This window comes from Sorghum bicolor, chromosome 2 (genome assembly GCF_000003195.3).
Source record: "Sorghum bicolor cultivar BTx623 chromosome 2, Sorghum_bicolor_NCBIv3, whole genome shotgun sequence".
Classification (NCBI taxonomy): domain Eukaryota; kingdom Viridiplantae; phylum Streptophyta; class Magnoliopsida; order Poales; family Poaceae; genus Sorghum; species Sorghum bicolor.
This window is the reverse complement of record NC_012871.2, coordinates 56,427,490-56,499,229: the sequence shown is the minus strand read 5'-3', so window position 1 is coordinate 56,499,229 and position 71,740 is coordinate 56,427,490. Positions and strand designations below refer to the sequence as shown.

Genomic DNA, 71,740 nt, shown 5'->3' with positions numbered 1-71,740 from the left:
CGAAACGTAGGTTCTGTTTTTAAATATTTTATTTCATTTTTGATCTGTTGGTGTACTGTTCTAATTAAAGGATTGTTTGCTTCGTGTATGTCTGTCTCCGATTGTTGTGTGTTGATGATCGATGATCGAGTCTAGTCGGTGAGCTTTACTTCGGTAATCAAGATCAGAGCCTTGGAAGCAAGTAAGATCAGCAGGACCAGCAGGAGCAATTGGATCAATGCAAGTATAGCATTTGGGTTTTAATTCTATGACCATGATCTTGTGACTAGATCGATATAAAGCAATAAATGATAATAATGACTTTTTAGCAACTTGAGGATTTATTCGTAAGTGATAACCGGGATGAAAGTGCAACCATGAGGGCTATAATGGCTCTGGCTTTAGTCAAGTATGAGTAATTTTTCTAGCTTGTTAGAGGTTACCCGTGTGGCGCAAATGGGGGATAGCAGACCGTGGATTCCCTGCGAGTGGTAGAATCACACGGACTGACTAACGAAACCAAGCGGCCCTAACTTGTTAGACGAACCTTTGAAATACTTCATAGTGATCCCTGCCGACCTACCTTGGTAGTGGGTTACGAGGCTGATCACCTCAGGCGAAAGGGTAAATCATGACTCATGGGTAAAGATGTACAACCTCTGCAGAGTGTTAAAAACTGGTATACTAGCCGTGCTCACGGTCACGAGCGGCCTTGGGAACTCTTACATTAAGGGTGATGAATCTTGTGTTAAGAAACTCATTGATTATTGTTTAATGCTCTATATTATTTATGTCACATTGATCATGAGATTGTGGGATCTATACAATCTAGTTGTTATACTTGCGGAGTTCGTCATGGACTCACTCTTGCTATCTCCCCCACACCTCAGGAGAAGTTTTAGGCTTGTGATCAACGAGTCAGTTGGATCCTGTAGAGTGAGGTTAACACCCGAAGTTTGGAGTTCTCTTCCGTGTTTGCTGCCCAAGGTTGTTTCTAATTTATTATCTACGCTATATAACTTATGCGTTGTCCTTTGATATTACCCCTTATTTGTAGCTATATGTGAGGCTTGTCTTCTAAAACTCACATATGGTGCATATCTGATTTTGTTCTTAAAATCGGGTGTTACAAAGTGGTATCAAAGCAATGCTGACTGTAGGACGCAAGCCTAGTTAGAACCGGACGTTTTAGGATGCTTCTATCTCTGCTTACTTCTTGCTTTCACCTTAACCTTGATAATTGCTAAAAATTATGCTTACCTCTACCCTATTCTATTATAAAATTTTGTCTCTATTCTAAGTCCATCCACCTTGTCTATTTAGATGGTTCATAACAAGGAGACCTTTGGCATGAATGAACAAAAGGACTCAGAAATGCCACTCGTAAAAGCATTCGACAAAGAGAAGCTTCTAGCCATGCGAAAGCAAGTAGTGGAAGGAATGACTCAGATTGGGAACTCTCAACAGTGCATCTCAGGACCAGTGAAGAGACAAGTAGCAGAAGCTTGGAAAAATATAAGAACCCATGGAGGTGCTGGTAGTAATACATCAGGATATCATGATCAATGCCATTGTTGTAGGCATTATGGTCTTCCTTGTCGTCGGAATAGGTCATTTAAAAAGGAAGCTAAGGTAAAACCAAATTGTGGGACTAATGAGGATAAGAAGAGGAAGGCAAAATCACTAGATCCAGCATTGGGAAGTGAACAACATTCAAATCCTATGTTGTCACATTTAGCTTTGAACTCTGGCCATGAAAATCCAAACCTTGGAGATGAAGAAACTTCTCAAGCTAACCCCACTGCTCATGAGGTATGCATAGATGGATGGACCATCACTTATAAAGAGTATCAACCTCGAAGGATCAACCAAGTTAGGAAGAAAGCTAGCCAACCAGAGACAAACCTTCAGAGTCAGCAAACTGATAACACACCGAGCAACACCTCAGTGGAAAATCATATCACGAAGGATCCAGCTAAGAAAAAGTGTTATCACTGCCGACAGGAAGGACACTATGTAAAGTCTTGTCCACAGAAGAACCAACAGTAGTATCATGAAAGAAGCCACACTGAGTTTAAGATATAGGAGTTTGTGCCCTTGTGTAATAAAAACAGTAGCAGCGAAAGTCAAGTTTGTGTGCCTTGTGAAACTTTACTGCTTGGTTGAATTGTCTTTATGTTTATGTTTGCTTTGGATCTTTGTAATGAGTGTAAAGATCTTGTGAGTTTCTTCACAATTTCATTTAGTTTATATGTCTAAGGCATAAGGATTAATGACATAAATAGTTGGGTTTTGGTTTTTCTCTTGTTACCTTATCGTGCCTTTCTAGAGTATCTCATCTTTATCGGCTTATGTCTCTGATCTTGGATGAATAAAAATCATGATAAAATTCTGGATGAGAGTGGACTTCAAGATCTTTCTCTGACCGCAAGAATCACCCCCATAGCTATTATGGTTTGGAAGTTACAAAAAATCACAAGACGATACAGATGTGCTGTCAAGAACCTGGACCAGTTTTGGTTGCCTACTGTTTTGGACAAACATAACTATAGAATTTGGAAAAGTGTTCTACAGAAAGGATGTAGAAAATTTTCTAATCTTTCTAACGGTATAAGCTATGGCCCTATTGGGTTAACAGAACAAGAGTTATGTCTATTTTACTGCACTAGTAATTTTCATATCGCGAGGAAAATCAGGATATTTGTTTCTTCCTTGCACATAAGTTCCTTGGGATGTCAAAAGGTCTCAGTGCAAAATAACTTGTCAAGAAAAAGTGCAAGCTACCTTCCTTGTGCCTCCTAGTTGACGTTTCTTAAGGGGGGGTAGAACCTTGATATCATGGGTTGATGCATTTTCAACTTATCTTGAAGTGAGAGTTGTCTCGTGAGATATTCTATGAATATGATCATCTCTCCTTCTCGTGTCATTGACGTTGGTCACTTGATGACAGGGAGTGTAGTATCCCATGGAACAGGAGTCCTATATGATGCCTCTTACTGATACGTGGGAAGAGAATGATGATCCTGCCTTTGAAGAATGTTATGAGTATGATGAAACTGAGTGCTATCAAAATAATAATACTCAAGAGCAAGTTGGAAGTGAATCAAATCAGAATTCACAACGGCGAAAGAGAAAAAGGAAAAGCCGTAAGAAGCCTACTCGTGGATGTAGGGTGCAACGAGACTATATCAATGGAAGACTGAGCAACGTGGATAGGCATAACATTCTTGGAGCTACCAAAGTGGTGGGTGGATATATTCAAGTGGACTCAGTGTTAGTTTTTGCTCTGTTTGACCCGAGTGCTTCGCATTCTTTCATTTCCACCGACCTCGTAAAGACAATCGAGAGGGTGAAGTGCCCAACGAGGAAGCCTTTGTTAGTTCAAACCCCAGTGGGAGAAATACAAACAAATCAGGTGTGTTCAAATATCAATCTCGTCATAAACAAGGAAAACTTCACTGCAAACCTCATTGTGCTAGAGTCACTTGGTATTCCCTTGGTCCTTGGTAATGGATGGTTGTGTGCACACAAAGGAGTGATCCATGGTACCCAGTACAAAATGCTCTTAACAGCACCGTCAGGAAAAAGAATTGAGTATCACGGTGGTCCACTCCTACCTGATGAAGCAAATGCATATTAAGTTTCTATGTCTCTTGGAGTTGTAAGCTAAGAGGATTAGTAGTCAAGAAGGACTTCGGTCAACTATGAATAATAGTCATTCAATGGAAATGTTGTTCACGAGATGTGACCTTGAGGTATAAGTGTTTACATTTGGTATGCAAGTTGTGAAGTTGAAAGGATTATCAAGATATTTTCCTATTTCTCTCAAAGGATCTGAGCCTCTTTCGAATCTCGAGGACGAGATTCATTTTTAAGGGGGGTAGAATTGTAACACCCTAAAAATTCCTTTCTTTAAAATAGTTGAAATTCAATTTATTGAGTCAATTTTGTGAGCATCAAAATATAGGAATAATAATATTTTTTGGAAATTAAAATTTAATATAAGTTTAGAGAACTTTTTGATGCATTCATGCTGCAACACTTATTTTTGTTATGTGTGAATTTCTTCAAAATAAAATTTTGTTCAAAATTCAAATTGAAAATGCTTTTGAAAATGAGTTGAAAAATAAAAAGAAAATCCTTCTTTTCCCCCCCCCCTCCTCTCTCACTTTTGGCCTGCTCGGCCCAATCCCCCCTTCTCACTTTGGGCCTGGCCCAACCGGCCACCCCACCTCCCTCTCTCTCTCTCTCTCGCCGACAAGTGGGGCCCACTGGTCAGCATCATCTCCTCCAACCGCCCCCTCCCTCCCCCTCTCTCTCTCGGTTCCGAAACCGCCAGCTCCCGCTCCCACGATCTCCCCCTCTCCCCCGCGCCTCGGCTCCAGGTGGAGAGCCCCCGCGCGCCCGAGCCGCCTCCCCTCCCCCATTTCTTTTTGCCTTGCCTCTGCTCCACTCGAATCAGCGCTGAAAACCGTCGCAAAAGCGCCGCCGGCGACCTCCTCGCGAAATCCGTCGAATCGAGCCACCTCCGCCTCCAATCTTCGCGCTGGTGAGGTCCATTCCTTCCCCGCATTCTTCTCGACCAAGTCCCGTGCAGTTTGGTGCCTTCTCGCGCCCTTGCTGCGAGCTCCGAGGTCTCCGGCAAGGTGCCGCCGCGGTCCGCTCAGCGCGAGCCCTTCCCCGGCCGCGAGTTAGCCCGGGGCGAGTTCGCCGCGACCTTCTCTCTCTCCCGGTGCGTTTGGATCGTGAAACCGAGCTCCGTAGCGCGGTAGTGGGCCACTCCGGCGAGCTCGGGCCGGCGGCAATGGCTGCGCCGCCGCCTCCCTCCTCCCCTCCGGCGACTGGCGCCCCACCTCTTACCTGGATGGATTATCAGCCGTCGGATCGTGGATCAACGATCCAAATTAGAAGATACCCCTTCGCAGGGAGTTTTGCTAAAGAGTCCCTAGGTTTTCTTGAAAACAACCCGCAGTCCAAAGCGTGTTTACAGAATACGTTTTCTGTTTTCGAAAACGTAAAGCATCTCTGTTGGTTCCAAAATACGTTTTCATAAAATTACAGTTTTGCCACTAAGTTTGTTTAGCTCATAAAATATTCATTTTAACTCCGATTTGATCTGTTCAAATTGCGTTAGATTCGTAATTAAATTCTCTACATGTTAGTACCACTGTTTCTGTAGTTTGCAACTTTTTAATTTCAGGGTTAGGTTTAATTAATTAAATGGCTATAGGAAATCGCCGTAAATCCGTAATTTGGTCGTTTTAGCTCCGATTTTCGTGATCTTCGTATCTATGGGATCGTAGCGAAACGTAGGTTCTGTTTTTAAATATTTTATTTCATTTTTGATCTGTTGGTGTACTGTTCTAATTAAAGGATTGTTTGCTTCGTGTATGTCTGTCTCCGATTGTTGTGTGTTGATGATCGATGATCGAGTCTAGTCGGTGAGCTTTACTTCGGTAATCAAGATCAGAGCCTTGGAAGCAAGTAAGATCAGCAGGACCAGCAGGAGCAATTGGATCAATGCAAGTATAGCATTTGGGTTTTAATTCTATGACCATGATCTTGTGACTAGATCGATATAAAGCAACAAATGATAATAATGACTTTTTAGCAACTTGAGGATTTATTCGTAAGTGATAACCGGGATGAAAGTGCAACCATGAGGGCTATAATGGCTCTGGCTTTAGTCAAGTATGAGTAATTTTTCTAGCTTGTTAGAGGTTACCCGTGTGGCGCAAATGGGGGATAGCAGACCGTGGATTCCCTGCGAGTGGTAGAATCACACGGACTGACTAACGAAACCAAGCGGCCCTAACTTGTTAGACGAACCTTTGAAATACTTCATAGTGATCCCTGCCGATCTACCTTGGTAGTGGGTTACGAGGCTGATCACCTCAGGCGAAAGGGTAAATCATGACTCATGGGTAAAGATGTACAACCTCTGCAGAGTGTTAAAAACTGGTATACTAGCCGTGCTCACGGTCACGAGCGGCCTTGGGAACTCTTACATTAAGGGTGATGAATCTTGTGTTAAGAAACTCATTGATTATTGTTTAATGCTCTATATTATTTATGTCACATTGATCATGAGATTGTGGGATCTATACAATCTAGTTGTTATACTTGCGGAGTTCGTCATGGACTCACTCTTGCTATCTCCCCCACACCTCAGGAGAAGTTTTAGGCTTGTGATCAACCAGTCAGTTGGATCCTGTAGAGTGAGGTTAACACCCGAAGTTTGGAGTTCTCTTCCGTGTTTGCTGCCCAAGGTTGTTTCTAATTTATTATCTACGCTATATAACTTATGCGTTGTCCTTTGATATTACCCCTTATTTGTAGCTATATGTGAGGCTTGTCTTCTAAAACTCACATATGGTGCATATCTGATTTTGTTCTTAAAATCGGGTGTTACAAAGTGGTATCAAAGCAATGCTGACTGTAGGACGCAAGCCTAGTTAGAACCGGACGTTTTAGGATGCTTCTATCTCTGCTTACTTCTTGCTTTCACCTTAACCTTGATAATTGCTAAAAATTATGCTTACCTCTACCCTATTCTATTATAAAATTTTGTCTCTATTCTAAGTCCATCCACCTTGTCTATTTAGATGGTTCATAACAAGGAGACCTTTGGCATGAATGAACAAAAGGACTCAGAAATGCCACTCGTAAAAGCATTCGACAAAGAGAAGCTTCTAGCCATGCGAAAGCAAGTAGTGGAAGGAATGACTCAGATTGGGAACTCTCAACAGTGCATCTCAGGACCAGTGAAGAGACAAGTAGCAGAAGCTTGGAAAAATATAAGAACCCATGGAGGTGCTGGTAGTAATACATCAGGATATCATGATCAATGCCATTGTTGTAGGCATTATGGTCTTCCTTGTCGTCGGAATAGGTCATTTAAAAAGGAAGCTAAGGTAAAACCAAATTGTGGGACTAATGAGGATAAGAAGAGGAAGGCAAAATCACTAGATCCAGCATTGGGAAGTGAACAACATTCAAATCCTATGTTGTCACATTTAGCTTTGAACTCTGGCCATGAAAATCCAAACCTTGGAGATGAAGAAACTTCTCAAGCTAACCCCACTGCTCATGAGGTATGCATAGATGGATGGACCATCACTTATAAAGAGTATCAACCTCGAAGGATCAACCAAGTTAGGAAGAAAGCTAGCCAACCAGAGACAAACCTTCAGAGTCAGCAAACTGATAACACACCGAGCAACACCTCAGTGGAAAATCATATCACGAAGGATCCAGCTAAGAAAAAGTGTTATCACTGCCGACAGGAAGGACACTATGTAAAGTCTTGTCCACAGAAGAACCAACAGTAGTATCATGAAAGAAGCCACACTGAGTTTAAGATATAGGAGTTTGTGCCCTTGTGTAATAAAAACAGTAGCAGCGAAAGTCAAGTTTGTGTGCCTTGTGAAACTTTACTGCTTGGTTGAATTGTCTTTATGTTTATGTTTGCTTTGGATCTTTGTAATGAGTGTAAAGATCTTGTGAGTTTCTTCACAATTTCATTTAGTTTATATGTCTAAGGCATAAGGATTAATGACATAAATAGTTGGGTTTTGGTTTTTCTCTTGTTACCTTATCGTGCCTTTCTAGAGTATCTCATCTTTATCGGCTTATGTCTCTGATCTTGGATGAATAAAAATCATGATAAAATTCTGGATGAGAGTGGACTTCAAGATCTTTCTCTGACCGCAAGAATCACCCCCATAGCTATTATGGTTTGGAAGTTACAAAAAATCACAAGACGATACAGATGTGCTGTCAAGAACCTGGACCAGTTTTGGTTGTCTACTGTTTTGGACAAACATAACTATAGAATTTGGAAAAGTGTTCTACAGAAAGGATGTAGAAAATTTTCTAATCTTTCTAACGGTATAAGCTATGGCCCTATTGGGTTAACAGAACAAGAGTTATGTCTATTTTACTGTACTAGTAATTTTCATATCGCGAGGAAAATCAGGATATTTGTTTCTTCCTTGCACATAAGTTCCTTGGGATGTCAAAAGGTCTCAGTGCAAAATAACTTGTCAAGAAAAAGTGCAAGCTACCTTCCTTGTGCCTCCTAGTTGACGTTTCTTAAGGGGGGTAGAACCTTGATATCATGGGTTGATGCATTTTCAACTTATCTTGAAGTGAGAGTTGTCTCGTGAGATATTCTATGAATATGATCATCTCTCCTTCTCGTGTCATTGACGTTGGTCACTTGATGACAGGGAGTGTAGTATCCCATGGAACAAGAGTCCTATATGATGCCTCTTACTGATACGTGGGAAGAGAATGATGATCCTGCCTTTGAAGAATGTTATGAGTATGATGAAACTGAGTGCTATCAAAATAATAATACTCAAGAGCAAGTTGGAAGTGAATCAAATCAGAATTCACAACGGCGAAAGAGAAAAAGGAAAAGCCGTAAGAAGCCTACTCGTGGATGTAGGGTGCAACGAGACTATATCAATGGAAGACTGAGCAACGTGGATAGGCATAACATTCTTGGAGCTACCAAAGTGGTGGGTGGATATATCCAAGGTTGTTTCTAATTTATTATCTACGCTATATAACTTATGCGTTGTCCTTTGATATTACCCCTTATTTGTAGCTATATGTGAGGCTTGTCTTCTAAAACTCACATATGGTGCATATCTGATTTTGTTCTTAAAATCGGGTGTTACAAAGACAGTCCAACTGGCTAGCGCGGTGCAATAAGTGTCCTGAGGTCTTGGGTTCAACCCCCGGTGGGCACAATTTTTTCGATGTAACACCCGGCCCAGGGCTTAATAGGATTAATAAGAGACTCATACCAACAAGTTGCAACTTCTTTTTCGGAAGCCCATCTCCAAAGAACTCTAAAGTTAAGCGTGCTTGGCCTGGAGCAATTTAGGGATGGGTGACCGACCGGGAAGTACTTCCCGGGTGCGCATGAGTGAGGACAAAGTGTGCAGAAAAGACTAGTGTTGGTTTATGGGGGCTGACTATAGCCTAGAAAAGCTACCAGATGTAAGCGGGCCCGGCTTCTTGGAGGCGGGACGTTACAGAATGGTAACAGAGCCGACTCTCGCGGTTTCACGGGCGCGTGTGTCGCAGTTGCGCAGGCATGGTGCGCATGGCTGGTGTGGACCTAGAGTGGTCACACAGCATGGCACATGCGCTGGCACTGGATGCACGGACGTGGCCAAGAGGGGACGTTCCTGGCTTGGGGTTGATCGACGAGGACGTCGATCTCTTAAGGGGGTGAGGATGTAACACCCGGCCCAGGGCTTAATAGGATTAATAAGAGACTCATACCAACAAGTTGCAACTTGTTTTTCGGAAGCCCATCTCCAAAGAACTCTAAAGTTAAGCGTGCTTGGCCTGGAGCAATTTAGGGATGGGTGACCGACCGGGAAATACTTCCCGGGTGCACATGAGTGAGGACAAAGTGTGCAGAAAAGACTAGTGTTGGTTTGTGGGGGCTGACTATAGCCTAGAAAAGCTACCAGATGTAAGCGGGCCCGGCCTCGTGGAGGCGGGACGTTACAGAAGGGTAGAGAGAGGATGGGTTCCTCTCTCCCTCCCGCCGAGCTTGCGAGGCGGGATTCGGCGCTTTTCGAGAAAATGAAGTGCATTTTTTCTATTGCGTCGGTGGGAAAATTAAAGAAGTCGCGGGAGTGTTTCTCACTGAGGAACACTCACCGGACGCTAGCTCAGAGGCACCGGATGCTGTGTGTGAGCGTCCGGTGTGCAGGCTGCCTGGCTCAGCTAGGGTTGGGCACCGGACGCCAGGCACCGGACGCAAGCTGAAGCGTCTGGTGGTCTGAGTCCGGTGTCCGGACGTTTTGCAAACCTCTCTGGGTGTGAGTCCGGTGAGCACCGGACGCTCAGGGTGTGTCCGGTGGCTTGCGTCCGGTGACCCTACGAGTTTGCGGAGCTCTCTACGCATGAGTCCGGTGTGCACCGGACTAACTCGCTCAGCGTCCGATGCACTGCAGGTGACCATTAGACTCTGACACGAGCGTTTCAAAAGGTGACACATGGCTAACGTTGGAGCACCGGACGCTGGTGTTGAGCGTCCGGTGCCCCTTTAAGAGCGTCCGGTGACCCCGTGTTTTGCCAGTGAAAGAGCCAACGACTTTATTTGTTTGAGGGGCTATAAAAACGTGTTTGGCCGGCTTGGGGCTTACTCTCTTGGCATTCTAACATACTTGACTTCCTTGTGAGCCTAAGCAAACACCTCCCACTCATCTCCTTCATAGATTAAACATCTTTGTGAGATTGGGAGTGATTCCAAGTGCATTTGCTTGAGTGATTGCATCTAGTGGCACTTGGGGATCGATTTGGCTGCGGTTTTCTTGTTACTCTTGGTGGTTGCCGCCACCTAGACGGCTTGGAGCAGCGGAGGAGCATTGGCACGAGTTGGTGATTGTTCGTGGCCATCTCCCAGTGATTATGAGAGGTTTGTGCCTACCTTGGCGGAGAGCCAAAGGCAACATTAGTGGATTGCTCGTGTCATTGAGCTACCTCACTTGTGGGTTGGTTCTTGTGGTGTCCTAGTGAGGACGAGGTTCGTGCTACACCTCTTAGCCACCGAACCACCAAGTGTTGGTCGACACAACGGGGACGTAGCGTGCCGGCAAGCACGTGAACCTCGAGAGAAAATCGTGTGTCTTCATTGCGATTATGCTTTGGATTTCTCCCAGTGATTGGACTTCATATTATTCATTGGTTCATCTCCTCTACGTGGTGGTATAAAGTTCAAACTATCTCTCTTACTTTCTTGCAAACCAGAGTAGCTTACATACTTGTATAGAAACTTTAGGTAGCTCTCTAGTGTAAGTAGAGACATAGCTCTTGTGTGCCTAGTAATCATATCAACTAGAATTGTTAGATAGGTGGCTTGCAAACACCCCTTTAGAGCTAGAGCAAAAAGCTTCGCTTTGTTATTTACTAACCTCTTGCTCTAGTGATTTTGTAGAATTTTTAAATAGGCTATTCACCCCCTCTAGCCATATTAGGACCTTTCAGCTGTGAGCTGATATTGGTGGATGTAACCATTCTTTTTTTGCTGCCTTGGATTTGTGACTTGGCAGCATGGCCATCAACAATGGCCATGTCCTTGAATTCTTGTATCAAATCTGAAAACAAAAAAACAGCAAACAAAGGACACATTAAATATTTTTTTCATTGTTGAAAAAAGTAAACAAATGTTACAATAAATACTCACGTTCTTGTAGTGTGGTTAATTCTTCTGTATTCTCTACAACATTGATGGGAGTTGCTCTTCTAAGCCAATCTTGAGTGCAAACAAGGGCTTCAACCATAAATGGAGTGAGTGAACTCCTAAAATCATCTAGAATACGCCCACCTATGCTAAAGGCAGATTCACTAGCAACAATGGATATTGGAATGGCGAGCACATTACGGGCCAGTGTAGACAATATGGGAAATCTAGAGGACTGTCCCTTCCACCAAGCAAGAATATCAAACTTTTTGCAACATTTCTTCACACTCCTCAGCCAAATACTTGTCCAGTTTAGTCCTACTCATGCTGCCCCTGCTGCTAGTGCCTGCTCCATTGTTCAGCCTCATCTTCTTTGTCAGCTTGGTTTTCAACTTTCTAGCACTCTCTCCATCTAGCTTAGATGCGGGCGATTCACTTGGTTGGAGGTTTAGGTCACTTGAAGAAGCATTATTATTCCTATATTCTTCAAAGAGGTCATGCAAGCATTTGGTGATAGCAGCCCAAACTTTTTGTCCAACCCATCACCATACATCTCTTCGATTACCATTTCTGTATATTGTGAAAGCTTATATCTAGGATCAAGTACAACAGCAACAAAAATCAGCAAGTTGATATTTTCCTTCTCCTTCTCCTTTCCCTTTCCCTTTCCCTTTCCCTTTCCCTTTCCCTTCTCATTTTCCATTTCTAAATTTTCATGCCACTGCCCCCAATACTTGTCATACTTGTCTCTCATTCTCTGCCCCATTTCTTGCTGGATACAATCAGAACTATTCATCCATTCGGTCACCAATTCATTGACCTCTCCAATCTCATGAAAGTAAGTGTGAGCAGTCACACTTAACGACGCTGAAACACGTGTTGTTACATCAGCAAAATGCCCAAGAAATTCAGCTAGTTTTTTTGCATTATCCCAATCATGCTCATCAGGAACTCCAGGACCGGGAACACCTGGCTTAGTCTCACTAAGCAACTCAATTGTATAGTATGGATCTTCCTCTGGGTACCTTGCAAACACCCTTTCATATGTGCAAGCAACTTTAAGCATCTCATATGTCGAGTTCCACCTCGTGCACACATCAAGGCACAAGAATGCCTTGCTGTCCACTTTCTCCCATCGAGCAATCTTTTTAAATTTTGCCAATCTTGATGTACCATTCTTAACAAATCTAACTGCAGCCCGTGCACGCTTGATAGATTGGTCTACTTCTTTCATACCATCTTGGACAATCAAATTAAGTATATGTGCAGCACATCTCATGTGAAGGTACTTACCCCCTGCTATGCTAGTTTTCACACTATTCATTTGCCTTCTCAAATAACTAACACCACTATCATTTGCACTAGCGTTGTCTACTGTTACTGTCATTACTTTGTCCAAACCCCATTCAAGCAAGACTTTATGCAAGTGTTTTCCAATATCATCCCCTTTTTTGCCTGTTACCTTGAAAAAACTAATTATCTTTTTATGCAAACGCCAATCTTTGTCAATAAAGTGGGCTGTCACAGTCATGTAATTATCTTGCTGTTGTGATGTCCAACCATCAGTTGTGAGGCAAACTCTATTGCAATTTTCGTGCAAAAAAAATTTCAGTTTTGCTTTCTGCTCAAAGTACAATTGCACAGCGTCCCTAGTGCATGTCCTTCTAGATGGAATAGTGAATCTAGGGCAAGCAAGAGACATGAACTTTCTAAAACCAGCCTTTTCACCATATGCAAATGGCTCCTCATCTTCTATAATCATTTCAGCATAAGTAGACCTAAGCAATTCAGGATCAAACTTCCAAGTACCTACTTGTGTGCCTAGAGTTACCGACAAAACACCTTGTTTCCCATCATCAACTCTATGAGGATTACTCTTGCAAGTGTTAAAATGCTTACGCATACCAGATGTACCATTTAAGAGTGGATGTGCTGCGATTTCTAGATTGCAATAGTTGTATTTTCCCTTTACCAACTGACCTTCGTCGAAGATTTTGGTGAAGTGATCCCACATTTCAGATCTAGATGTCATCTGTTTTCTCTTCTTCCCCTCCTCCGCTTCTACATCAATGACCTCTTTCTCCTTCTCAGCATCACAACCATCCTTCAAATTCCCGTCAGCATCACCATGGGTCTCTATCCAAGCACTGATGTCTTGTTGTACCTCATTCTCCTCAGTCATCTAAAAAAATACAGTCAACTTATTAGCTATAGCTACAAAACCCCAGTTCCCCACATCTAAAATCCATACAAATCAAGCACAACTAAAATACAGCTAGATCTTTAGCACTTACTTTGCAGGATGCAATCGATGTAGCCGTTGTAGAAGATCCTTGGCTGCTGTGTGCTGGATGTCGTGCGTGGCTCAAGGTGGCGCGACCGCGCGGCGACCCAGGGGGCAGGGGCCGTCGGGCCGAGGTGGTGGGCGGCGGCCGGCAGCTGGACTGCTGGACCCTGGAGCAGTGGTGTCTGGTGGGCGGCGGCCGACGGCTGGACTGCTGGAGCCTGGAGCGGTGGTGACTGGTGTTGACATTCATTAAGTGCAATAAGAATAAGAAAAATTCCGCAAGCGCACAGAACATCATCGTAACATTTTACCGAGAGTATTCCAGGTATCGTTATTTATATTTTACCACTGGAAAGCTAAGGTCAAAGAATCTGATAACTTACTATCATGCATCTACTAATTTAATAAACTAACTAGACTAAAGTAGGGGTAAATAATATATGATAGGTAATAATATAAAGGTGAGAATTCTATGATAAATGCGTAGATAGCCATAGCGGGAGGACAACGGGAGAGACCTAGGTTCCTGTATACTTCTCTATTACTTCAGTTCTATGATAACAAAGAATGAATAGATGTAGCAATCACATATTAGCACTTTGGGACATCAGAACACCAACCACAGAAAGAGATGAGAAGGGGGCTGGGAAGCTCTGACTACGGTCCTACAAACACCAATCCGAACGAGGTGGAATACGTCGACCGTTAGGGCTGTCACTACCCTAGGGCTACCACAACAATCCGCAGGACTGGGTGCAACCTCAGGTAACCTCTAGTATAGACACCACGTCTACACTAACGATTACTACTCTAATTACCATGAATAACTAGAGCACTCGATGCGAACGGAGATCCTATGCCAAAATATAACAACTACACTACTCGATAATAATAAAGGCATAAAAGTAAATAGAGAAGATAATTATATTAAAGCATAAGTCTTACAATAAATATAAAGACATACCAAAACTCTGAAGATTTCTCCAGAACCGGAGCGCAACTCCGCTCTCCCTAACTCCCGACTAGAACTAATATACTACATTGGAATGTCTAGCCGTTATCCTTCGAGGGCACCTCTCAACTCTATAATGATGTGTTCTCCTCCAGGGGCCGGGGGCCTTGCTTATATAGTCCTCCTCCTTTGTGCGTTTTTGGTTCAGCAGGCGATGTGGTACTAAACTTTCCATCATATCTCATTAAAATGCACATAGGCCTTAATGGACCAAAATCTGATTTGGGCCCAATTAATCCCGCAGCTCTTTTATGTGGAGTCCTTCTTTTTTTAATATCTCTTGATTCCGAACTCCAAATATAGCAAATAATATATGCATTTCGATCAGCTCGACGAGATCTTTGTAATGGTGTACTCCATTCTGTGATTGGTGCTTGTACCAGGGCGGGCGCCCTGGTCCCAGGCCTGTCTCGGCTCCGCTTCGGTCGAGTTGCTTCTGGAGTCTTCCTGATTATGGAAAATTACCGCACACATTAATTCTCTATGTAAACCCGACGTGTGGGTCTTTCCTCAGAAATAGACAAACACCAAAACTCGTGGAAATCTGTCAGATAAAATCCTAAGTCTAGGTGTCGGTTGCATTTGGATACTTTTTCATGATTAGTTGACGGTTAAATGTGAGCATTAAGAACCGTCAACAACCGGTGAGTGCTGGGCTGGTGCAGTGGTGCGGTCTGCGATGAGCGCCTGAGCAGTGGTGGAGTGGTGGGCGGCGGCGGCTGGTGGCCTGGGCGCCTGGTCGCCTGCTGGAGATTGGAGTCGTGGTCTCGTGGAGATTGGGAGTAGGAGCCAGCCAGCCAGCCAGGTAACTAATTGATTAGGGTTTTAGGTTTTTGGGTTGGGCTACTTTTTATTTGGGCTGTTAAAGTGTCATGGGCTGAAATTTCGGTTCCCTCGGTTAACCGAGCCCAGGAACCGAATTGACCTGCTAAATTCGGTTTCTCAGAACCAGAAATCGATTTTTTCGATTTCGGTTACGGTTATTTCGGTTCGTTTTTCAGTTTTCTATGCCCAGGGTGACTACGACCTGCCCCGCTGCCATCACCGCCAGAACGACCCTGCCCCATCAACCCAGGTGCCGAGGTCTCTAACGTCGCTTCTTCGCACCACCGGTGAGAAGCGCCCAACAGGTATGTCCTTCATTAGATCCACGCTTGCAGTTGTGTGTGCTCTTGGCCTACTAACTTTGATCCCTTTCAAAGTCACTAGAATCTAGGTTCGCTGTTGTATACTACTATGATTCGGTTTGTACTTTTGAGTGCCAAATGACATGTACATATGCTATCTACTGTACTAATCCTGAATACATTTTGGAAAAGTAGTAGACGTAAGAACACACACAACTGCAAGTATTCGTTGGGCCATTTACCGGCAATGAGCACCCAACATGTATGTCCATCGCTTCTCTTCCCTTTATATGCTACGTTAAATCTAGCACCCGAACATGGCTTATTAAGCTATTTGCCTATTTGTATTCGGATTTGATCTAACTACAAGTGTGTGTATTATGCTTGCTAACTTCGATTGTCTGTTACTGTTGCTGGCCCCAGGTTAGATTGAAATGGTCATGGTGAAATATGGGCATTGGCCTCATAGATTTGGATCGATCGGCTGCTTGGATGGGGCTACATGCTGGACTGAAAGGATTCACTTTGTGTTGCTGCGATCTACAATGCCTCATGGATCAGGACTGAATTCGATGGGGTTTGGTAGCTGGTCTTTGAATCAAATCATAGTGCCGAAATTCTTGTGCCACCAGGAGTAGTCTTAGGCTCTTAGCCCAGCCCATGGACTTGTATGTAGCTTTCGATGGGAGTTTCTTCTGGTCTAGCTCATGTGTTGAATCTGCTGTTGTAGTGTTCTGATAGGATTGATTCTCTAGCATGTTTTTGGAACTGAAATGTGTCAGTCGATGACATGTGTCCAGTGAATTAAATTGGTCACCATATATGTGGATCATCTATGGTCAGTTTTAGTTTCAGTACACTGGATGCATAAACTTTTTTCCCCTGTTCTATTAGGTCCATTTCAGTAAGTGGCTGAGCACCATTGCTTCCTGAAGATGTCAATACCCAGGAGCTTCTGTGGAAGGGCATTGATTATCTAAAAAATAGAATCCAAAGGGTATTGTATTCTTGTGATGATCACAAGAATAGGAAGAGGTAGAGTTTTAGATAATCAATGCCCTTCCATTGATTATTAGGACATTTTTTGTTCTCGTTGCAACGTATAGAAATGTCTATATAATAGAGTTGGTGAGCCTGTGACACCGAGCTCTCTGTAAAAAATATTAATTTCAGGAATTTTACTTTTTGAATTAAATGTTACTTTAGTATTAGTATTTAATTTTACAGTATTGTTACCTTTTCATGTGTTTCGTGTGGTTTTAGTATAAATGTTTAGTTCTTCCGTAGCAACGCACGGGCACGCTACCTAGTCCTTCAAAATTCTAAAAGTTTATAAGATTTTCCATCACATCGAATCTTGCGACACATGCGTGGAACATTAAATATAGATAAAAAATAACTATTTGCACAGTTTGTCTATAAATCGCAAGACGAATCTTTTGAACCTAGCTAGTTAGTCCATAATTGAATACTGTTTGCCAAATACAAATGAAGGTGCTATAGTATCAAAATCTAAAAAGATTTTAAATCAAAACACATACGTAAGTACAGGACATTTGTTTCCCTGCCAATATATATCTCTCCAACAAACATATTTAATGATGGGCAAAAGAGTCTTGTTGCCTTACCTGAGAAGCAAGGATATAAATATCTAAATTCTTGTAGATATATTTTCAACCGTTTGCAACAAACGTATATCGCTCGATGATCACGATCTTTGCCGGTGGTATATGCAATTCCCTTCCAGGCCGCACCGGCTGCTCCACGGGCCCTGTCATACCTTAATCCATCGACGCAATTGTGTAACACAAAAATGTGCATGCTCAGGGAAAATTCTGAAAAGTTAATTGGCAGCAGACAAATATATGCTAAAATTTCATCGTACACTACTACAACACCATTGTACTAGAGCGGGCTCAGCAGAGGCCTCTCAGCTAAATGCTATAGCCCACGATTTAAAGCACTGAATTTTGTTAATAAGTAGAACATATAGAAATATTATATATTTCTTCTCCAAAATAGACATTTCACTACAATGGTAATATAGACATTTCACTACAAATGGTAATATAGACATTTCACTACAAATGGTAATATAGACATTTCACTACAAATGCTATAGCCCACCATGTTTTGTAAATCACGTTGCGACGATCAGTTTATTGTTCATGTTTGATTTTGGGATGTTTATACTGGCTAGATTTCCATTAGTTCTAGGATCTAACTAGAGATGAAGTATTTTAACATATTAGTAATATTTGAACCTTATATGCATCAATTTGCTAAGTTGTTGTACTTAAATTGAGCGGCTTACACGTTGTTCAACCAATTTGCACCCACCTATCAAGTCGTTGTTGTATGGTGGATGCAATTTACCAATTCAATTCTGGCAAGAAAAAAATTATGATCTAATTAGATAAAAGTGAAGACGGTATAGGTAGAAGCAAATCAAACCTCCGTAGATGGCAACTCATTGGATGTAATCGGATTAGATGATGCTAAGGAACAAATTCCGGCAATACTAGCTCCGTTGTGAACTAAGAGAAAAAAGTACTCAAGATATACTATGTGAAAAAAGCTTATTACAGACGTGTGTTCAGGTATTTCACAGACGCTCCAAGGCGCGTCTGCAATACTACGTCTGTAATAAGGATTTATTACAGACGTGCACGTAAGCGTCTGTAATAGTAAATTGTTAGAGACACGCTATACTGACAAGAGTTTGTGGTAAAATAACGCTCGTCTGTACAAAAATATTAATTACTGACGCGTGTTAATATCCGGTTTAGGAGGTTATTTGACCGGTTTTGAAAGTTCAGGGATAGAATATCCGGTTTTATACTTTGGGGGATGAAGTATTCCACCTTAGATAGTTTGGGAGATTATGTAGACCTTTTCCTTTATATAACTAGAGACTAAAAGAAGGTTTTGGGACTGTTCCTATTATGATACAAAATGTCTAGTATAAAAGAATATCAACTGGACACTAGGCCCAACTCAAACAGGCCCAATTCGGCTAGAGGCCCAGCTCCAAAACAATACTACAGACACCTCTTTAAACGCACGTCTGAGAAAAGAATATTGCAGACGTGTACACCAAACAAACGTCTGTAATTTTCGCCTGTGCAATGCGCGTCTCTGTTCCAGATAATCAGAGACGGGTGTTTATTGAGACGCTTATTACAGACGCTTGTGATTCAACAGACGTCTGTGTTAGTACTTATTACAGACGCATGTTTAACAGTTCTTATACATGACATGCGGATTTAAGCTGTTTTCACATAGTAGTGAATAATTTTTTAGACTTCAAGTACTTTGAATCATCGAATGTACCACAATAATCAAGTGGTGCCATTAAAGGCCGACAAACATTGGCCACAAAGAACAAAATTATTTGACCAACATTTTGAGACAATATCCAGTGAAAAACACAAAAATGGGCAGACAATAAATATATGCATGGGACAATGAGGACTAATAATTCATTTTAAACTTCTCTAGGTTCATTACTACTAGATGATGACATCAAGTATGTACCATAAACTTGCAGTGGCCAAACAACACAACAAGAACATGACCAGCATCGGTTCAGTGACCAAATCCAATTGAGGTCAACCAATTTTGAACAAGTCTAGATGCTTATGTGACAAGTCTGACACCATTGTACGAGTTGATTGCCATGCAACTACGATATTCTTTTTATTCTATGCACAAATTGTGAGTCAGTTTGAGACAACTAAAAGGATAATTCACTATATAAGTTGTCTATTAAACGGTGGCGTCAGCTCCTAGCAGATGGCTAGAAAAAAACGAAGCTAAGAATTCATAAGGGCACTCCCACAGTACTGTATGAAACTATTAGTTTCTATAGCATGGGATATCGTACTAAGAAACCATCCTTTCTAGTGCAAGATTTTCTACAGTACACGACATAAGTAGTGATATAAACCCTATTTGCTCTTCCAATGAGCTACGAATAATTTCTTGTCCATTGATAACCGTGAAGACTTTAGTTTCTTAGTTAGACATGGTTTTTTAGATTTTCCTCTCTCTCTCTCTCTATTAAATCACTTGCCACGTCAGCAAATTGTCTACGTGGTAGTGTAATTCATATATAGAAACTACTATAGTTTCTGTATTGTGAGTGCCCTAATAGAAAGATCATCTCGAATTTAAATATGTAAAAGAGAATTTATCACCAGCACAGTTCACCAAGATAAGACTGAAGGCTACTTGGTTTGGTAGCCTTAGCTAAAATTGCACAGCCTTGAGACAGTAATAGACAAAAAAAATGAAGAGACAAAATTATGACAATAGCTCTAAGTATGCCTTATAGTTCATGCAATAGTAGATAGAATAAATGCGCATAAAGAGAAGAAAATTTAATTGTAATCAAATAAATAAAGGAAACTATCTGTAATATTCAAATAAAAAATTTAAATACTACAACAAGCAAATTAGCTAGTTATCTATTTTATTTCACTACGCCATATCTCCACATCATTGTTGGCATAAAAAATTTTATCACTACCAGTTTTAAACTGACACTGTAGTGGTAGGGTATTGACATCAGTGACGATTCCTATGAACCGACACTAATGTTGAATCGACACTGATGTGGTTCTCAGAAAATAATCGCAAAAAGTACAACAAAAAATAGGAAAAATATTTATTACCCAAAGAAGATCCACTCATGCTTCACGTCTGCAGCCCCAAACCACTCCACCTTTAACCTATTTGCGTCCAAATGAGATTTTCGTCCTAGCCATTTTAAGTTCATCTGATTTTAAAATGAGTATTTAGAACTCTAAACAAATTCAAATAAAAAAATTATCAACTACAAAGTTTTATAAATTTTGAAGATCTACAAGTTTTACTTTGATAGTTTCTCCATCCGATTTAATTTACAAAATTGAAATTTCAAATTTGATAAATTCAAACGTAGTTTTTCATGAACAAGTGCTTTTAAATGAAAAACTTGTTAACTACAAAGTTTCATAACTTTTTAAGATCTACATCTCTTTTTGTTTGTCCACTTGGGGTCATTTTAAAAAAAATCAAATTTCAAAATGTTTGAAATTCAAATATAGTTTTCTTTGACAAGATTATTTTATATCAAAAAAGTTGTCAACTACAAAGTTTCATAAAATTCCAAGATCTACAGCTTTTATTTTAGCAGTTTCTCCATCCGAGGTCATTTCAAAATTTAAATTTCAAATTTTAAATTTTTAAGAATTAAAACTTAGTTGTCCAAGACAAGATGATTCCAAATAAAAAAGTTATCAATTATAAAGTTGTATAACTTCTCAAGGTCTATAACTGTTATTTTAATTATTTATTCATCGACATTTTTCACAAATGTTACACATCCCTTTCATAGTTTATGAAACTATAAGAGAGAGATGTAAATTTTATGAACAATGTTGCCACCACTTTATCGGATAAAAAAATGACCAAACTAAAAATTATAGATCTTGATAAGTTCTACAGCTTCTAAGTTCATGACTTTTTTAAATGTAAGAAATGACCAAAATAATGTTTGAAGTTGTCATTTTTTTTGAAATTCAAAATTTAAATAGATAAAACACAGTCACATGAAAAGATAAATAAAATAATAACTGTAAAAACACAATAAATTGCTAGAGCATGATTTTAGAAATTTTAGGAAAAAATCATCAAATTTTAAGTTAGTATGAGGGAGAAGACTACTTACATGTTTTAGCAAGAGATTGAAATAAGAGTTCTTCAACAATTTTAAAGTTTAATTTCAAACAATATTTTAAAGTAGTATGATTTCAAATGAAGATGTCAGCTACAGATTTGTATAACTTGTTGACGTCTACAATTTTAATTTTAGGCATTTATCCATTCGAGGACATTTGAAAATTTTAAATTTCAAATTTTAGATATCAAAATTAATTTTTGTTAGATAAATGATTACAAATAAAAATATTTGGACATCCAAATGATCTCAAATTAAATAACATTTAAACTACAAAGTTGTAGATCTCATCGAGTACTATAATTTTAATATAAAGTTTATCTTCATCAGATATCATATGAGAAACTTATGAAATTTTCTTTCAGCATCACCGTCGGTTCAAGCCATGAACTGAGAGTGATAGTATTGTTGTCGGTTCTTGACTAAAACCGGTAGTTATCACTGCTAGTTCTTAGTTAAAACCGATAGTGATGTGAACCAACCGTAATGACCCGAATATCACTAATGGTAGGACCTATCACTGCTAGTTTAAGTCAAAAACCGATGTGATGTGCTGTGATGGACTATCACTATCGTTTTTTTAAAATCTGGCAGTGATGAAGTCGATAGTGAACACCAAATCTATAGTAGTGTTTGTGAGGGCCAACTTGCTAGTTATTGGAATAATAACATAAACATACTGCTCTAGTAGTCAATTTGGTTAAACAAAAATCTTATGCAGTACTCTATTTTATTGAATGAACTCATAATACTTGTTTCCTCAAACATGGTTCATGAACCTTACATCAAAGATTGATCCACTAAGAGCGACGAAAATCCATGATAAAACCTAACTGAACTATTGGGGTACTGATCCGCAAAAATAACTAACATACTCTCTAAAGGAAACTGAGAATCTAATGGACATTGCTTAAACTAATTATTATTGAATATAAAATCAAGAAATTAAAACTGTGTATGCATGGTCATGGATGAATTAATGTATCTCTCATGCATGCATTAGAAAGAGGAGAAGCCTAACTCCAGGTGGCATGGGGCCCCTGCCGTCGCCTGCTGCTCGTCCATGTGCTCATCTACGTCGTCGTGCTCGACCAGGACCTTGGGCGTCACCAGCTTCTTCTTTCCTGGATGCAGCAGATCGCCGGCAGCCGCACGGCCATGGTGTTGTATTGTCGCCGGCAGTATCTGTGGCTTCTTCTCGTTGAACGCGTCCACGAACGGCAACGCCTGTATCTGGATCTGGCAGTGCTGCCCCAGCTGCTCGCCCAGGGCCACGGCCCGTGATCCAGCCTTGGCGACACTGCCGCCGACGACGTCGGCTAAGCCGCCGTACTGCTGCATTCCCCCATCGTCGCTCGTCGCCTCATCGCCGGCGGTGCCATTGTTGTAGCAGAAGTAATCGTAGAGCTGCTGCTGGTGCGACGATGGATCATCACCTGCAGGGATGGATGGCTGCTGACCGCGACCGGCGGTGTAGATCATCGCGTCCACAGCTACCTTGTGGTCCTGCTGGCCTGCAGCCACCAGTCCCACTCCCACCACAGGGGAAGAAGCGTCAGCGTGAGGTAGGATCATCGCCGCCGCCGGGCCGGAGAGAACGCCGGCGGCCGCCTGCTGGTGCTGGCGACAGATGGCGATCTGCTGCCTAACAAACTGGAGCTCCACGTCAGCGTCGCGGATCTGTCGCTGCAGTTGATTTATGATGCCGACGCAGCCGCCGACGGGGTCGGCGGCGCGAGCGTCGGACTGGTAGATGATGGTGCGCATGGCCTCGGGCCCGTACTTAGGTCCGACCCGTTTCAGCGTCTTGAGCATGTTGCTGACGCCGAAGAGGCGCTGGGCGCGGAGGAAGCGGATCTGCTGGTCGCCGGGGAAGTAGGGGGCGAGCGGGCAGTCCTGCTTGCACTTGCGCCGCTGGTACTTGCACGGCGCGCATGCCTCGCCGATTTTCGACTGATGCGTGCCCCTGCTGCCACCGCCGCCGCCGGTGGGAGTGGCGGGGCGCGGGGCGCGGGAGGAGTGGTGGGAGGAGGACGCGGAGCCGGGAGAGGCGGCCGACCCGTCGTTGGTGCCGGCGGTGGCACTAGTAGTGTCGACGTGGAGGTGGAGGTGGAGGCGCGGTGGCGGCGGCTGTGGCTGTGGCTTGGAGGAGGAGGCGGTGGACATGCTGGTACGCGTGCGCGCGGCCGGCGAGGTCGGGGTCGCGACCCTCGGTGTCGGCGTCGGCGGCGTCGTAGGGATAGGACATAGGAGAGGAGGAGAGGAGAGGGCGGCGGAGCTCTTTCCTGCGCCTCTCGTCTTCGCCGCAAGAATAGTGGGCTGTGGCTATTAAAAGAAATTAGCTCGCCCTCGCCCTCGCCCTCGCCGGTGCCGAACGAACAACCTCCCTGCACGCGGCTGGGATGCATGCGTGCATGCGCGCTCATTCGAACTCCATCGCTCGAACAATCTCGATCCAACAAGTAGCTGCATGCGCATGCGCTAGAGAAGATAGAGTTGAATTAATGATCAAGATCAGTGAGCGCCCCTTGATGTTCGATCGATCATGATCGACGTACGGGATAATAGGGTGACAAGGAACGGTCTAGCTTGGATGAGTTTGAAGGCCGAGTTAACCGGCCGTCGTGCTCGATGTGCATGCATCAATCGGATTCAGATTCAGTTTTAGCTAACTGCATGCACCGCAATGACAGCCGAATAGTACCGGAGGAGAAATGCAAGTTCGATTTCTTTTGAAATATAATGGTGTACGTTGGTTGGGTTTGTTTTAGCCGGTTATATATTATTGACCTGCTCCCGCACCGCCACCTGGATTATTGAGATCGATCCAATATACCTGATGCAACACCAACTCCCGTCCGTAAGACCGTAACAAAAGATATAGGGGCGGTTTTTGGTTTCTCTCTCAATTTAGTAGTTCCAAACAGATTGACTAAAAGAAGCTAAAATAGTTAGTTCCATTAGTTATCAAAAAGTAGCTAAAATAATTTTAGCTAGCTAAAATTTAGCAAGGAAACCAAATAAAACCAAAGTGTGTTGTGTCGGCTGTCCCACGGTACTATTGAACGCTTTGTTTATGGGATCCCCTTGAAATGTAAACCGCATCGATTTTAGGAGGGCTCTGTGATAGAACTTAGCTAGTACGATATAAATATTTCGCGTAGTAGTTCTGCTAATTTTTATATCAAAATTTTAAACATTATATATGGCACCACATCGAACCTTTAACTCGATCGACCTCGTTGCTTTTACATCAATAATATATATAATAATATTAATTGTGTTTCGTAGGGTGGACGACTATGCCCTGCTATAATAATAACGTAAATATCGCATGTTTCGTTATAGATGTCAACGAAAAAGTAGGTCGATCCCGTCCCGTTCCATAATAAAAAGAATTCGGTCCTATCTCTGTAAAAAAAATTGAATAAATATTTTTTCTTAAATACATAAAAAATTTACATATCATTACTATCTTAAAATAGAAAAGTTTAATTTAATAAACATGCAAACGTCACACTTCAAGTGAGCGCCGCGAGGTCTACAAGCAGCAGATTAACTAAATCATTTTCTAAAGGTAAATTTAGTTAGAGCATCTCCAAGAGATTAGCCAAATCATTTTCTAAAAATAAATTTAGCTATTGTTGGAGGAAAAACGTTTCCAACACACTCTGTAAATGACTTTTCAAATTTAATAGCTCTCCATCCCACCTTATTCGCTCTCTACTTTTGGATAGCCTATCTCACTAGTCATCCTTTACAAAGTCGGTTGGAGTACTCTAATATTTCTTTGTCAAATTTATTTTAGAGAGTAGCCAAATCAGTAAATTTGGCTAGTGTTTTTGGCTAATCTCTTGGAGATGCTCTTATTGTTGAAGGAAAAACGTTTTCAACAGACTCTGTAAACGACTCTTCAAATTTAGTAGCTCTCTATCCCACCTTATTCGCTCTCTACTTTTGGATAGCCTACCTCACTAGCCATCCTTTTACACAGTCTGTTGGAGTACTCTAATATTTTTTTATCAAATCTATTTTAGAGAGTAGCTAAATTAATAAATTTGGCTAGTGTTTTTGGCTAATCTCTTGGAGATGCTCTAAGGCCATAGCATCCTAACGTACTGATGCAAGGTTATGCATACTCAAAAGCTAGAAGACAACCAAGAGACGGACGGTGCTTACTAAAGAAATTGCCTTCCACCATGGTTGCTTCTTGCACGTCTGTTGGCAAATTTTAGTGTCGCTACTAAGAATAGAGTTTTAAATTTACTCTCTGACAACAGCGTCAGAAATGCTTATTGACAAATCTTAACGTCGATACTAAGAATAGAGTTTTAAATCTACTCACAACAACGGCGCCAGAAATGTCTGTGTGAGTACTTCTTACGTCTAATAGATTATTCCGCAAGCATACAGAATATATCGATGTAGCACTTCACTGAGAATGTGTATTCCAAGGTATCGTTATTTGTTTTGTTATAAGGAAAAGCAATGCTAGGAATGTTTAATAAAACAGAAGAGATATTCTTATGTCTACTATAATCTAGTATCAACTAGTGAAGAATGGGGGTAAGTGAATGATAGGTAAATAAATAAGGTAGCAAAGATCCTAATCTAAGATAACTGGTAGAGAGTTAGCTAGGTGGGAGGACAACGAGTGAGTATAGAACTCTAATGTATCTAACTTTACTCCTATGGACTTAATCCTAATAGATAACTGACTTAGCTAAACTGACTCCTACTAACTTGTGTGAGGGGGATAGACGAGAAAGTAGGAGACAGAACCCCTGCTTAAGCGACTATACTCTTATGAGCATCCTACCTTTTAAAGAACTAGTTTGTACGTGAGGAGAAATTCTAATACCGAAGAGGACCTATCACTTCCCGCCAGTGTGCTCCTACTGTCCGTCCAAACCAGCGACCACCAACGGTGAGCTTAGCCTAAGCATCGCGCTTGTTGGTAAAAACTAACTGCATTCCTTTAAATAAGATTTAAGTAATCTTATCCGCAAGTGTATAGATATCGTACCAATGTCACATTTTATCCGGAGGTTTTAAATATCGTATCCGCACAGAATAGTTGTGATGATGACAAAGCTATAGACCTAACCCAACAATTACCGGTAAGCAGTGGCAGAGGGTGAACTAGAACCAAGGGGGGCAATTTACATGAACAAATAATCAAAGTGTACTAAAAAGAGCTTTAGAATTGCTAAGACTAGGAATATGAAACTAATGTAAAGATAGAATGGTGCACTTTGATCCTTACATGCATGGTAACATGTAGATGCTTTGGTAAAGTAACATGCATGTATTGAAAAATTCACACAGCAAGGGGGGCGGAAGCCAAGTTTGGCCGCCACTAGGCTCCGCCCCTGCCGGTAAGCTTTGTATAATATTGTTCTAACTGGACAGTAACCTAATAGGAGAAGAAACAGAGTAATCTCCTAGCGGCACTTCTAGGGGGGCGTCTATCAAACCTATCAACGGGAAAGGACTATAGAGGAACCAACGCAGCTGTCACCTACACGGACTACCACTATCCGGCTAATCAGGAGACATCCACAAGTAAACCTAGCCTAGGCACCACGCCTATACTACGGAATACAACTTTACAGGGTCCTATAGATCAAAGTACTCAATACGAGTTGCAAACTTAAGAACGAATAAGAACAAATGCTTACTTGAATTAGAATGTTGAATACAAAAGTACCTCAGAATGTAGCTCTGGGCGAGGGAGTCGAACCCCGAAGAATACAGCGAAAAAGCACCGATATGCCAGAACTCCTCCAGACCTCTACTCCTCTACTCTATCTCTCTATTAGTCTCTTCTAATTGCTACAAAAACTTTTAATCTCTGAAGAAGAGAGGTTATCCATTCGAGGGACACCTCTACAATTCATAATGATGGTGCACTCAAATATGAGGGTCTACCTCTTTATTTATAGCCTAGAAAAGCCTCACACCTCTTCTGCATAGGCGATGTAGGACTAATTCTTCCACCGTTTGCTTTGTTGGGCTATTATACATCAACTTGGGCCTTCCAATCATCCTCATGTGAGCTCTCTCAGGACAGGAGCTTGGGGCACCTCTCTTGGGCCTCTATCATGCCATATGAGCCTCTTCTCACGTCATGGGCCTTGCTTAGGCGTGGGACCCATTAGTGGTAATTGTCTTTTATTTATAAAATTAATATATTTTCATTCCAGACTCCAAATATAGCAAATGATATGTCTGTTTCGATCGTCTCGACAAGCCTGTCGCAATGGTGTAGTCCAAATCATTATTTGACATACTTTTATTTGATGGAAAATTACATATTTCTACAAAACAAATGAGAACACCAAAACTCGTGAAACTCGTTAAATTAAAACCTACAAATATACTTTGTGATTTATTTTATATTAAATTATGCAATAGTTGACGGTTATATTTGGTACTTAACGACCATCAACAATACCCCCAAGCTTACCCTTTGCTAGTCCCTTAGCAAAGCCAAACTTAGTATTGGATCGGGAGTTGCTGCAATATTTTCACTTTCACTCTGGTACTCATACCTTCAAACAAAAATTCTCCTTTGAATTTAGAACAAATATATCATATTATTCTCATAGGGCTTATTGCTCTTACCTTGGATCTTGAGTAATTGTAAGATAGAACGATCAAATCAAGTACTATGTCTCTAGTTCTTTCGCTTCACCTTTTACTCCGGAGTTTTCTTTCTTTTTTTAATTTTTTTTGAAAAGCTCAGAAACATATGTTGTCAAATTAAACAATGGATCCAAAGAGAAAGTCAACCATACCATTGAATTGAGAGGTGCATGTATATGGGAAATGGAGTTGAATATATATATTTTTATACATATCACTCTCTTTTGTTTATTAAAGATATATGACTATGAGGCTAATTCTACTATCGGGCACCTGCCAATTTTTGGATATTTATTTCGAGGTTGCGGACACTTATCCTTTTTTATTTCCTCCTGATCTATCTTTTTGAGGTTTCAGACACTTGTCTCTTTTTATTTCCTTAGATACTTTTCATAGCCATATATCCTCTAATAAACTTTTGAGAGGATAGCAACAGGTAATTATGGGCATTTATGCGGCAAATGAATACAATGTATAAATGATCTGAATTCAACAGCATGATAACTCCTCATCGGGTCAACAAAGCTTAATTTCACTCAATGTAATTATTAGTCATATTAATATTGATAAATCTCCGAAACTCTAGTGTCGTTTTAGAACAAGATAATAGCAGCTTAGACCATCACATATCATATCCATAAATTACCTAGACTTTTAGATCAGGCATTTACAACCCATGCATTTAATTTTATTTTAAGGCGTAATTATTGATTAGGAGAACTCGTGTTTGAAAGCTAGGTACTGAAAATAAATTATGATAGAGCAACTATTCATCATTTCCATTTTAAGAAATTAGAGAGAGAGAGAGAGAGTTCTTCAAACATAATTTAATTATTTAATCTAACATACACTATGGCTTACTAAAATAAAACTATTAGTAAAGACATACCTTAATCACGATGATAACGGGGGTGCGTCTCCCCCAAGTTAATCCCTACGACCGCGTTGAGCCTTCATGTACCCGAATATTTTTATGTTTTTCTTAATTAAGGATGAGCCTTCATGTGTTCACATATTTTTTTGGTATTTTATGACTATATGAAATAGACTCAACAAATTGCTTAGGTATAGTTACCTGATAACTAGGGGATGCTCCTCCCTAAGCTAGATATTTGCCATCTTTTGTGTTGATGATCTTTAGAGTGAGCTAACCAGCAGCAATTTTGGTGGGTGCCACCGATAGACTCTCTCCTTGTCATAATATTGTTCCTGCATAGTTATACTCCAACAAGAAAAACCAAAACTCGAGGCTCGAATTTAATAATAGGTTAGAGGTCAGCCAATAAGTGATTGATTGTTCTGTGAGTTGATTTGAATTGAAAGATTCTAGCAGGATTCTCTTTTGTAGGATTTTCTAGTTTAATTATGTAGAAATTAAATATGTGTGCATGATATATAGTTGTATTTTTATACCTCCACAGAGAATATTTACTCTTATGGGGCTTAGGTTTTTTCATAATGCAAGAAAGTAAATACATAAGCTATTATTATTATTATTATTATTATTATTATTATTATTATTATTATTATTATTATTATTATTATTATTATTATTATTATTATTATTTATGCCACCACAATAAATATTCCTATAGGGTTACCATAAGTTTATTCACGTGGGGCTTTTAATATTTTGTGATGTAGTAAATGAAGCAATAAAGATTTTTATTTCTTTTTGATATGCATAAAGATGAATATGCTAAAGTAAAGATAGAAATACTAATTAATTAGATAACTACTATATTACCTTATGACAAGGGTACGAAATTTAAAGCTTACCGACGGGACTTCTTCCACTCTTGTGTATCTCTCCATCTTAGAGATAGAGGTCTTGATGGTTGCATACCTCTAGTAATGGTGATGTCACTGTTGTTCTTTAGTTTGGCCAATAGGTTGAAGTAGAGTTTTAATATTAGAAGCTGACAACATCATGCTCAGTGTGCATGTTTATAGAACTTTCACTTGTAGAATTAATAAAATTTGCTCGAAGTGTTGTCCTGTTTGCAAAACCAAGGTAGAGATCAAGTGCATAGGCTCTGCTGGTGAAAGAACACCAACAAAACCAAATTTATCCCTTTATTTATTTTTCTCTGTTCTTAGGCACATTGAACAAGATAAAGTTAGTGTTGCATGATTTGTTTACTTATGTCATGAGTGATAAGATTAGAAGATTAAGCATTTAATATTGCATTTAAGTTCACATAACAGAAAAGAATGAAATTGCTTAACCAACGAAAGGATTGTCTATCTCTATATAATTTTTTACATGAGTATGACTATCGTCTTCCCAAGATTGAATATAATATTTTAACTTGTTTGGTTAAGACTGAAATTAAAAGAACGGTGCCATGAACAATCTTAAAGAGCAAAGCATGTGCACACCAAGATCAAGAGAGGACAGCAGTGACCACTTACCTTAGGATATTACCTTCATTATTAGTGCATGATGGCACTAAGTGATGATGGGTAGATGACTGGTGGTCCTTTTCTTCTCTTGTATCTTGAGTTGTTCAGGGACATCTTTTCTCCTTTGTTGCACTCATTCTTTTGTTATCTTTTGCTTCTTTATTCTTTTCACTCCAGTCATTATTATGCCTGCAACAGATTAGTGGACAACACATACCCAAAGGAGTATACAACTTTTGAATATAGGTTTGCTTTTCCAGTATTTTATTTTGTTCTATCTATGCTAAAATAATAGTACTGATATTGTTTTAGCATAGATCATATTTAATACAGACATGGCTTGACTAAAAGTAACTTACAGTAGAAGATAAAATGAATAATCCATTAATACTCACAGTTCTTTCATCCATGATGAGTGATCTGTATCTTCTTCTATAAAGTTATTGAAGCTCGTCATGCGTCCTATTTTATCTTTGATTTGAATTCATCTCATGACTTACCCACATTAAATTAAAAGTTTTCTATAGGGGTTAGTCCATAAAATATCCAATGTCTACTACAGTATAGTATCAGTTCAAAAATCAACCTAGACACCACGTCTAATTTGATTTAGGAAGGCATTCTAACCAAAGCACCATGCTTAATTCAAAAAGCCTTTGAAAGTAAGATCAACACACCTCTTGGTTCAAAAATCAAACTAAACACCTTGTCTAATTATGACTCAAGAAAGTAGTTTAAACTAAGCATCATGCCTAATTTAAAAGGTGTATGAAATTTCTCCAAACCTTAAGTATACTATAGCGAACAAAGGTAACATGAAATTTTATAGAGTGTTATTCAAAGGGAGATGAAAGAGCATGATTAACAAATTGAATAAAGGTAGATACAACCAATTTTAGCAACATAGGATTTTCTAAATAAGGCCATTTCCCCCAAGCTAGAATTTTGCAAAGCAAAGTTAAGTTTGGATGGATTAATGTTATATTATGATAGGTTGGTCATACGTGGCGCTGCCATTAGTCATTTTCTCACTTCAAACCTGAAATAGTTAGTGACAAAAATACCGAAGGAATATTTTAACAATTATATTTCTATGCTAAAGGTGCAAGCTTAATTCATTTTTTCAAGAGTGGTTATTTTGGGACACAAAGTTGTTCTTGGGAACCTTCTGATTATGGAGTTGGTGAAGAGGTTTCCTTTAGAACATTAGCCTTTGTGCACTTATATCAAGATTACAACCGGATCTACAATATTTATGATAGACATATACATCTACAACCACCCTTTTAAAGTTTTTAGGAACAGGTAACATAAGAGGGTTGATGATCTCATGTGTGGCAACATTAGAGAGACCAATGAATCCAGAAGATTTCTCATCTGAGCATGGATTTGATGGAGTGTTAATGAAATAATTCTCATGCTCATTCATTTGATCTCTCTTTTCAAACTCTACTTCATGGGTGTCTATAGGTAACAAGTTTGTATCTATTATTGCATGTCTATGACATTCATTGGATGTTTTATCTTCTAGGATTTCCCATGAATTGATGCCTCTAGAATTGGTCTCGTCTAAGGCTTCCTTCGAACTTGGATGGATCATATTTATTGAAGAAATTGATTTAAGCTCACCATTTGAATCTAGACCAAGTTCAGATGCTAACACTAAGGCTTCGTCTCCCTCCATCCATTCTTTGACAATGGCAAATGAGTTTTTCATATGTTCCATGCATTCATGCCATTGTCGATGTTGCTCTTCTTGACCATTCCTATAGTCTTCATGACTCCTATACTTTGGGTATTCTAGTGAGTTTTTAGGGTCATTATGAGAATTAGGCGAGAGAGTATAAGAAGGATCATCAAGGTCAAGGATGGATTTATAGTTGGGTTCATATAAGTTATCTAATGTGGGTATAGAAGGGGAGAAGATATGATTAATTCTTGAGTGGCTTAGCTCTCCTTCTATAGTGTCACTAGACATGCCATCCATGTATTCTTCTTGATGTCCTTTAGGAGGAAAAGGAAGTTGAGGATACTTTTTCCAAGAAGGTCTGGTCGATGTACAAGCATCTGAGCTAACTGAAAGTCTAAATCATCATTCTGAGGTTTTGATTGTTTAGGAGTGATAGCTAAATCTTGGGATTGGGGTGATTGTGTTTTAACTACCAAAACTTCCTCTTTTTGTTCGGGAGATGATTCCTTCTCTTCCTCGGAGAGCTCAGGATAGGCTTGAACAACCTTTTCTAGCATCGGTCTGGCTTCAGTTATAGACAAGTGAAGAAAAGCTCCTCCAGAGGCTAAATCAAGGGATTCCCTAGATTCTATGGTAAGACCCAAATAAAAATATTGAAGAAGCATGGGGTCTGGAAAACCAAGGTCAGGGCCAAATGTGATAAGTTCATTAAAATGCTCCCATGATTTACTAAGAGATTCTTGTTCTAGTTGCCTAAAAGTTAGAACCTCTTTTCGAAGGCTAGCTACCTTGGAGATGGGAAAAAAGTGTAAACAGAATTTAAAATATAACATTTCCCAATCACCTTGCATACTCCCTATGGCTCGATTATACCAATGTTTAGCTTTTTCTGTCAAGGAAAATAGAAAAAGCTTCCATCTAATAGTCTTATCACACATGCCAGCAATGCGCAAGCATGCACTAGTCTGCTCGAATTCTCGTAGATGTAAGTATGGGTTTTCGGTACCTTCTCCCGAGAAGGGTTTATCTCGTACCATATTAATTAGACATGGGCAGCTCATAGCCAGATGTTGTGATAGGTTCATTAGATTTTGGTGGCCCGAAGCTTTCACGCATGCCATAAAGACAGATAGGAATAGAATTAAAAGCATCCATAAGGATGAACACAATAATAATGAAGAGAATGGGATAAAAATAAGAAAAGATAAAAGTATAATACAAGAGCTAGACTAAGTCAAAATCAGCAAACTGTTCCCCGACAACGGCACCAAAAATGCTTGTTGGTAAAAATTAACTACACTCCTTTAAATAAGATTTAAGATTATCCGCAAGCGCACAGATATCGTACCAGTGTCATATTTTGCCCGGAGGTTTTAAATATCGTATCCATAGAGAACAATTGTGATGATGACAAAGTCTATAGACCTAACACAACAATTAGGCAAGATAAATATCGAGAAAGAGGAAATAGCTAATGACTTCTAGTTCCAACAACTGGTAAGCTTTGTATAATATTGTTCTAACTGGGCAGTAACCTAATAAGAGAAGAAATAGAGTAATCTCCTACCGGCACTTCTACCGGCGCCTATCAATTCTATCAACGGGAAGTGGACTACAGAGGAACCAACGCAGCTGTCACCTACGCGGAGTACCACTATCCGGCTAATCAAGGGACATCGATAAGTAAACCTAGCCTAGGCACCACGCCTACACTACGGAATACAACATTAACTTGGGCCTTGCAAATCATCCTTCATGTGAGCCCTCTCAAGGGAGCAGCTTGGGGCACCTCTCTTGGGCCTCTATCATGCCATATGAGCCTCTTCTCACGTCATGGGTCTTGCTTGGGCGTGGGTCCCATTAGTGGTAATTCTCCTTTATTTGTAAAATTAATATCTTTTCATTCCGGACTTCAAATATAGCAAATGATATATCCGTTTTGATCGTCTCGACAAGCCCGTCACAATGGTGTAGTCTAAATCATCATTTGACATACTTTTATTTGATGGAAAATTGCATATTCCTACAAAACAAGTGAGAACACCAAAACTCGTGGAACTCGTTAGAATCAAAACCTACAACTATGCTTTGTGATTTATTTTATATTAAATTATGCAATAGTTGATGATTATATTTGGTACTTAACGACCGTCAACAATGCTTACACTAACTCTCACAACTCTAGCTAACGCGCAGATAGCTAAAGCTCCTATGCAAGATAGGATGATGATACACACACAAGGAGTTGGTATAGGAAACCACTCCAACTAAGATAACTATACTACTAAGACAAGAACACAACAAGACTATAGTGACTATAGACTTGCACTAAATAAATACTTAAGTAAATACTAAGCAAAGTAAAGAAAGAATAATATATTAATAAAAGAAAAGTCTCACAAAAGAGGAAATGTACAAGAGCTATAACAGGCTCTCCAGAAGACGACTCCGGAGATCCCGAGCTTCGCTCAACTCGACTCTAACTCTCACTGTAGACTAACTACTACTACTACTTGATCTCCCAAGAATGGAGCCTTGAAGACTTGGTGATCTTTGGGCTCTTGGGGATGCCTCTCAAGGGTGGTGGCAGCCTCTATTTATAGAGGAGGGAGAGAGGATGCCACGTCACCGATCCGTGTGCTCCATTCCTCTTCATCCTAGGATGAACCAACCTTACAACCAGCTTAGGTGGACGATTGTGGTAAAACTGTCATATGGGAAGCATGGCCAAGTTGGTGGGGAGTCAACCGACTTGGAATCCCACAAAGTGGGGGTCAGCTGACCCCCTCACTCAGAGGTGGGCCCAGCCTGAGCTTCAAGAAGGTGTCCTCAACTGTCATGTGAAGTGGCTCTAACAGTTGGTAACATTTTGTCACGTTGCTTGCTTCCATGTGGGCCCAAGGATCCATGTGAAATGATCTTACACCGTTGAATGGAAATACACTTTGATCTGAGGGTGGAAGTGGACTCCAGGGGTCATCACATGGATCATGCCTGAAGCTCAGCTCAGGTTCGGCCCACCTCTTGGGGGTCCTCCTGAGCTTTGTTTTGTGTATTTCTAAAATCACAAGCTAAGAGTACAAGTGAAACTAATTATTGATAAAATATACTCATGATGCTTATTCTTTCTTGAAACTGAGGCATGTTGATGGTGTTTTGAGTGTGAATTTCTATGGTATATTCACCATCAACAACGTCCCTACCTTAGTTGTTGGGTACCATAAAAAGGGATACCCAAATCAGGGCGATAAAAAACGCAAAGGACAAAGCAAATTAACCGCAATCACCAGGGCACGGGCCCCAGCTCATCTGACTCCTAGGCCTCAGGTCCAAACCACGACTCGCCCGACCCCTCAGGGCCTCGGACGCAACTTCCGACTCGCCCGACCCCTCAGGGCCTCAGATGCTGACATCATCTCGCCCGACCCTTCAGGGCCTCAGACGCAACTTCCGACTCGCCCGACCCCTCAGGGCCTCGGACGCTGACACCGCCTCGCCCGATCCCCTCGGCCTCGGGCATAAATTCCGCCTCGCCCGACCTCTTCAGGGCTCGGGCGCCGAACGCCGCTCCACCGGGTCAGCAAGACTTCCAACGCACGGCGCCCGTACCCATCGACATGACAGGCGCAGTGACTTCCATACCACAGCAGGGCATGGTGGCGACTATTCCAACTACCCTGGCCACTGTGGCCTTACCTTTTCCATTATGCAACCTTACCTCTTTCACTGTGGAGTACAGTCTCACAGTAAAAGAGGAATGGGGAAGGATAATCAGCGTCACTGTTAGCTGTCTTCTCCCACTATTGACAAGATGATCAGCAGTACCACCGATCCGACCCCCATGACTCCTACAGGGCTCGGTAACCCTCCACAAAAGCAGCCACGCTGCCAGTCCTCCCTCAAGGACAACATGGACAGGCTTCAATAGGGTCGGGACTGTAACTCTTCCACTCGGCAGGAGGAAATCTACTCATGTAAATCCCTATCTCCCCTTGAGGCTATAAAAGGGGAGCTAGGGTTCACAACTAGGCTCACGTTCACATACGCACAACCACCGTACTCATTCACAGAGCAGCAACCAGCACTCTATCCACCACAAAGTCGAGACCTGGGACTTAGCCCTCTCTCGCAACCTGCTTGTACCCCCCTACTACAAGCACCTTTGGGTGCAAGGCTATACAGACCCCCGATCTCACTGGACGTAGGGCATTCCAGGCCCGAACCAGTATAAACCCTCTGTGTCTCACTTGCATCACCATCCAGGCTTGGGTAGTCATGCAAACTTATACTCGTTTGTGTCTAGACCACGAGTCTAGACGCCGACAGTTGGCGCGCCAGGTAGGGGCCTTCTGCGTGACATTCACCTGTCCCTACTGGGAAGACTTGGATGGCAGACGGATTTCACCCACTCCACCGCAGCACCATCATGACGTTCGGGAGTTTGGAGTTCATGTCCCTCGGCTCCGGCTATGACATGATCCTCCTCCCACCACGTGGTGACGTCGAACCTCGCCCCGAGCCGATGCCACCACAGTCTGTGCGTGGGAGCCGCTCGAGACACCGTGCGGGGGGCACCCGGCGGGGGCGTCAGAGATCCAGGATCCCTGACCCTACCACTGAGGCCAGGGTCCGTCCGGCCCTCCGCCCGCATATTCCTCACCAGATCGCCTGTTCCTCCGGCCCAACAGGCGCTAGAGGAAGGGCTCGCGGGGCCTCAAGCTCCGCTCCCTGGACCAACAGGGGTTCATCGTGACCTCCTGTCCCGCCCCGGTCGAAAGGGAAGGCACAGCCCGCGCCCGTCCCCCAGAAGGGAGACAAAGGTGCCTCAACATCCCGTCCTCCTCCACCCGTGGATGGGGGAGAGGTAGCGGCACCTCCCGAGTTCCCTTTCGGGCTCAGGAACGCAGCCGCCACCTACGCCTCTTCCGTGAGCACTTCGTTAAGTGCATACGCGGACCTTCCAGGGCACCAATTGAGGTCTACCCTGGACCTCATCTCCACACTGCCCGTTTCGTCGTACCCAGAGGATCCCACCTCAGGTGATGACGAGTGGGCCGGCGCCGACTTTTCCGGGTGTGGCGACCCGGAGACCTTCATGCGCTTTTTGGAGGCCAGTAACTACTGTCTCGGCTACTCCGACTCCGACGACGGGAGCTATGACCCGTCACGAGAATGCTTCAACCTGGAAGTCGGAGGGACGCCTCATAACGCCCAGGGGGGAGCAGGACCCTCTAGGCAGCAGAATGCGACCCCACCTCCCAACCCTACTCTCGGGACCGATCCTGGAGCCCGTGGGGTAGCATCAGCCCCCGTAGGAGGACACCGCCCTGACCTCGAGCAGCTCAATGAGCTGGAGGCCAGGCTCGAAGAAGAACGCACACGCCTCCGCCAACTCCACGAGGCCCTGGTCCGAGACCAATCCGGCCGTGGAGACGGGGGTGAGGCTAGACGCCGCGCCCGAGACGTCAACCGTCGTATCGTCGAGGACGCAGGGGGTGACGCCCCGGTCTTCAGCACGGCCTGCCAGAATGTAATGGCCGCTGCGCTCCTCCTCTGGGCGATGCCCGAGCCGTCGACTCCTGAAGGAAGGAGAGTGCGCCAGGGACTACGTGGTCTTCTGGAGCAGGCCGTGGTGCAAAACACGGAGAGTTCTGCATCACAATCCCACGGCACGAGACGTCAAGAGGACCGACCCCCTCGTAACATGGCACCGACTGTGCAGGGTCCGCCGCCTCCCGACCCGCGAGGGGGCAACAGGGCCCCGTCGGTCCACGAGCGCGTCGGGGCTGACGCGGACGTTCGGGCCACTCTCGAGGCCAGACGGCGTGACAGGGACGAGGCCGAGTCTCGACGCTATCGACCGCGCCGAGGCAGAAGATACGACCCAGACCACGACCGTAGCACGTCGCCAGAGCCACCAGGCCCGCGCGTCCTCAGCGAGGCCATACGCAGGGCCAAGTTCCCGGCACGATTCCGACAGCCCGCTAACCTCACCAAGTACTCAGGGGAGACAAACCCCGAGCTCTGGCTGGCGGATTACCGCCTAGCATGTCAGCTTGGCGGAGCGGATGATGACCTACTCATCATCCGCAACCTCCCACTACATCTGGCCGATACAGCCAGAGCATGGCTCGAGCACCTTCCTGACCGCATGATCCACGACTGGGCCGACCTGGTCAAGATCTTCGTCGGGAACTTCCAGGGCACTTACGTGCGCCCTGGGAACTCCTAGGACCTTAGGAGTTGCCGGCAGAAGCCCGATAAGTCCCTCCGAGACTTCATTAGGCGATTCTCCAAGCAGTGCACCGAGCTCTCCAACATCACGGACTCCGATGTCATCGGAGCCTTCATTTCCGGCACCACCTGCAAGGAGCTCGTACACGAGCTCGGACGCAAGACCCCCACAAGCACTAGCCAGCTGCTTGACATCGCCACCAACTTTGCCTCGGGCGAAGAGGCAGTTGGCGCCATTTTCTCCGACGGCGCAGCCAAGGGGAAACAGAAGTCCGAGGCCACCGAGGCCTCGGGCTCATGCGACCCCAAGAAAAAAAAGAAGGGTCACAAGGGAAAGCAGGGTTAGTCGGACGACAACTTAGTCGCCGTGGTAGATCGCAAGAACCCCGAGCGGGCTCCTGCTGGCCCCGGTCTCTTCGATGAAATGTTGAAGAAGCCGTGCCCTTATCACAGGGGGCTAACCAAGCACACCCTTGAGGAGTGCACTGTCCTCCGTCGGTACTATACCGACATCATCACCAAGGAGGGCGCAGAAGAGCCCCCCAAGGACCACGACCCTCAGGGGGAAGGCTTCCCCAAGATCAAGAACCGCCTCTTGATCTTTGGGGGACGCGCGGCTCGCCTCACTGCGAGTCAGAGGAAGCGCGAACTCCGAGAAGTTTGCGCAGTCAGCACGGCCACGCCCTCGTACCTTAAGTGGTCCTAGAGTGCAATCACGTTCGACAGACAGGATCACCCGGATCGGATCCCCAATCCCGGGAGCTATCCTTTGATCGTCGACCCCATCATCGCTGAGACCCGTCTCACCAAGGTGCTGATGGATGGAGGAAGCAGCCTCAACATCCTTTACACCGAGACTCTGGCCCTCATGGGGATCAGCAAGTCCCGGATGAGGAACGACACAGCACCGTTCCACGGAGTGGTGCCGGGACATCGTGCCCACCCTCTCGGGCAGATCGACCTGCCCGTCTGCTTTGGGACCCCTGACAACTTCAGGCGGGAGGTCCTCACCTTCGACGTGGTCGGGTTCCCAGGAACCTACCACGTGATTCTGGGACGACCCTGCTACGCCAAGTTCATGGCCGTCCCAAACTATACCTACCTCAAGCTCAAGATGCCAGGACCGAAAGGCATCATCACCGTCAGCACGACCAGTCAGCACGCCTATCAGTGCGACGTCGAGTGCATTGAGCAAGCTGAGGCTCTGGCTGAATCTCTGGCCATCCTCACCGGCCTCGGCGACTGCGACCAGGACGTCCCCGACCCCAAGCGTCACGCCGGGAGCTTCGAGCCGGCAGAGGAGACCAAGCTAGTCTTCCTCGACCCCGGAACCTCTGAGGGCACGGCGTTGAGGATCAGCTCCAACCTCGACCCCAAATAGGAAGTGGTGCTCGTCGACTTTCTCCGCGCAAATGCCGACATATTTGCGTGGAGTCCCTCGGATATGACTGGTATACCGAGGGAGGTCGCCGAGCACTCCTTGGACATCCGAGCCGGCTCCAAACCCGTGAAGCAACGCCTGCACCGATTCGACCAAGAGAAGCGTCGGGCCATCGGGGAGGAGATCCACAAGTTGCTGGCGGCCGGATTCATCAAGGAGGTATTCCATCCCGAGTGGTTAGCTAACCCCGTGCTAGTCAAAAAGAAAAATGGGAAGTGGAGGATGTGTGTAGACTATACTAGTTTGAATAAAGCATGTCCTAAAAACCCCTTTCCATTACCTCGTATCGATCAGATAGTTGACTCCACCGCGGGATGTGAAATTTTATCTTTTCTTGATGCTTATTCCGGTTACCACCAAATCAAGATGAAAGAGTCCGACCAGCTCGCGACTTCTTTCATCACCCCTTTTGGAATCTATTGCTACGTAACCATGCCTTTTGGCCTCAAGAACGCAGGAGCTACATATCAACGATGTATGCTCCAGGTCTTTGGGAACCTTATAGGCAAAACAGTGGAGGCTTACGTAGATGACATTGTCGTCAAGTCCAGGAAAGCAAGCGGCCTAGTTGCCGACCTGGAAGAAACGTTCCAATGCCTTAGGGCAAAGGGGATCAGACTCAACCCCGAAAAATGCATTTTTGGGGTCCCCCGAGGCATGCTCCTCGGGTTTATTGTGTCTGAACGAGGGATCGAGGCAAACCCAGAAAAGGTCTCGGCCATCGCGAACATGGGCCCGATTCGTAACCTAAAGGGAGTGCAGAGGGTCATGGGATGTCTGGCTTCACTAAGCCGTTTCATCTCTCGTCTCGGGGAAAAAGGGCTACCTCTGTATAGGTTACTTAGAAAATCCGAGCATTTTTCTTAGACCCCCGAGGCCCAGGAAGCCCTCGACCAGCTCAAAGCTCTGCTCACCAATCCTCCCATTTTGGTGCCTCCCGCCGAGGGGGGACCACTTCTTCTCTACGTCGCAGCCACCGATCCGGTGGCCAGTGCAGCTATCGTGGTCGAAAGGAAGGAAGAGGGGCACGCCCTGCCGGTCCAAAGACCGGTGTACTTCATCAGCGAAGTACTATCCGACACAAAGACCCGATACCCCCAAATCCAAAAACTACTCTACGCTGTAGTTTTGGCCCGACGCAAGCTCCGCCATTACTTTGAGTCTCATCCAGTCTCGGTGGTGTCATCTTTCCCTCTGGGGGAAGTGATTCAGAACCGAGAGGCCAATGGTAGAATTGCTAAGTGGGCTATAGAGCTCATGGGTGATGGGATCACCTATGAGCCTCGGAAAGCCATAAAATCCCAAGTCCTAGCAGATTTTGTGGCAGAGTGGACTGGGACTCAGCTCCCCCCACCGCAAATCCAGCACGAATGCTGGACCTTGTACTTCGACGGGTCTCTGATGAAAACTGGGGCCAACGCGGGCCTCGTCTTCATCTCACCCCTCAGGGTAAGGATGCGGTATGCAATCCGACTCCATTTCCCCGCCTCGAACAATGCAGCCGAGTACGAGGCCCTCGTCAATGGTCTCCACATCACGATCGAGCTCGGGATCAAATGGCTCGAAGTCCGAGGTGATTCCAGATTCATCATTGACCAAGTCATGAAAGAGTCTAGTTGCCACGATCCCAAGATGGACGCGTACTGCAAAGCGGTCCGACGACTGGAGGAAAAGTTCGACGGCCTCGAGCTTATTCACGTGCTAAGGAAATACAATGAGGCCGCCGACGCACTCGCCAAGATGGCATCCGAGCGGGCCCCGATCCCCCCAGATGTTTTCGTCAGCGACCTCTACAAACCTTCCATCGACTACAAAAACGACGGGGGGTCGGACGAACCCCCAAGCGAATCGAGCTCCGACCCCAGAGACTTCACCGCTCCAGAACAAGAGGCCATGAACATCGAGCCAGAGCCACCTGCGTCTGACGACTCACCTGACTGGCGCTACCCTTTGCATCAACGCCTCATCGACGGCACTCTGCCCCCAGACCAGGCTGAGGCGAGGCGCGTGGCTCGTCGCGCCAAGACCTTTGTCCTCCTTGACGGAGAGATGTATAAGCGCAGCCCCTCGGGCATCCTTATGCGTTGCATCCCACGTCAAGAGGGAATCAAGCTCCTGCAGGACGTACACTCGGGGGCTTGTGGCCACCACGCCGCGCCTCGGACGCTGGTAGGAAATGCCTTCCGACAAGGCTTCTACTGGCCCACCGCCGTGGCCGACGCCACGGAGATCGTGCGGACCTGTGAGGGATGCCAGTTTTACGCTCGGCAGATTCATCTCCCCGCTCAGGCCCTACAGACGATCCCCATCACCTGGCCTTTTGCTGTCTGGGGCCTCGACCTGGTCGGGCCTTTGCAGAAAGCGCCTGGGGGCTTCACCCACTTGCTTGTCGCAATCGACAAGTTCTCCAAATGAATCGAAGTCCGACCCATCACAAGGATCAAGGCCAAACAAGCAGCGTTGTCCTTCACAGATATCATCCATCGATTTGGAGTGCCGAACTCCATAATCACTGATAACGGCACACAGTTCACCGGACGAAAGTTCCTGCAATTCTGCGACAGACACCACATACGTGTGGACTGGGCAGCAGTGGCTCACCCCAAGACCAACGGTCAAGTGGAACGTGCCAATGGCATGATCCTCCAGGGTCTGAAGCCCAGGATTTTCAACCGGCTGAACAAGTTTGGAAAAAGGTGCCTCAAAGAGCTAACGGCCGTGGTCTGGAGTCTGAGAACCTCCCGAAGCCGAGCCACAGGCTTCACCCCGTTCTTCATGGTCTATGGGTCGGAAGCCGTCCTCCCCACTGATCTGGAGTACGGGCCTCCAAGGATACAAGCCTACGATGAAAATAGGTGCAAAACGTTCCAAGAAGACGCGCTGGACCAGCTGGATGAAGCCAGAGACGTAGCCCTCCTACACTCCGCCAAGTACCAGCAGGCCCTCCACTGATACCATGCGCGACGAATCCGAGGCTGAGCCTTTCAAGTCGGCGACTTGGTGCTGAGGCTCAGACAGAGCAACAAGGGTCGTCACAAGTTCACACCCCCCTGGGAAGGACCTTTCGTCATCGCCGAAGTCCTCCGACCCGGCACCTACAAGCTCGCCAATGAAGCAGGGGAGGTCTTCAAAAACGCGTGGAACATAGAACAGCTACGTCGCTTTTACCCTTAGAACTTTGTGAAAATTTCTGTTTGTTCATCACCTTGAAAGAATAAATGAAAGTTTAAATTATATGGCCTTTTCTTATCAGAGAGCCTCGGACCTGCCTAGCAGAGTCCGAGCCTCCCTCGGGGGCTACATGGGGGGAACCCCCTGTGGCGACTCCAAATCATTTTTCCTTTTTTTGCACAAGTTAAAGGAACCTTGACCCAAGGACTTCCTCCTCTCTCCTAAAAAGATTTAAGAAACCGAAAATTCATCCTCTGAATCTTAAGGCATGAGCCCGAGGAAAGATCTGCGCTCACGAGCAAAGACGACCTCTACTCGCCTTAGGTTCGGGGGGGGGGGCGAATCCGGACTTCTAAAAGCTACTAAGGAGAAAGAAAAAAGACTTAGGCTCGGGGACCCTGGCTAGCGCAAAACTCTAAGTAGCTCACCCGACCTCGCGCTGCCGAGGTCGGATCGGCATAAGGAAAAAGAAAACAAGACACTTAGGAAAAAGCCTAAAAGGAACAGTCATATAAATATCCATATTCGGCATTAACATTGTATATACAATACAAGGCCCACTGGCCTTAACATCTTCAAAAATAAAAAGAAATCTAACTTAAAGGGCCTTGTTGCCCTACCTGCGCAGACCCTTGAGCCCCGAGGGGGGGAAGCTCCACCTCGTCATCGAAGAAAGCGGCCAAGGCATCCCCGGGAGCAGTCGAGGCGTCCTCAAGCCTCTGCACTTCCTCCTGGGCCTCTGTCTCATCATCAGGGAGGACGTAGCCCTCACAGACCGCCGGCAAGTCAATGCCGGCATAGTGAGAACTCACCACCGCCTGGGCTTTTTTCACCCCGGCATGGAGCGCCTCCCTCATCCTCTCCCCGGCCCGGGAGTAAAGGGCCTCGACCCGACTCCGCAGCGACGATCCCGATGTCGGCACCCCGAGCCCCTCACACGCCGAGGTGACCACGGCTTCGAGAGCCGAGCGGTCCGAAACCTCGGCGTCAAGGGACCTCTGCAGGGCCTCGGCAGTAGAGGTCGCCTCGACCGCCTTCCTCTCAAACTCTGTTGAAAAGCAGAATAAGAAACAAAAAGTCAGGAAGACTAACTCAAAGTACAAAGGGGGCCAAGATAAAAGGCGCAAGTCTTACCCTCGGCTCGCTTCTCGTGCTTCGCCGAGCTCCGGTGCCAGCGGGCCACCTGACTCTGAGCGGCAGCAAGGTCGGCCTGAGTCTGGTTCAGGGCAAGGTCTTTTTCGGCGAGCAAAACCTAAAGCCGAGCGACCTCGCCCTTATACCTCTCAGCCGCCGCCTTGTGCAACTCGGATTCCTGGGTAAGGACCCCAACCCTTTCCTCCCGGGGGGCGACCTTATCCCGGGTCTCCTGAGCCTCGGTTGCCAGTGCCGAGCACTTCTGCCGAAGCTCGGCAGAGATCTCACACTCCTTCGCGAGCTCCCCCTCAGCCGCCTCCCTAGCAGCCCTCTCATTCTCATAGGTCGCCCAGGCATCCCTTTCTCGGCGGAGAAAAACTGACTTCTCTAGGGATGCAGCCTTGAGCGCCTACAGAATCAGAAGTCACACAGGGAGTCAGTACTGCAAAACAGAGCAAAAATACCTCACAACACGAGAAGAAGCCTTACCTGGGCTAAGTTATACATGTCTCGGCTCACGAGCTGAGAAGCTCGGTTGATGGCCTCGACGCTGGCACGCCCACACGCGTCCAGACCCTGCGAGAGGTAATCCTCCGACGGGTCATCCAGAACGAATCTGGCCCCTCCCTCGGCATCATCAAGGTTGGGCCAGAATATGGGGCTCTTGCCCCATCGGGCATCGCCCTCCCCTCCCGCCGTGGGGGCCACGGGCGCCGCGCTGGACGCCATGATGGCTCGGCCTTCCTCGAGCTACACCGATCGAACCGCGCCTCGGCCTTTGGGGCCTCGGCGCCCCCGTCTCCTGCCCCTCTCCTTCCCGACGGCCCCCCTCCTCCACGCGGCTCAGGGGAGGTGGCGACACGGGCCTAGCCGACCTAGGAGTCGACTGCGCCCCCCTCTTTACGGCCTTCAGGGGGGCCAGCGCCACCGGTGCCGCCTTTTGCTTACGGCTGAAGGAGCAACACCAGATCAGAAGAAAGAGAAAAACAAAAAATCAACAGAAAGGTCAGAGATCCTATACGTACCTCGCCCGAGGGGCAGCCTTCTTCTTGGAGCTTAGAGCTCCTTGGGGGCCTCCCGAAGCGCCAGGGGCCGTCGGCCGGACCCCGTCTCGCCAGACGGCGTAGGGACCACGACGGTGGTCTCAGCCTGCGTCGCCTCCACCGAGGCGCCGACTCCCGCCCCAGGCGCTGGGCAGGGCTCGGCTACACCCTCTGGCGCTACCGGTTGAGGGGGTGCCTCGGATTCGCCCCCCGACGCCTTCTCCCCCTCCTGGGGACCCACGGGGACTGAACCCTCCCGGGGGGCGCTGTCTTCGTCATCCACAATGATGTGGGGGACAGTCTGCCCGCCCCCAGGCACCTGGGACCCCTCGGGGCCTCAGACCTCCCTCCGGCCTTCGACCCCTCTAGGATCTCGATCCCCCCGCCGGCAGGGGGGATCACGTCATCCTCCTCCGCCAACTCGTCAAGCCAGTCGGCGTTGTCTCCCCCGCCCTCTATCTTCGAGACTGAAGTCTCGGGAGAGGGGGGTGGGGCGACCCCCGCCTTCTTGGCTTCACGGCGGTTCTTGGCGGAGATCTCCCGCCTTTGCGCCTTCCGCGCCGCCTTGGCCTTCTTGTCTTCCTTGGCCTTCTTCTGTTCCTTATTCCGGGCCCGATTCTTGGCCCGAGTCTCCTTGTCCTCTGGGACTGGGGGCAGGGAATCCCTGACGAGCCCCATCCCCTGTGAAGCAAATAGATAAAAGGGGATTCAGGTAGAAACAGAAGAGAGACAGGCTCAAGAGATCAAAACAAAAAATGCCTTCTTACCAGAGAAATGTAGCCCTTTTCAGGGCGCATCGGCACCACCCGGGAGTTCTTCAACTCCGAGTGTGTCGTCTTCTCGACCCGGGCGACGATATCCGATGCCGATACCGGCTCGGCCAACATCCTCGTCCCGGCCCAGGGGACGTCCCGAGTCATCTCAAACATGAATACCCGACGCTGCGCCAGCGGAAGCATGCTCCTCTTGTGGAACGCTATCGCCACCGTGGCCGCAGTGACTCGGGCATCCCGCAGCTTCTCAAGCCCCGCAAGAAGCGGGGCGAGCTTCTTCTGCTCCTCGGACGGAGCACCCCACACCCACTTCTAGGGGGCCTCCATCACCATCTTCCTGGTGTACGGCGGCAGCAGACCGCCGTCATTCCGGAGGTAGAACCACCCGTTCTGCCACCCCCGGTTCAACGAGGGCATCGAACTCCAGATGTACTGCCCAGCCCGTTGCTGACGAAGCTGCAGCGTGCAACCGCCGACTCGCAGAGGGAACTTCTCTCCTCCTACGTAGCGGGCCGACATCTCCGCCTTGAAAAGGTGAAGCCAGAGGTTCCAATGGGCGGGAACCCCTAGGAACCCCTCACAGACCGTGGCGAAGACGGCGGCCTGCATCACCGAGTTGGGGTTCAGGTTGTGCAGCTCCACCTCGTAGTAGTGGAGGATCGCCCTGATCAGTCGACCGGCCGGAATTCCGAACCCCCGGTCTAAGAACGACAGGAAACAAACCACATAGCCCGGGGGCGGGTTTGGCTCCCTGTCGTTCGCCGAAGGGACGATCCACTCCGGGAACTCGACGTCTTTAAGCGGACGGAGAATCCCGGCCTTCACACGAGCGTCCAGCGCGGACTTGGTCACGTTGCAGGGTGGCCACGCCTCAACGTCGGCCATGGCTGTGGAGGGAGAAGAGCGTCTATGCGGCAGAAACGGAGAAGATGGGGGCAGGAGAAAAGGCAGGAGGCAAGAGCTTTTTTGCGCAGGAGCGAGAGGAAAGAAACCAAGTCCCCAGCGGCCGCTTTTATAGAAGGGACGCACCACGGCCACAACGCCCACGACCACGCGGAAGGCTGAGCGGGAAGGAGAACAACCGTCACCCACTTCCCACCAGGTGAAAAACTCGAAGCGCCAACTCCCTCCGATCCCCACGCCCACCGCACGCGCGCATTTATTTCGCAGGCGAAACGTCCCCGTCGGGCGCAGATTCTGTCTCGCCTGACCCCCAGGTGACCCCGAGCAAAATTGCAAGGCGGTTTTCGTCGGGTGCAGATTCCATCTCGCCTGACCCTGATATTATAATCAAGCTGAGACCTTTCGAGGCAAGAATCCCCAGGCCATGGCCACCTACGTTCCAGAGGTTGCGAGACTGACCCACAAACTGGGTTCGAACAGTCGCCTCAGGATGACCGAGCAAGGGATGACTGAGGATGAGCACAATAGAGGCCATGGTCCGACCCCACTAGGGGATCGGCGCATCTTTGCCAGTCGTGTCCGAGACACATGCGGGTGTCGTGTGAGTGGGATCCCATCGAGGGAGGCATCGAGCCCTCAGAACCTAGCGAACGGTTCCGACATCCACCGTGACTGCCCTCGGGTATTTTGAGATGTGCCCATAGGGCCACCAGCCGACCCCTATCGAACGGGACTCGGACATCCACTTGGATCTACCTGCTTGCAGCTCCCGGGAAACATCGCTACTCGCCCATCGAGGGTAGTACGGCATGACCCACCCCTCCTCCGAGCAAAAGAATGAGGGACGTAATCACAAGACGAGAAAGAACCTGATCGACCCTTGCGGGGAAAGGGCTCGGGGGCTTCCTCGCACCATGGAAACAGGCACTACGTGTAAAGAACATGCAACCTGTCCCTCGAATACTCCAAACTATAGCACTCAGGGGTAAAAGCCTTTGAAGGAATAACACCATTCCTCCAAAAGGCTCGGGGGCTACACCCGGCGGGTGCGCTCGTGCGCACCCTCCGGAGAAAAGTAAAAAATTCCCGGTCAACAATAGTCCCTTAGGAAAGAACCTCTGAAGAGGTGACCTCACCCCTTCAAAGGCTCGGGGGCTACTGTTGGGTACCATAAAAAGGGATACCCAAATCAGGGCAATAAAAAACGCAAAGGACAAAGCAAATTAACCGCAATCGCCAGGGCACGGGCCCCAGCTCATCTGACTCCTATGCCTCAGGTCCAAACCACGACTCGCCCGAACCCTCAGGGCCTCGGACGCAACTTCCGACTCGCCCGACCCCTCAGGGCCTCGGATGCTGACATCATCTCGCCCGACCCTTCAGGGCCTCGGACGCAAGTTCCGACTCGCCCGACCCCTCAGGGCCTCGGACGCTGACACTGCCTCGCCCGATCCCCTCGGCCTCGGGCGTAAATTCTGCCTCGCCCGACCCCTTCAGGGCTCGGGCGTCGGACGCCGCTCCACCGGGTCAGCAAGACTTCCAACGCACGGCACCCGTACCCATTGACATGACAGGCACAGTGACTTCCCTACCACAGCAGGGCATGGTGGCGACTATTCCAACTACCCTGGCCACTGTGGCCTTACCTTTTCCACTATGCAACCTTACCTCTTTCACTATGGAGTACAGTCTCACAGTAAAAGAGGAATGGGGAAGGATAATCAGCGTCACTGTTAGCTGTCTTCTCCCACAATTGACAAGATGATCAGCAGTACCACCGATCCGACCCCCATGACTCCTACAGGGCTCGGTAACCCTCCACAGAAGCAGCCACGCTGCCAGCCATCCCTCAAGGACAACATGGACAGGCTTCAACAGGGTCGGGACTGTAACTCTTCCACTCGGCAGGAGGAAATCTACTCATGTAAATCCCTATCTCCCCTTGAGGCTATAAAAGGGGAGCCAGGGTTCACAACTAGGCTCAGGTTCACATACGCACAACCACCGTACTCATTCACAGAGCAGCGCAGAGCAGCAACCAGCACTCTGTCCACCACAAAGTCGAGACCTGGGACTTAGCCCTCTCTCGCAACCTGCTTGTACCCCCCTACTACAAGCACCTTTGGGTGCAAGGCTATACAGACCCCCGATCTCACTGGACGTAGGGCATTCCAGGCCCGAACCAGTATAAACCCTCTGTGTCTCACTTGCATCACCATCCAGGCTTGGGTAGTCATGCAAACTTATACTCGTTTGTGTCTAGACCACAAGTCTAGATGCCGACAGTTGGCGTGCCAGGTAGGTGCCTTCTGCGTGACATTCACCTGTCCCTACTGGGAAGACTTGGAAGGCAAACGGATTTCACCCACTCCACCGCGGCACCATCATGACGTTCGGGAGTTTAGAGTTCATGTCCCTCGGCTCCAGCTATGACATGATCCTCCTCCCACCACGTGGTGACGTCGAACCTCGCCCCGAGCCGATGCCACCACAGTCTGTGCGTGGGAGCCGCTCGGGACACCGTGCGGGGGGCACCCGGCGGGGGCGTCAGAGATCCAGGATCCCTGACCCTTCCACTGAGGCCAGGGTCCGTCCGGCCCTCCCCCCGCATATTCCTCACCAGATCGCCCGTTCCTCCGGCCCAACAGGCGCTAGAGGAAGGGCTCGCGGGGCCTCAAGCTCCGCTCCCCGGACCAACAGGGGTTCATCGTGAACTCCTGTCCCGCCCCAGTCGAAAGGGAAGGCACGGCCCGCGCCCGTCCCCCAGAAGGGAGACAAATGGGCCTCAACATCCCGTCCTCCTCCACCCGTGGATGGGGGAGAGGTAGCGGCACCTCCCGAGTTCCCTTTCGGGCTCAGGAACGTAGCCGCCACCTACGCCTCTTCCGTGAGCACTTCGTTAAGTGCATACGCGGACCTTCCAGGGCACCACTTGAGGTCTACCCTGGACCTCATCTCCACACCGCCCGTTTCGTCGTACCCAGAGGATCCCACCTTAGGCGATGACGAGTGGGCCGGCGTCGACTTTTCCGGGTGTGGCGACCCGGAGACCTTCATGCGCTTTTTGGAGGCCAGTAACTACTGTCTCGGCTACTCCGACTCCGACGACGGGAGCTACGACCCGTCACGAGAATGCTTCAACCTGGAAGTCGGAGGGACGCCGCATAACGCCCAGGGGGGCGCAGGACCCTCTAGGCAGCAGAATGCGACCCCACCTCCCAACCCTACTCTCGAGACCGATCCTGGAGCCCGTGGGGTAGCATCAGCCCCCGTAGGAGGACACCGCCCTGACCTCGAGCAGCTCAATGAGCTGGAGGCCAGGCTCGAAGAAGAACGCGCACGCCTCCGCCAACTCCGCGAGGCCCTGGTCCGAGACCCATCCGGCCGCGGAGACGGGGGTGAGGCTAGACGCCGCGCCCGAGACGTCAACCGTCGTATCGTCGAGGACGCAGGGGGTGACGCCCCGGTCTTCAGCACGGCCAGCCAGAATGTAATGGCCGCTGCGCTCCTCCTCAAGGCGATGCCCGAGCCGTCGACTCCTGAAGGAAGGAGAGTGCGTCAGGGACTACGTGGTCTCCTGGAGCAGGCCGTGGTGCAAAACGCGGAGAGTTCTGCATCACAATCCCATGGCACGAGACGTCAAGAGGACCGACCCCCTCCTAACAAGGCACCAACTGTGCAGGGTCCGCTGCCTCCCGACCTGCGAGGGGGCAACAGGGCCCCGTCGGTCCACGAGCGCGTCGGGGCTTACGCGGACGTTCGGGCCAGTCTCGAGGCCAGACGGCGTGACAGGGACGAGGCCGAGTCTCGACACTATCGACCGCGCCGAGGCGGAAGATACGACCCAGACCACGACCGTAGCACGTCGCCTGAGCCACCAGGCCCGCGTGTCTTCAGCGAGGCCATACGCAGGGCCAAGTTCCTGGCACGATTCCGACAGCCCGCCAACCTCACCAAGTACTCAGGGGAGAAAACCCCGAGCTCTGGCTGGCGGATTACCGCCTAGCATGTCAGCTTGACGGAGCGGACGATGACCTACTCATCATCCGCAACCTCCCACTACATCTGGCCGATACAGCCAGAGCATGGCTCGAGCACCTTCCTGACCGCATGATCCACGACTGGGCCGACCTGGTCAAGATCTTCGTCGGGAACTTCCAGGGAACTTACGTGCGCCCTGGGAACTCCTGGGACCTCAGGACTTCCCGGCAGAAGCCCGATGAGTCCCTCCGAGACTTCATCAGGCGATTCTCCAAGCAGCGCACCGAGCTCCCCAACATCAGGCGGTTCTAGTTGCCTAAAAGTTAGAACCTCTTTTCGAAGGCTAGCTACCTTGGAGATGGGAAAAAAAGTGTAAACAGAATTTAAAATATAACATTTCCCAATCACCTTGCATACTCCCTATGGCTCGATTATACCAATGTTTAGCTTTTTCTGTCAAGGAAAACAGAAAAAGCTTCCATCTAATAGTCTTATCACACATGCCAGCAATGCGCAAGCATGCACTAGTCTGCTCAAATTCTCGTAGATGTAAGTATGGGTTTTCGTTACCTTCTCCCGAGAAGGGTTTATCCCGTACCATATTAATTAGACATGGGCAGCTCATAGCCAGATGTTGTGATAGGTTCATTAGATTTTGGTGGCCCGAAGCTTTCACGCATGCCATAAAGACAGATAGGAATAGAATTAAAAGCATCCATAAGGATGAACACAATAATAATGAGGAGAATGGGATAAAAATAAGAAAAGATAAAAGTATAATACAAGATTAAGCTAGACTAAGTCAAAATCAGCAAACTGTTCCCCGACAACGGCACCAAAAATGCTTGTTGGTAAAAATTAACTACACTCCTTTAAATAAGATTTAAGATTATCCGCAAGCGCACAGATATCGTACCAGTGTCATATTTTGCCTGGAGGTTTTAGATATCGTATCCATAGGGAACAATTGTGATGATGACAAAGTCTATAGACCTAACACAACAATTAGGCAAGATAAATATCGAGAAAGAGGAAATAGCTAATGACTTCTAGTTCCAACAACTGGTAAGCTTTGTATAATATTGTTCTAACTGGGCAGTAACCTAATAAGAGAAGAAATAGAGTAATCTCCTACCGGCACTTCTAGGGGGCGCCTATCAATTCTATCAACGGGAAGTGGACTATAGAGGAACCAACGCAGCTGTCACCTACGCGGAGTACCACTATCCGGCTAATCAAGGGACATCCATAAGTAAACCTAGCCTAGGCACCACGCCTACACTACGGAATACAACATTAACCTACAGGGTCCTATAGATCAAAGTACTCAATACGAGTTGCAAATTTAAGAATGAATAAAAACAAATGCTTACTTGAATCAGAATGTTGAATACAAAAGTATCTCAGAATGTAGCTTTGGGCGAGGGAGCCGAACCCCAAAGAATACAGCAAAAAAGGGGCAACATGCCGGAACTCCTCCACAACTCTACTCCTCTACTCTATCTCTCTATTAGTCTCTTCTAATTGCTATACATATCTTTTAATCTCTAGAGAAGAGAGGTTATCCATTCGAGGAACACCTCTACAACTCATAATAATGGTGCACTCAAATATGAGGGTCTACCTCTTTATTTATAGCCTAGAAAAGTCTCCCACCTCTTCTAGACAGGCGATGTGGGACTAATTCTTCTACCGTTTGCACTGTTAGGCTATTATACAACAACTTGGCCTTGCAAATCATCCTTCATGTGAGCCCTCTCAAGGGAGCAGCTTGGGGCACCTCTCTTGGGCCTCTATCATGCCATATGAGCCTCTTCTCACGTCATGGGTCTTGCTTGGGCGTGGGTCCCATTAGTGGTAATTCTCCTTTATTTGTAAATTTAATATCTTTTCATTCCGGACTTCAAATATAGCAAATGATATATCCGTTTTGATCGTCTCGACAAGCCCGTCACAATGGTGTAGTCCAAATCATCATTTGACATACTTTTATTTGATGGAAAATTGCATATTCCTACAAAACAAGTGAGAACACCAAAACTCGTGGAACTCGTTAGAATCAAAACCTACAACTATGCTTTGTGATTTATTTTATATTAAATTATGCAATAGTTGACGATTATATTTGGTACTTAACGACCGTCAACAGTGCTTACACTAACTCTCACAACTCTAGCTAACGCGCAGATAGCTAAAGCTCCTATGCAAGATAGGATGATGATACACACACAAGGAGTTGGTATAGGAAACCACTCCAACTAAGATAACTATACTACTAAGACAAGAACACAACAAGACTATAGTGACTATAGACTTGCACTAAATAAATACTTAAGTAAATACTGAGCAAAGTAAAGAAAGAATAATATATTAATAAAAGAAAAGTCTCACAAAAGAGGAAATGTACAAGAGCTATACCAGGCTCTCCAGAAGACGACTCCGAAGATCCCGAGCTTCACTTAACTCGACTCTAACTCTCACTGTAGACTAACTACTACTACTACTGGATCTCCCAAGAATGGAGCCTTGAAGACTTGGTGATCTTTGGGCTCTTGGGGATGCCTCTCAAGGGTGGTGGCAGCCTCTATTTATAGAGGAGGGAGAGAGGATGCCACGTCAGCGATCCGTGTGCTCCATTCCTCTTCATCCTAGGATGAACCAACCTTACAACCACCTTAGGTGGACGATTGTGGTAAAACTGTCATATGGGAAGCATGGCCAAGTTGGTGGGGAGCCAACCGACTTGGAATCCCACAAAGTGGGGGTCAGCTGACCCCCTCACTCAGAGGTGGGCCCATCCTGAGCTTCAAGAAGGTGTCCTCAACTGTCATGTGAAGTGGCTCTGACAGTTGGAAACATTTTGTCACGTTGCTTGCTTCCATGTGGGCCCATGGATCCATGTGAAATGATCTTACACCGTTGAATGGAAATACACTTTGATCTGAGGGTGGAAATGGACTCCAGGGGTCATCACATGGATCATGCCTGAAGCTCAGCTCAGGTTCGGCCCACCTCTTGGGGGTCCTCCTGAGCTTTGTTTTGTGTATTTCTAAAATCACAAGCTAAGAGTACAAGTGAAACTAATTATTGATAAAATATACTCATGCTGCTTATTCTTTCTTGAAACTGAGGCATGTTGATGGTGTTTTGAGTGTGAATTTCTATGGTATATTCACCATCAACAACGTCCCTACCTCGGTGTTAGGAAATAGAGTGTGCAACACTTTGACATTGGAAGTACTTGAGTCCACCTCATAGAGCTCCTCGTAAGCCTTCTTTCTCGACGCGCTTGGAGTGGAAATTCCATTGGTCAAGCCTGTGCACTACATGATGAGCATGTCACATCGCTTGGAAGCAGGCACTCGAGAGAGGCCCTAAGCAGCCAAGTGCTTGCTCCACGGCGGGAGGACCGACAAACCAACCGACTATTGGCTACACGGGAGCAAGCAACGACCATGTTTTTCCTACTGTTGGTACAAAAAATTGTTTCCTATACAACACAGCTGATGGCTCTCAGAGGGTGTGTAGAAGTTAGAGTTCTGGACCTTCCGAGTCTCAATGTATGAGCTTGGCTTGGTGATTTAAAACCACAGTGTGCCAGTCAATTTGACCTGAAAGAAAGACAAATATTAAGTAATGGAACTTGCCAATTGCTGTCAGACAGTTCCAGAATATGTGGCTTGAAATTGCCGTTGATCAAAGAAAATTGACTAAAAAGTCAATTCCTAACGATAATGTAATAAAGAGTTATGACACTTGCCAACTGGCAGTGGCGGAGCTAGAGCAAATATGAAGGAGGTGCGCTTGCCTTGTGGGTGCGTAGGATTTTTCCATGTGGGTGCAAATATGGTAAAAATTTGATCATAATCACTATTTTTTGATATTTTTGTGGGTGCGCCCGCACCCACAATCCTCTATATAGATCCGCCCATGCCAACTGGATCGATTATTTAGTGAATACATCGTTCATATATAAAAGATAGCTTACGTATGCTTGTGCTTTTATTCATTAAATAAATAATAACTCAAAAAACTGGTCTAAAGGCCTACGGTTTTAATAAGTTACTTTCATAAGTATATTAAATTTACATTCATCTGGTCTAATGGCTAGCGGGCTTCAATAAATTCAACACAAATTACTAGTCTATTTAATTTGATAATTGGACTCACACGTGTGCACTATTCATGAAAGCTTAACTGGATCGACTATTTAGTCGATACAGGGTCCATGAAGTACGAGATCTATCTACTTAGTTATAATTAAGTTTCATTTAGTTACCAAGCTTAATTATAATTGAATAAAATATCTCGAACGCACAAGATGTAACAACCAAGATTAATAGATCAGTTAGCTTAGATCTAAATAATTGTCTAATTATTTAACACTTGTTCAATAAGCCTATTATTAAATTCGTTAAGATTCAAACTAATCTGTTTAATCTTGATTGGACAGAATATTGTTGTAATGAATAAAACATTAAACTCAAACAACATTGATAACTTATTGAATCTATCAAATTGTCAATTTAATAGAGACGATAACTAGCTGAAATCGATTCTTTGTAAGATACTAAACTAATGCAGCCTTACAAATACGATTTAAACTGACAACTAGTCCAATTCAAGCTTAACACGAGTTCGAATGATACGGCTGCGATAAACCCGATATGAACTGTGACAATACTTACAAGAAAACTAAAGGTTGAAATCAACCGATGCATTTCAATTTGTCGAAGATCTTGTCGAAATCTACTCTTACTCCTACTCCTAAGGTGTGGCCTGAGCCAAAATTTTCTTATATTGAATTGTGTATATTTTTATAGGATCGGGTCTCTAATATTTATAGCCTGAAAAACGAATCATGTCCTATTATTACACGACTACTCAAAGAAGGTAACTTGGACTCCAATTCCTTCTCGCAACAAGACCCGTTACGTTTCCTCGCGTCCAGCCTAAACTCAATACGCCTTGATTGACTATCTTCATCCAAGCTTCTATTTAGTTAATCCGTTACTCCTTCCTTCCACAAGATGGACCCACATGCAAATCCTGTCTTATCAAAATTTGGGATTAACACCTACTTCGGAGTTACAATTCACCAAAAAACATATAATACTGCAAAAAATATACGATACTACTAGTGCCCGGACGTCCGGCACCAGCAACACATCCGAACGCCGAACCCCCACCCACGCCACACGGAGAAAAAGAAAAAAAAGGAAACCATATTTGTCTCTAACCAACTCGCCCCTGCCCTACTCGACCCACGCGGAAGACCACCCTTTGTCCACTCCTTCCCAACCAACTCGTCCCATGCCACACTCACCCCACACGGAGGACCGCCCTTTGTCCGCTCCCCGCATAAGTAGCCTGTCCCCACCCCAACGAGCATAGGATCTGCCTCGCCCCTTGCCTTGCCTGCCCCTAGCAGATCTATCTGTCGCTAACTCGTCCTCACATCCTGCCCTCATACACTTAACGCTGCAACAGAATACACATGATAGTGCAACAACACTAGACATACTGCTACAACAAATATGATGAAGTAGCTAAAACACCATAAACATATTATTACAACAAACACCGAATAACTACTGCAACAGCATGCAACACAACAACTACAACATACAGATTGAAGTATTAAATGGAGCAACTGAAACACCATGAATATAGTATTACAAACAATAACGAACGGCTGCTGCAACAACATGTAACAACTAATACAACAATATAGATTGAAGCATTGGATAGAGAAACCGAAACATCGACATAGTATTACAACAACACCGAATAACTGTTGCAACAACATGCAACAACTAATACAACAATGCAGATTGAAGCATTGGATGGAGTAACTGAAACACCATAGATATAGTACTACAACAACACTGAACAACTACTATAAAACATGAAACAAACTACTACAACATACAGATTGGAGCAACTGAAACACACCTCAAAACATAGTACTGCAACAACGACTAAGACCTACTGCAACGTCTAGAGAGAAACATTGCAACAATGACGAGATCTGAACCCGAGAGCTCGCTGAAACCCTATCTTACTGCAACATCACCTGAAAACATACTATAAATAACCAGAGAATACCACTGCAACACGCACGAGCACTGAATCCTAAGAGCTCGCCGGAACCCTATCATACTGCAACATCACCTGAAAACATACTGTAAACAACAGAGAATACCATTGCAACACGCACGAGCACTGAACCCTAAGAGCTCACTAAAACCCTAGCCACCACAACATCCCATAGATCTAGACCCAGAGGAAGAGGAGGAGGAGGAGGAGGAGGAGCAAGAGCTAGAGGTGGAGAAGCAGAGGAGGCCTCAGATCCAGATCCATAAGAGAAGGGAGGGGAAAAGGAGAGAGCCTCAGATCTAAATCCCTCTTCCCCTACCTCATTGAAGCCGCGCCATCGTCTTCGTCTCCAGATGCATGGAGGCCGCGAAAGCGAGGGAGAGAGAGCAGGAAGGAAGAGAGGCGCGCCGCTCACTGGAAGGTGCCACCGTCGTGTTCCACTCCGGTGGCATATTGGGCGCGTGGGGGTCGCAGCGGTGAGGGAAAGGGGAAAGGAGGGAGGAGCGGCTCGACTGTGGCACGGCAGAAAGTGCAAGTGTGTGGTGCGAGCGGCAGGAGCGATAGCGAGATGAGAGAAAAGAGTGGAGATAGAAATGAGGAGTGGATAAGAAGACGTGGACAAACAGCGAAATGAGTAGATAGTAGCGTTCGACCGTCCGGACGTTTTATATATATATCATTACCAAAAATTATATCCTTATCAAGTTGTAGCCACTTTGTCGCATCTCCATTTAATGTGGTAAGTTTTTTTTTTAATTCACGTGTGCGTTCAGTCTCCCGTCGTCGATGTAGCTGAGTCGGCGGCGACTCCGATCCTGCCGTGTTTGCTGGAGAGATACAAACTGATGATCGACTATAATTAATATACCGGGCGTCCGGGAGTCCAAGTATAACAAGACACGTGTACGTACTGTGTACGGTCCGGACCCGGCGTGCGAGTCCGTATCGGACTATACTATAGAGCAAGAAAATCGCGTATATATTTGTACGCGTGTGGGGGGGCACCGTGGCTGGAATCACACATCTCCGTGTTCGTCTGTGCACATCACCTAATATAAACAACGGCGCCGTACGTGGTGGATCCATCGATTGTAAAGTAAGAGAACGAAGCTAATTAATTAGCATGGCGGAAACCGGCGACTGTATGACGACATGGAAGCTGATGAAGGAGACCATCTGCAAGAACAAGCCATCTGCGTGGTGTGCATGGAGCCCATGGAATGGGTGGCGGTGTCCCCGTGTGGCCACCGGGAGGTCTGCGTCCGGTGCGCTGCCAGCATCCGCTTCTTCCACAACGACCTCCGGTGCTGCATCTGCCGGTCACACTGCTCCACCGTCGTCGTCACCAAGGCTAGCAGCATCAGAGCTAGCGGCCAACGAGACTTCCCCTTCCTTTGGCCGCCGCCGCCGGCGTTTGCTAGCGAGGTTCTGGTGGGTCACTACTTCTGGTACCACCGCGGCATGAGAGCATACTTTGACGACTTGTTTCAGTATAAAGAGATGAAGGAGGTCTGCTCAACGACGACGACGACGACGACGACGACGACGACGCCGCCGCCGCCGAGCTCAGAAGAATCATCAAGAGCAGCAGGTGCAAGTCGTTATCCCGATGTGAGTCTCAACGTATCTGTATCTCAACGTCGCCGAGCAGCAGAAGCTCCCGTGGAGTTGGAGGAGCCATCCTCATCAGACGATGGGGTAAGTAATCTATCGGCCGGGTATATAGGCGATACCGCATACACACTACTTTTAGTCAATATATCCATATATATACATATAGTACGTAACCATCTCCACATAATCTACTCTAAGTTTATATACTATATTGTTACTTAGGTTCTAATAACCTTATATTATTGTTGCAGGGGACATTCTTGGTTTTTATGGCTCTTTCTGTCGCTACTAACGATTGGAGGGTTCCTTATGCTAGCCGAGCACCCATACCCGGATGTACTCATCGTACTGCTAGTATGTGTCCTCTTTTCAGCATTCACAGCTTGCACGGTTTATGCATGGCGCAAATTCAGCAACAACTCTCTTCAATGGAGACGATGAATTGATTTACCAGCTTACATTATTTCGATCGGTTGCCAAGACTTTCGACGCGTCTTTCTACATACTTGTACGATTAAGGCCTACAAATTTTGCTGCCAACAGCTGTGCCTTTAGGGCCTCATCTCTCATGATTAGCATTTTTCTTCTAGGATCAGTAGTTCCTACTGCATTTGTAATTTAGTCTGTAATTAGTAGGGGTGTTGTGGCCTCCAAAAGTTGCGAGGCCACAAAAACTTGTAAATAGCTCTTGTAACTATTACTCTCTACTCTTATCAATTAAAGCCGGCAACGGACTTTTCGAAAAAAAGGATTATGAGTATTTGGGACTGCTCCACTCCAGTTTTTGCAGCTCTACTACACGAACTCCACCATATAGAGCAGCTCCATCATGGAGTTTGTGGAGCAGGAGGTACTGTTTGGCATGTAGCTCTGCTCCAACTCTAGGAATAGGTTGTTTCTATGCAAATAGTCCATTATGCCCTTGATTGAAATTGCTTTTGATATTTTCTTACCAAAATAGAAATCAAATGATGAAACACTAACGGAGGCCATAATTAAAGTACAAATAATTAATAGGAGCGGTGTGCACAAGAAGAAATGAGGTCGCGGCGTCGGGAAGGGAAGTGTTTACGAGAACTAATCTGTGATTAATGAGTGGCAAGATAGATAATTAACTCACAACTCTATGTGGAAATATCAAACTCCAAAAACTGGAGCAGGAAAAACATAGAGCTAGCCTCTAGTTTCATCTTTTTTGTGGAGCGGAGTTCGTAAAGCTAGACGTGTTTGGCAATACGAAGCTGGAGCGGAGCTGGAAAAATTGGAGCGGAACTGTCCCAAACATATCTCTTTTGGTATTTTTTTAGCAAGCTAAAACAATTTTCTTTACACTTATTTAGAGGTGGCCTTCAAACATTATATTGTTGTGTTGCAACACTTAAAGCTGCTCTTTTTTACACAATTACTCCTCCATATTTTCTCATGCATGTCGTGATGTGCGTTCGGTTCATACACACCAAGGTTGTTTCGGTCTTCATAGATACATAAATTATTGGCACCAAAGCTGAAGAATAGTTAATCGTCTATTTTGTTGTGTTTTTCTTACTACTCCAACTGCTGCTTACTGAAATGAACGACCACTGCTACATGTTCAGGCATTTGCACCGGTTAGGAAGGGCATGTTGCCCCGGTTCCCAAGCTGGTGCTTCCCTTTCGGGACTACAGGCCTACCCTTTAGTCCCGGTTCAGGGCACCGGGGTTAAAGGTTGCTGCCAGGGCTGCCACGCAGCAGTACCCTTTAACAACAGTTAGTATAACTAATCGGTGTTAAAAGGGTTTCTTTTTTTATTTTCAATTCATTTATTCGTTTATGTTTATTGTTTATATAATAATAATAATAATAATAGGTTTGTCAATACGTATTTTATGCTTATATATATGCATAAATATTATTGTAGGCTTAGCTTTATAATTAAACTTTGCCTAAAATAAAACGAATAGGCCACATTAATAATTAAATAAATGGATATGTAACAAGCTTTATATATAATTTTATAAGTATAACATTCCTAACATATATATATATATATATATACACACACACACATAAAGTTTTCTTCTCCGAATCTCTAGAGCCGATACAAATGATCATCGTTGTTTGGAATAAGAGTTTCGTTGCCGTTGAAGTGAAACTCGCCGTTTAGATTGATCATTTGATCGCGGAGGAATCCTGCTATCGTCTCTTGAATAGCTTTGATATGGTCTTTTTGCATGACCTTTTCCCTCAACCATTTCGTCTTCAATTTAAAATAAAAGGATATTAGTTATCTAAGTTATTCAATATAATTCAGGAGATAATGAAAAGAGACATGTAATGTACTCTGAGGATCTCTTTGGGTGTTTGATTGACGTATATCATCAAGAATTTGCAGACATAATATCCACAAAGGTTGTTCCCCCTTCTTGTCTTAAACACCATTGTACGATATATAAAAAAGATTCACGACCACGACAATAAAAAAGTTAAAAGTTAGTGAAAGTTTACTAGCTAGTACAACTTATCTATGGATGGAGTATATCAAGCGGCGCTCTACAACCAATAAGATGTTCAGGGTCAATAAATTTTTCTCAAACCCTACACACCCATTGTGGATCGTCAATTAATAATTCCAGAGTCATATCATGATATTCTTCTAGCTGAGATCGACATTACGTACCTTTGAACAATGTTTACCATTTCTTGGTAATTTTCTTGCGGTTTTCACAGTGAGTCATAGATTACCAAACGGTTGTTGAGAATTTCAATAACCATGAGTATCCAGTGAAAGTTGTTTATATAGTCAGACCTATAAAGGTATTAGGAGGTGTGTCCTCCTCCGCCTCACCGCACCAAAGGAGGTGCAACTCCTAAAAATGTATTAGGAGAAAAAAAGTTATTTCTAAGAATTTTTAATAATGCACTCCTAAAATAGAAGACAACTTTACATCAGAAATCCTATACTATTTTTTAATTATTGTAACCACTTTTATATATTATTTCTTTCCTCGTACATTTACATCAGAAACTCTTTTCTACTATCTATTCTTTCCCACACTCTTTTACTTTTAGAATACGATGGCGAAAGAGCGTTTTTACGCATGATGCAGCCTATTTGCCAGTTGCCAATAGATGGCGAAGGGATATAGGATACTCTTGGAGATGAGTTTTTCTCTTTTTCCCAAAAAAAATATGAATGAGGAAGGGATATGGAGTACTCTTGGATATGCTCTGAGGCATAGCCGAGCAGGGCGATCGAGGCGTTGGGGAAGGAAAATTTTTTGCATTTTAAGATTTGGGGATTGGGATTCGATTGCCTGTCATCCATCCTCAACATGCTGCGTCGTTGCAGTGTTGACATCGCGCATTGAAGCCTGAGATGGGGCGCGTTGAAGACTGGAAGTTGATACAAATCATTGTGGCCATAGGATTAGGTTTGAAGCATTTGAGGAGTGGTTTTTAGCCCTTGATTTTAATCTCTACTATAATTTATCAATCAAACTATACTGGTTCATCCAAGATTGCGTCTCCCGCTAAGGGATCTGACCACTCAGTAATTGGTTTGGTACACAATGGTCGGACTCCGATGGGGGTGTAATTGGTTTGGTGCACAATGATCGGACTCTGTCAGCAATCTTGGATGAACCTAGTATAGTTTGATTGGTCCATATATTAGAGATTGTCAACGCAAAAGGAAAAATCAAGGAAAAACAAGAAGTGTTGTACTCCTTTTGTCCCTAAAAGCTTTAACTCCTAGCCAAGGGGTTCACGGCGCAATGGCAAAGGTCATTGGTTGGGAGGCTCCCACCCAGGGTTCAAATCCTGGGTGTGGCACTTTATTTTGGATTTATTTCAGGATTTTCCGGCGCTATGCATTAGATTTATTTCAGGATTTTCCGGCGCTATGCATTAAGTGGTTGCGTGCGTGTTGAGTGTCTGAGTTGTACTGTGTAATCTAATCTGTGCGAGTCAATCTTTTCTAAATTTAACTAACTTTATAGAAAAGGACATCAATATCTATAATATAAAATAAGTATCTTATAAAAATATATTCTATAATAAATCTAATAGTATTAATTTAGTAATATAAATCTTAGCGTTTTTTTCTACAAATTTGGTCAAAATTGTAAAAGTTTGACTTAGGACAACTCTAGAAGTTGCAGCTTTTAGGGACAGAGGGAGTATTATAAATAACTTGATATAATAACAGCGGTGCTTATTCTATATATATATATGGTAAATACCTCACCATTACAATAACGGTACACAGCTACATTTCATGATCGATCTGCATCTGACTCAGGAGTACACATCCTAGAATGGAAGTATGACCATGCCGCCGCTAAGACGCCAGACACAATTACAACTGCAACTCTAAGAAGCCAATCCTTAAGGTATTGCATGACCAAAGGAATGCTACCGGCTGCCCCCACAAAAGCCGTCAATGCTAGATATGGCACGAAACACGTTGGATCCGTGTTTGGGTCTTGAAGTGCACGATGACGTGTGTTGTTGCCTGCACCTGCTGGCAACGGCAAAGGCAACGGCAACGGCAACGGCAAAGGCTTGGAACACATGTTCCTCACGGCCTCATAGAGTGCTCGATCGTCAAAGTACGCTGCCATGCCGCCATGGTAGTACCAGCGATGCGTAGTGCCCGCTAGCCTTACACCACCGAACGCCGGTGATGTCTCCGAGAAGACGGATGATTGGCGGCCGCCGTCGTCGACGACGACAACAAGTTGCGGCGGCCTGCTGTTAGTGTTAGCTCTTGTAACGACCACGGTGGCACACAAGGCTCGGCAGATGCAGCACCGGCGGTCATCTTGGAAGAAACGCATGCGGACGCCGCAGTAGAGGCAGACCTCTCGGTGTCCGCACGCGCCGACGATCACCCACTCCGGGGGTTCCATGCACACGGCGCAGCAGGAGCTGCTGGCTCCATCATCTTCGTCGTCGATGCGGATGGCAACATGGTTGGTCGTTGTCACAGCCTCCGCCTGCGCCATTTTTTTTATATTAATGTAAAAATAACTACAGGTCGGCGGAGGTACTAGTAGCTTCGATCCAAAAACGACTTGTCTATCAGTTTTTTGTTATTATATATAGCCGCATACGACGAACTTGTGGTGGACGGTGGACGCGGGCTCGGACTTCGACTTCGACTTCGCTTCGACTCGGACCTGAGCGGGGCTTCGACTCGGATCGGCGCCGCAACCTCCCTACAGTGTGGACTCGGACTCGGAGAGGCGACGCCTATGCTGCTGGAGCTGGACGCGTCCTACCGCGCGTGGCCCGGCCAGACACCAGGGTGATCAACATCATCTGAAATGCATCTCAGCAGTCAGCACCTATTGAGTTCTTGGCGAAACACCACTGTACACACAAGTATTGAGTTTTCCAAATTCACCAAGCACCCAAGATAACAAGAGAATAGAAAGAAACCTTTGCATCGTGGATAGTCCAACAACCAGTGAGCTTCACACCACCTGAAGACCAGCATTTCTGAATAGCTTAAACCATACCTCCCAAGCAAAAACACAGTTAAGTGCTGAGCTATTTCTCCATCATGATCAAAGAGCAGGCAGCATTCCGGGTGTGAGGGCCACGACACGCCAGCCAATAAGCTGTCTAACAACAGCTTGTAACAGGCAACGTAAAAATAAGCTGCACCACAAAGGCACCCAGACACAGTGAGTCTAAATGTATTGTTCATCGAGCCAGAGAACAAACCCTTCAATTGCATCTCATAGGTACTGAACCAGCAATGCAGTAGAATGACTACCTTGGATGTCCAACGGCAAGACTGTAAAGCTTGTGCTGCAGATTGCTGCTTGAGAGATCTTTGGAGTACCATTGCACTTTGCATGTAACAGTTATTGATTCTCCATGGAACCATCGTTCTGCCAAAATTGGGGTGGTGAATCCATTACTACCATAAGCTATTGACATCATGAATAGAGCCGTTGCCCGTTGGTGCTAGCTTGGAGCTTTGGACAGGAAGCAACAGAGTCTTTTGCAGTCATAGCCACCACATATACAATGCAGAATGCACAACCTAGCATCTTGAGGTTGTGGATTCTGAAAGCCCAAGTTCAATTGGTCGAAGCGAGGCAGCTATTCATTCATTTATTCTCTTCCTTTCCAAAGGTCAAGCTCGTCTTCCCTTTATCTCTTATCAATGGCTTGAATGACCATTTCACAATAGATGGAGATGGCACTGAGAACATGTACTCACTAGCCGTCTACATGGAGCTAAAAGAGCCATCTTCAATCCAGCATTTTATCAGCGATCTTGTTGATTGCAGGAACAAGTCAACGTTAGTTAACTTCCTAACCAAGAGTTGGGACCCAAGGGAATTTCTCCACAGAACAAGGCAGAGAGGTTTGAGTGGCAGGAGCTCATCTTCTTCACAACTGATAGGTGTCTGCACAACACCTCTGTAAGCTGGCCTTCAGCCCTAAAACATTCCCAAAGAGGCAAAGAGAACCAGCATCTCCATAAGTTGCAACCCTATGCGGTTGGTTGAGGAAGAGGACAACATCATCTGCATACCAGCCAAACTCAGTTTCCCAGAAGGCTGCAACAAACCTTACCCACAGACGCTGTTGATAAGTGCATTGAAGATATCCATCCCAAGAATGAAGAGCGTATAGGCAGGGGGGCTTGCTGTTGCCCTCAGCAGTGTTTGACAGTCTCACAAGGTTCTCCATTCAGCAAGATCCAAGTGGTTGCAGTAGATAACAGACTGCACCTAGTCTGACCAACCCAAGGTGAGGTAAGCCTCCAAGAGTTTATTGTCTGGGCCATTGTGCCTAGGTTTTTTTTTTTTTTGCTGGTTCTCCTCAAAATAAACAAGGTGGCTGTAAGGTTTTTGGGCCCAGTTTCCCTATAAACCGGGTCAATTCTTTTCTTCTTAAGTGAATTTTCGAAGAGGTTTCTTCAACAAAAAAAGGTCAAGAACCAAGTCGAATGCTTCGGAGATATCTAACTTCAACTGTAGACATGGCTCCTGTCAGTGAAGAGGTTTTGCGGTTTGTTTATGCAACACAGGGAGGGTCTAGACAATAAGCCATGATCTTTGCAACTAGCTGTGCAAAGCAACAGATAAGTCTTTTTGGCGGTAGTCTTTTGCTTGTATGGAATCAACTTTTTTTTGGTATGACTGTGATGAGCAAAGACATGAATAACAGGATATAGCTGTATTGTATCCATATCCATAGTTGAACAATCTTAAATCTTTAGTGAAACAACCCTCTTTGGAGACAGCAAAGTTTGTTGGCAACTGAACATGAGCTACCTCTGCACAGCACTATCACAGATTTGAGTGAAGAGATTTGAGCTACCTCTGCACAGCACTGTCACACATTTCACTGAACAGATTTGAGCTACCTCTGCGTGCAAAACAAATTTGAGTGAACAGATGTATAGGGACGGGGAACAGGAGTCAGGTATATACAGATGAAGAATTCATAGGGAAATGCAAATGTAGAATTGCTTACCAGCAAAGGAGGTATCAAACTTTTGTTGACAGAGAATGCACACAGAAGTTGTACCATTGATGATCTCCATTTTCCGAGAAATAGTGTTGTCCAGATCAGAATACTCCTTGGCAGTGGTGCCCAAAGTAAATACCTCCCAGAACCCAGGAAATGGTTTACAGACGTGTTTGCTGTTAGAGACAATAAATTATTTTAAACACTACACCAAAGATTCCTGGATCATCTACTTGTAGCACTGACATAGCACAGATATCTCAGCGTACACGTGATTGCCCTAAATAGCATAACATAACATTGATATGGCAAATTGGCAAAACAGAAGGTAGATGACAATGATGAAAGAAGCAACATGCAGCTCTCCTGCAGGTTCCGGAAACAAAGAAAGAAAACAACATGCACTTCAGTCAGCACAATGTCAACATGGAGAGGTACCTGGTCAATTCTGGTACCAAAATAGTCCCACATGTGTGACAACCTAGCGAAAAGAAGCCATTAAGCCTGTTCCTGCAAACCAAAATCATTCTTTATAATGACATCACTGAGCAAACTCTTGAAAAACAAAGTAAAGCGTAACACACTAATCACAACAGTAAACATTAAAAACAGCAAAACATATTACCAAAATTAGGTGAGAGTAAGCAGCATTGTATAGACATCCAAAAAAGGAATAAATGGATAAGAAAAAGAAATATATGAACATGGGCAGGCTGCTGACTTATCAAGTCTCAGTGTATATACATATTCGCATCAATGGGCGCTACAACATTGGAGTAAAGTGAAAACTTCTTGACAACCAATAGCACTCACCTCCTCTCAAACATGCACACATTTTTGAAGATATTGCGTACGATCAAGCAAAAATATATTTGAATCCTAGTAAAATGTTGTCAAATTCTAGTAAAATCCTAACAAAATGCTATCAAAATTAACTCAGATGCCAACTATAATTCAACATATATTTGAATCCACTCAAAATTTGATAACAGTGCAGTCCAAATAGTCATAGCAGGTTCATATTTGCAAATTCATTTAAAAACAGGGGCAATGATGCAAGGGCGAAAGTGTATTTTCAGTCTTAACTTAACACCATTACAAACCATAGAAGGAGTAGGGGCATGTCGTTGCTTCAGGTTTGAAAAATAGGGGCAATCTTGCAAAGTGGAAAAAAAGAGGGGAAATGAGTAGTTGGAGATCAAAACAGGGGCATCCATGCAATTGCCCCTACTACATAACATGCTTAGTCTCAAACAGAATAGAATCATCTATTTAAAACTATGGGACATCGATATTTGCATCACTGAGTTACAAAGCTACCTGTACCCTATATGTGCACTATCACAGTATTTTCTTTTTGGCAATAATATCTTCAAATGAAATATGCATCCATAGCGCTCAATCAACACTAACATGGCAACAGGGCAGCAGTGAAAGCACATTAAGAAATGATAACTATAGTTGTGTTAGGTTGTAACGCAGAGCCTGCTGAAAACAACAGACAACTAAACATCAATAACAAAAGCTTATATGCAACTATGCGAGAAAGGAAATGCAGCATAGAGCAGTGATGAAACATAAATATCAAGTATTCAGTAAGGAATTCAGTGACCTGATAAGAATTCAGGAGAGTGAGTTCAGGCAGAAGGAGTTCTTTAAGCAGCATTTGCACATGAAAAGAAGGTTGAGACTTGGGAGAAAGGTGCCTGCAGTGAGCTTGATGACTGGAATAGACAGTATTAGATGCAGGCAAATGGGCTGCACATGAATTTGGCTGATTCATTCAGAAATCAGAATACATCTCGTGTTCTGCGAAGGCATATCAAAACATATTACACATGGCAGCATGAATACTAGATGCAGGTAAAATAATTGTGTTGTACTTAATTGTGTATTGAAACAAAAAAAAAAAAGAAAAGAAGAACATGGAAGCATGCTAGTGACCAGACATAAGGCGACTTGACCAACAGATTTAAAGACAAGCAGCACAGATTTTAATAACAACTTGTCACAGTAAGGCTCCCTTTGGCAGCAGCGAATCCCGGAGGGATCCCGGCTTTTTCTCCGGGAGAGAATCCCGCGCGGCTATTTTCCACGAACCACGACATGCGTCCATTTGGAAGACCGCCACCCAGGTCTCTCGGCCCCACAGGAGCAGGGTTTTCACAGGGAATCAAGCCTGGCTTGCAGACATGGGGCGTCATTCCCCGTCTGTTTCCCTCGACTCAACTCCCCTCCGTCGCGTCCCCTCCGCCTCGCCTCAACTCTCCTCCATTGCCGCCGCTCGGCCCTCACCTCGACTTCTCCTCCATCGCCGCCACCGTGCAACACCAGCACCACCGTCTCCTGACTCTACAGGTGAGCTCGCTTCCATCTGTATCTCTCTGTACCGCATCTAGGGTTTCCTGATTCGATCATCACCATGTTTCTTGTAGATGTTGGGGCTGCGGACGGCAGCATCTTCCTCCCCACTCTGCCCCGTGCATCCGCTCCGCGTCTCTGCCCCCATTCTATTCCGCAATCCATCCTCACCGCTGCCCGCTTTTCCTCGACGCTGACCAACGCCGATCCGATCCCCGGGGCGTACACGCACGGCATGGCACGGTGAGCACCCTCCCCCTGCCCTCGATCCCCCCGCTGCTGGTACTAGGCTTCAGTTCGAGGGAGGTAGCCGTCCGCCGCACTAGGCCTTTGCTTGTCCCGACCAGAACTGCAGGCGACTCGCGATTGGGGTCGGCTCGCCGGCGGATTGCTGGTTTCGTCGCGTGAGGCCTTAGTGTACAGCATCTCCTTTCTAATCTGCACAAACTTGAGGCCGAGCTCTGTGCTGGAAACATACGCTTTCACCAAGTCATCGGACAGCTTGTTGAGCACAAGACCGAGGAGCCAGCTCGCCGACCCAAGAGCAGTCTCCATCTTTCCTCCGGCCGCAGGGAAGATGACTCTGAATTTGCAAGTAACTAGAGATTTTTGGTAGCAAGTTTAGTTATGGTTCTAATGTCGAGTTTGACTCTGAATTGCTCAATGCTGGAGCATGAAGTCCCATGGCAAAATTTCATCCAAAAAAGTTCATATGCTTACTCTGAAGTTTGCGCGGCTCCATAGTAGTCCTTTGACTCTGAAGTTTATTTATAGCAAGTTTATTTCTGCTTACTGTATACACTATATAGTTCATATGCTTTGATTTCTTTAATTTTTAACACTTGCTTTTTTTTAATCGTCGTCTGCTGCAGGTAGTTGACATCTCAGTCCATCTTCACCAGGCCAGGCTGCCATCGTCCGGTCCTCAGTCCTCATTGCCTTTCTTGCTTTCTAAGAGTAGTCTCCCTGCCTCGCATTGCTTGATCTAAAATATAAACATGCAATCCTATGTTTCTAGCACTAACTGGTTCTGGTAGATCCAGTTTACTGGTTCATGAATGCACTTGTTGATATGAATTGGTAGCATGAACTGGTTCTGGTAGATCCAATTTTTAACACATGCTAGAAGTTTTTCTGCACAATTGCACTTGGAAGCATTAGCCATAGGTTGATAGTTTTCTGACAGGTGAAGTCTGTTGTGTCAGTTTCCTTTTTTAATTTTTGACTTTGGTTCGAGGGTTGCTGACTTTGTTTCAGTGTGTGGATTAAAATGCCTATTAGTCACTACTTGCTGCTGTCCACAAAACACTGCACATGTTTTGTGATTTAGGATAGGCCTCATTAGATCTTGATTGGAAAATTAAATACAGTAGCAGCTAACCTAAAATATACAGTTCATTGTAATTCATGCAGCCAAAGAGGTAAATTACCAACTCATCCTGATTTATCTATTGCAAAAGTGCAGAATACTTGGTGGAAGCCGTGCATGATTTGAGATGAGTGAGGTGATACTTCAGTGCTTATATTCTTCTTTCCTTTGTCTTTAGAATCCAGTAGTCCTTTCGTAGCTGTATTATCACACCTGTTATTGCAGCAGGGTGAATAACTAACACTTTATCTTTAGTTTGGACTGTGCAATGATAGCACTGCATGACGTTATTCCTTTTTTCCTCATTTATTGTGCCATGTCTGCTGCTCATGTTTGTTTTAAGAACAATTTCAATCAGAAGCAATCGTCAATCCTAACCCAATCTTCTAGTTTATCTATATTTTTGGTAGGTACCGCAATCTGTCCTATGCTTCATCCATTTTTTTTTTCCAGTCATGCCCATGCTGCAATGTATGCCTAACTAACGAATTAATATTGTTCCTCCATTATGTCATTTTTCTTTCAGATGTTGATATGCTTAGAACTCCCTGTTTGTGTGACATACCATTCTTTTGCCATGAGGATATAAGACTGCCATGTTTAAGTGGCTTAGAGAGCTTCAGCTGTGAAGGTGCCTGATCGAAGTCCCTCGAAGAAAAACCGCACTATGAGAAACCAGCACGGTTATCAGATTTTGGGGTGTATTAAACAGATTATTTCAACCACTGTGCCAAGAAGAACCCAAGCATTACCGGTTCCCAGGAGAAGAATTTTTCATTTTTTTGTATATATGTTCATAGACTAGGTCATTATAACCCGGTTTATATCTATCTATTGTATGTAAAGGATGGAGAACCATCTGTTTCAATGCTATCGCTAGATTTTAGATGATAATTATTAGACATGATTTCATATTTGAAATATCATTTTTGTATAGAGAGACCTATTCCTGAGTTTTTTCACGGTTTTGTGGTTTCAACGTTAATCTATGGTAGCTTCCTTAAATTCTGATTTTTTTTATGATTTGTTTAATATATTATTTTAAAATTCGTCGATAGTGATAAGAGCAACACCAGAAAATCAAACTGACAAACAACTCTCGCAAGTCCTCAATTGGCTGCCAAACAGCCGCAGGAAAACTCACCCCCGCAGGTTATCCTCCCCGTGGTGGTGGCGGGAATCAAAAATCCAAAAATTTCCACGCGCGTGGCTATATTCCCTGGGCTACTTTGCCCCCGCTGCCAAAGTAAGCCTAAGGAGAAAGATAACCCCATTCATTCCTATCCGGGCTATCGCCATTCCCCAGCACCCAACAACAGAAAGAAGCCCATTCCCCATTCGTCCCACAAAACTGTACTCCATTTCACAACCACTTGTGTGGACCCCGCTGAGCAGTGAGGATATAAAAGACGTAATCATCCATCTCGATCTCGCGTATCAGGAGTTTAACTTTTCTCGACGGCGGAGACGACGGGAGGGGGAGGGGGAGGGGGAGGGGAGGGGAAGGAAGGGGGAGGGAAGAACCGGCCGACAAGGGAAGCAGGCGACCTGGAGGCGTGGCGGACCGAATCGAGACAGCAGAAGCTGCGCTGCTTCGTCCACCGGAAAGCGGACCCCGAGAGCTCAGGAACAAGCAGATGCGGCCAACACCGAAACGAGATCCTCTTGCTTGCGCTACGGGCGGCGGCTCGTTGAGGAACGCTCGTGGTTTCTCCGGCGGCACTCCGACGACCAATTCTGCACCTATCCATACCCATCGACCATCCTACGAGTCCCTCCCTTTTCTGCCCCACTCAGGTATCTAAGCGTCGACATCGCTCTCCCTGTCTTTCATGTCAATCGACGATTCCAGATCGAAATCAAATATTTCTCTGCACGCAATGCAGGCGAGGATGCATCCATCATCAAGTGGTGCTACAGCCTGCAGCGGCCACGCACAAGCATTGCAGGATCGAGCACGACACCTGCAAATCAGCCTCTGGTGGTGCAGCATGCATCAGACGAAAGCGCTGCGGGAAGCACTGCACCTTCCCAGCAGCAGCAGCAGCTGGAGGACGACG

At 45.4% G+C, this 71,740-nt stretch overlaps 4 protein-coding genes across 8 annotated transcripts; 1 reads left to right on the top strand and 3 right to left on the bottom strand.

Annotated features, from left to right (window-relative positions):
* On the bottom strand, positions 22,064-44,792 carry LOC8055814. The gene is made up of 5 exons (XM_021453522.1): positions 44,553-44,792; positions 44,352-44,472; positions 44,064-44,162; positions 43,560-43,977; positions 22,064-23,476 (listed from the first exon to the last, which is right to left on the bottom strand). The coding sequence occupies exons 1-5, from the start codon at positions 44,790-44,792 to the stop codon at positions 22,339-22,341; spliced, it is 2,016 nt and encodes a 671-aa protein (XP_021309197.1). The 3' UTR covers positions 22,064-22,338.
* LOC8055585 lies at positions 62,696-63,669 on the bottom strand. Its single transcript, XM_002460078.2, has 2 exons — positions 63,571-63,669; positions 62,696-63,453 (listed from the first exon to the last, which is right to left on the bottom strand). Exon 2 carries the CDS (start codon positions 63,364-63,366, stop codon positions 62,731-62,733), a length of 636 nt encoding a protein of 211 aa, XP_002460123.2. The 5' UTR covers positions 63,367-63,453; positions 63,571-63,669; the 3' UTR covers positions 62,696-62,730.
* LOC110432732 lies at positions 65,655-66,777 on the bottom strand. Its single transcript, XM_021453521.1, has 4 exons — positions 66,764-66,777; positions 66,389-66,460; positions 65,957-66,126; positions 65,655-65,848 (listed from the first exon to the last, which is right to left on the bottom strand). The coding sequence occupies exons 1-4, from the start codon at positions 66,775-66,777 to the stop codon at positions 65,751-65,753; spliced, it is 354 nt and encodes a 117-aa protein (XP_021309196.1). The 3' UTR covers positions 65,655-65,750.
* Positions 67,971-70,636, top strand: LOC110432227. Of its 5 annotated transcripts, none has more exons than XR_002449633.1 (4): positions 67,971-68,308; positions 68,386-68,554; positions 69,184-69,268; positions 69,777-70,636. XR_002449633.1 is itself a non-coding variant. In XM_021452226.1 (4 exons), exons 1-3 carry the CDS (start codon positions 68,143-68,145, stop codon positions 69,185-69,187), a joined length of 339 nt encoding a protein of 112 aa, XP_021307901.1. In that variant the 5' UTR covers positions 67,971-68,142; the 3' UTR covers positions 69,188-69,232; positions 69,777-70,636. The 5 variants fall into 5 exon arrangements, 3 of the variants coding, with proteins under 3 accessions (XP_021307901.1, XP_021307900.1, XP_021307899.1); XR_002449634.1 differs by having other exon boundaries at positions 69,184-70,086; positions 70,207-70,636; XM_021452226.1 differs by having other exon boundaries at positions 69,184-69,232.

What these genes read in the sequence shown, in the direction of transcription:
- LOC8055814 (XM_021453522.1), bottom strand. Translation starts at nt 44,792, where the DNA reads ATGGCGTCCAGCGCGGCGCCCGTGGCCCCCACGGCGGGAGGGGAGGGC. An exon ending in GCACGAGAAGCGAGCCGAGG is followed by an intron (nt 43,978 to 44,063) that starts GTAAGACTTGCG and finishes GCTTTTCAACAG; the next exon opens with AGTTTGAGAGGAAGGCGGTC. An exon ending in CCCCCCCTCGGGGCTCAAGG is followed by an intron (nt 23,477 to 43,559) that starts GTCTGCGCAGGT and finishes CTCCAAGCCACA; the next exon opens with GCCACAGCCGCCGCCACCGC.
- LOC8055585 (XM_002460078.2), bottom strand. Translation starts at nt 63,366, where the DNA reads ATGGAACCCCCGGAGTGGGTGATCGTCGGCGCGTGCGGACACCGAGAG.
- LOC110432732 (XM_021453521.1), bottom strand. An exon ending in TTGGTACCAGAATTGACCAG is followed by an intron (nt 66,127 to 66,388) that starts GTACCTCTCCAT and finishes TGTCTCTAACAG; the next exon opens with CAAACACGTCTGTAAACCAT. An exon ending in GTTTGATACCTCCTTTGCTG is followed by an intron (nt 65,849 to 65,956) that starts GTAAGCAATTCT and finishes TTTTGCACGCAG; the next exon opens with AGGTAGCTCAAATCTGTTCA.
- LOC110432227 (XM_021452224.1), top strand. Translation starts at nt 68,057, where the DNA reads ATGCGTCCATTTGGAAGACCGCCACCCAGGTCTCTCGGCCCCACAGGA. An exon ending in ACCGTCTCCTGACTCTACAG is followed by an intron (nt 68,309 to 68,385) that starts GTGAGCTCGCTT and finishes TGTTTCTTGTAG; the next exon opens with ATGTTGGGGCTGCGGACGGC.